General features: G+C 34.7%; 1 protein-coding gene and 1 long non-coding RNA gene across 5 annotated transcripts; both read left to right on the forward strand.

The window, feature by feature from the left end:
- The first annotated feature begins 19,314 nt into the window (after positions 1-19,314).
- On the forward strand, positions 19,315-58,167 carry LOC124358056 (NEDD4 family-interacting protein 1-like). 2 transcript variants are annotated; one of them, XM_046810343.1, is made up of 6 exons: positions 19,318-19,531; positions 27,984-28,139; positions 34,350-34,484; positions 45,155-45,275; positions 49,421-49,606; positions 56,483-58,167. In XM_046810343.1, the coding sequence occupies exons 1-6, from the start codon at positions 19,505-19,507 to the stop codon at positions 56,584-56,586; spliced, it is 729 nt and encodes a 242-aa protein (XP_046666299.1). In that variant the 5' UTR covers positions 19,318-19,504; the 3' UTR covers positions 56,587-58,167. The 2 variants fall into 2 exon arrangements, with proteins under 2 accessions (XP_046666300.1, XP_046666299.1); XM_046810344.1 differs by lacking the exon at positions 49,421-49,606 and having other exon boundaries at positions 19,315-19,531.
- On the forward strand, positions 31,411-33,415 carry LOC124358057. 3 transcript variants are annotated; one of them, XR_006922036.1, is made up of 4 exons: positions 31,411-32,549; positions 32,679-32,958; positions 33,088-33,227; positions 33,357-33,415. It is a non-coding gene; the product is annotated as an uncharacterized LOC124358057 (long non-coding RNA). The 3 variants fall into 3 exon arrangements; XR_006922035.1 differs by having other exon boundaries at positions 31,411-32,280; positions 32,410-32,549; positions 32,679-33,227; XR_006922034.1 differs by having other exon boundaries at positions 32,679-33,227.
- Positions 58,168-67,825: the final 9,658 nt, after the last annotated feature.

Raw genomic sequence — 67,825 nt, forward strand, 5'->3', positions numbered from 1 at the left:
TTGTCAAGGTCCCGTGGATTGGGCCAGTTGGAGGAGGACTTATGTGGAGATTCCAAAATATTTGTAAAATCTCTCTTTTTGATAATACGTCTTTAAAAAAAGGCTGGTAGTCAATCCAATCCGTGGAGAAATAGTCACCGAGTTCTGGCTTAGGGTTCATTGCCATGTTTATTAGGACTCCTAGGAAAGCTTTTCATTTCTATCAGATCTACATCTTTTCCATGACCACCACATGGGATCGTTTCTGCAATGGAGTGTTTTTTTTTTATTTTTTCATTCGCGTATCTATTAGTTTCTTTAACTATTTCAGATATGAGATTATCTGTAAAGAAAAGCTGGAAATATTTCAAGGGGCGAAGTTGGATTTTGCCCTAGTGGTGGTTTGTAACCTGAGTCATGTTGACCACTGAAATTTAACAAAGTTTGTATCACCTTCAGTCCATTCCCTCCACACCTCCTCTTCTTCTCTGATTTCGTTCTCCTCCTCTTCTCTAATTTCGTCCAACTGTTCTTCTTCAACTTCTGTATCTTCTTGAGTTCCGTTTCCAACATAAACCTAGTCCATCACTCAGTTCACTGTTAATCAATGCCTCGTACTCTTCACCTAAGTTTGAGTCAACATCACTTTCGTGATCTTGAATCAACGTTTTCCACAATCTGAATCTGATTCAAACACATGTCTGATGATTTCATCGGGAATTTAAATTAAAGTCTTTATCCATATTGCTGCACTTATCAAACTTTACACACAGCGATTAGCACAAGATAATTGAAACAGAAAGTCTCCTATTTCAATCACAAGGATCAGATGTTTAAATAAAAACAGCTGGTATAGAGTCAAGTTGGCCGCCAATAGAACAGAGATTATATAATAGGCAGAAAGTACCCGCGCTCTTTTCTACCTAGTTCAAGAGATTCCTATAGGTCGCAGCACAATTTAGTGTAAACTAGTATAATTTAAAACATCCAAAAAAATAGTTTCCATGGATACAAAGTGCAATGGCCATTCCCAGTGGCCATGCGAGCGTTTCAGCGGATTAATGTATTGGCCACTCACAGTGGCCGTACGAGCTAGGAAGAACAAGACTGTAATATGAAAGCGGAGCCCGGTATAAAACAGTAGCGCGGCCATTCCCAGTGGACATACGACTTGTAAGGAATATTTCTAAAAAAATCTATTCGAGTGCAAAGGGTTAAACACTTTATTCTGAATTTTATTATTCATAGTTAGTGTTAACATGTTATATCTTACATTGGACATATTTTAATACATTAACCCTAACTACTTAACACTTTATTCTGAATTTTATTATTCATAGTAGTGTTAACATGTTATATCTTACATTGGACATATTTTAATAAATTAACCCTAACTACTTAACACTTTATTCTGAATTTTATTATTCATAGTAGTGTTAACATGTTATATCTTACATTGGACATATTTTAATACATTAACCCTAACTACTTAACACTTTATTCTGAATTTTATTATTCATAGTAGTGTTAACATGTTATATCTTACATTGGACATATTTTAATACATTAACCCTAACTACTTAACACTTTATTCTGAATTTTATTATTCATAGTAGTGTTAACATGTTTATATCTTACATTGGACATATTTCAATACATTAACCCTAACTACTTAACACTTTATTCTGAATTTTATTATTCATAGTAGTGTTAACATGTTATATCTTACATTGGACATATTTCAATACATTAACCCTAACTACTTAACACTTTATTCTGAATTTTATTATTCATAGTAGTGTTAACATGTTATATCTTACATTGGACATATTTTTAATAAATTAACCCTAACTACTTAACACTTTATTCTGAATTTTATTATTCATAGTAGTGTTAACATGTTATATCTTACATTGGACATATTTTAATACATTAACCCTAACTACTTAACACTTTATTCTGAATTTTATTATTCATAGTAGTGTTAACATGTTATATCTTACATTGGACATATTTTAATACAGTAACCCTAACTACTTAACACTTTATTCTGAATTTTATTATTCATAGTAGTGTTAACATGTTATATCTTACATTGGACATATTTCAATACATTAACCCTAACTACTTAACACTTTATTCTGAATTTTATTATTCATAGTAGTGTTAACATGTTATATCTTACATTGGACATATTTTAATACATTAAACCCTAACTACTTAACACTTTATTCTGAATTTTATTATTCATAGTAGTGTTAACATGTTATATCTTACATTGGACATATTTTAATAAATTAACCCTAACTACTTAACACTTTATTCTGAATTTTATTATTCATAGTAGTGTTAACATGTTATATCTTACATTGGACATATTTTAATAAATTAACCCTAACTACTTAACACTTTATTCTGAATTTTATTATTCATAGTAGTGTTAACATGTTATATCTTACATTGGACATATTTTAATACATTAACCCTAACTACTTAACACTTTATTCTGAATTTTATTATTCATAGTAGTGTTAACATGTTATATCTTACATTGGACATATTTTAATACAGTAGCCCTAACTACTTAACACTTTATTCTGAATTTTATTATTCATAGTAGTGTTAACATGTTATATCTTACATTGGACATATTTCAATACATTAACCCTAACTACTTAACACTTTATTCTGAATTTTATTATTCATAGTAGTGTTAACATGTTATATCTTACATTGGACATATTTCAATACATTAACCCTAACTACTTAACACTTTATTCTGAATTTTATTATTCATAGTAGTGTTAACATGTTATATCTTACATTGGACATATTTCAATACATTAACCCTAACTACTTAACACTTTATTCTGAATTTTATTATTCATAGTAGTGTTAACATGTTATATCTTACATTGGACATATTTCAATACATTAACCCTAACTACTTAACACTTTATTCTGAATTTTATTATTCATAGTAGTGTTAACATGTTATATCTTACATTGGACATATTTTAATACATTAACCCTAACTACTTAACACTTTATTCTGAATTTTATTATTCATAGTAGTGTTAACATGTTATATCTTACATTGGACATATTTTAATACATTAACCCTAACTACTTAACACTTTATTCTGAATTTTATTATTCATAGTAGTGTTAACATGTTATATCTTACATTGGACATATTTTAATACATTAACCCTAACTACTTAACACTTTATTCTGAATTTTTATTATTCATAGTAGTGTTAACATGTTATATCTTACATTGGACATATTTCAATACATTAACCCTAACTACTTAACACTTTATTCTGAATTTTATTATTCATAGTAGTGTTAACATGTTATATCTTACATTGGACATATTTCAATACATTAAACCCTAACTACTTAACACTTTATTCCTGAATTTTATTATTCATAGTAGTGTTAACATGTTATATCTTACATTGGACATATTTTAATAAATTAACCCTAACTACTTAACACTTTTATTCTGAATTTTATTATTCATAGTAGTGTTAACATGTTATATCTTACATTGGACATATTTTAATACATTAACCCTAACTACTTAACACTTTATTCTGAATTTTATTATTCATAGTAGTGTTAACATGTTATATCTTACATTGGACATATTTCAATACATTAACCCTAACTACTTAACACTTTATTCTGAATTTTATTATTCATAGTAGTGTTAACATGTTATATCTTACATTGGACATATTTCAATACATTAACCCTAACTACTTAACACTTTATTCTGAATTTTATTATTCATAGTAGTGTTAACATGTTATATCTTACATTGGACATATTTTCAATACATTAACCCTAACTACTTAACACTTTATTCTGAATTTTATTATTCATAGTAGTGTTAACATGTTATATCTTACATTGGACATATTTTAATACATTAACCCTAACTACTTAACACTTTATTCTGAATTTTATTATTCATAGTAGTGTTAACATGTTATATCTTACATTGGACATATTTCAATACATTAACCCTAACTACTTAACACTTTATTCTGAATTTTATTATTCATAGTAGTGTTAACATGTTATATCTTACATTGGACATATTTCAATACATTAACCCTAACTACTTAACACTTTATTCTGAATTTTATTATTCATAGTAGTGTTAACATGTTATATCTTACATTGGACATATTTCAATACATTAACCCTAACTACTTAACACTTTATTCTGAATTTTATTATTCATAGTAGTGTTAACATGTTATATCTTACATTGGACATATTTCAATACATTAACCCTAACTACTTAACACTTTATTCTGAATTTTATTATTCATAGTAGTGTTAACATGTTATATCTTACATTGGACATATTTCAATACATTAACCCTAACTACTTAACACTTTATTCTGAATTTTATTATTCATAGTAGTGTTAACATGTTATATCTTACATTGGACATATTTTCAATACATTAACCCTAACTACTTAACACTTTATTCTGAATTTTATTATTCATAGTAGTGTTAACATGTTATATCTTACATTGGACATATTTTAATACATTAACCCTAACTACTTAACACTTTATTCTGAATTTTATTATTCATAGTAGTGTTAACATGTTATATCTTACATTGGACATATTTTCAATACATTAACCCTAACTACTTAACACTTTATTCTGAATTTTATTATTCATAGTAGTGTTAACATGTTATATCTTACATTGGACATATTTCAATACATTAACCCTAACTACTTAACACTTTATTCTGAATTTTATTATTCATAGTAGTGTTAACATGTTATATCTTACATTGGACATATTTCAATACATTAACCCTAACTACTTAACACTTTATTCTGAATTTTATTATTCATAGTAGTGTTAACATGTTATATCTTACATTGGACATATTTCAATACATTAACCCTAACTACTTAACACTTTATTCTGAATTTTATTATTCATAGTAGTGTTAACATGTTATATCTTACATTGGACATATTTCAATACATTAACCCTAACTACTTAACACTTTATTCTGAATTTTATTATTCATAGTAGTGTTAACATGTTATATCTTACATTGGACATATTTCAATACATTAACCCTAACTACTTAACACTTTATTCTGAATTTTATTATTCATAGTAGTGTTAACATGTTATATCTTACATTGGACATATTTTAATAAATTAACCCTAACTACTTAACACTTTATTCTGAATTTTATTATTCATAGTAGTGTTAACATGTTATATCTTACATTGGACATATTTTAATAAATTAACCCTAACTACTTAACACTTTATTCTGAATTTTATTATTCATAGTAGTGTTAACATGTTATATCTTACATTGGACATATTTTAATACATTAACCCTAACTACTTAACACTTTATTCTGAATTTTATTATTCATAGTAGTGTTAACATGTTATATCTTACATTGGACATATTTCAATACATTAACCCTAACTACTTAACACTTTATTCTGAATTTTATTATTCATAGTAGTGTTAACATGTTATATCTTACATTGGACATATTTCAATACATTAACCCTAACTACTTAACACTTTATTCTGAATTTTATTATTCATAGTAGTGTTAACATGTTATATCTTACATTGGACATATTTCAATACATTAACCCTAACTACTTAACACTTTATTCTGAATTTTATTATTCATAGTAGTGTTAACATGTTATATCTTACATTGGACATATTTCAATACATTAACCCTAACTACTTAACACTTTATTCTGAATTTTATTATTCATAGTAGTGTTAACATGTTATATCTTACATTGGACATATTTCAATACATTAACCCTAACTACTTAACACTTTATTCTGAATTTTATTATTCATAGTAGTGTTAACATGTTATATCTTACATTGGACATATTTTAATACATTAACCCTAACTACTTAACACTTTATTCTGAATTTTATTATTCATAGTAGTGTTAACATGTTATATCTTACATTGGACATATTTTAATAAATTAACCCTAACTACTTAACACTTTATTCTGAATTTTATTATTCATAGTAGTGTTAACATGTTATATCTTACATTGGACATATTTTAATAAATTAACCCTAACTACTTAACACTTTATTCTGAATTTTATTATTCATAGTAGTGTTAACATGTTATATCTTACATTGGACATATTTTAATACATTAACCCTAACTACTTAACACTTTATTCTGAATTTTATTATTCATAGTAGTGTTAACATGTTATATCTTACATTGGACATATTTTAATACAGTAGCCCTAACTACTTAACACTTTATTCTGAATTTTATTATTCATAGTAGTGTTAACATGTTATATCTTACATTGGACATATTTCAATACATTAACCCTAACTACTTAACACTTTATTCTGAATTTTATTATTCATAGTAGTGTTAACATGTTATATCTTACATTGGACATATTTCAATACATTAACCCTAACTACTTAACACTTTATTCTGAATTTTATTATTCATAGTAGTGTTAACATGTTATATCTTACATTGAACATATTTCAATACATTAACCCTAACTACTTAACACTTTATTCTGAATTTTATTATTCATAGTAGTGTTAACATGTTATATCTTACATTGGACATATTTCAATACATTTACCCTAACTACTTAACACTTTATTCTGAATTTTATTATTCATAGTAGTGTTAACATGTTATATCTTACATTGGACATATTTTAATAAATTAACCCTAACTACTTAACACTTTATTCTGAATTTTATTATTCATAGTAGTGTTAACATGTTATATCTTACATTGGACATATTTTAATACATTAACCCTAACTACTTAACACTTTATTCTGAATTTTATTATTCATAGTAGTGTTAACATGTTATATCTTACATTGGACATATTTCAATACATTAACCCTAACTACTTAACACTTTATTCTGAATTTTATTATTCATAGTAGTGTTAACATGTTATATCTTACATTGGACATATTTCAATACATTAACCCTAACTACTTAACACTTTATTCTGAATTTTATTATTCATAGTAGTGTTAACATGTTATATCTTACATTGGACATATTTTAATAAATTAACCCTAACTACTTAACACTTTATTCTGAATTTTATTATTCATAGTAGTGTTAACATGTTATATCTTACATTGGACATATTTTAATACATTAACCCTAACTACTTAACACTTTATTCTGAATTTTATTATTCATAGTAGTGTTAACATGTTATATCTTACATTGGACATATTTCAATACATTAACCCTAACTACTTAACACTTTATTCTGAATTTTATTATTCATAGTAGTGTTAACATGTTATATCTTACATTGGACATGTTTCAATACATTAACCCTAACTACTTAACACTTTATTCTGAATTTTATTATTCATAGTAGTGTTAACATGTTATATCTTACATTGGACATATTTTAATACATTAACCCTAACTACTTAACACTTTATTCTGAATTTTATTATTCATAGTAGTGTTAACATGTTATATCTTACATTGGACATGTTTCAATACATTAACCCTAACTACTTAACACTTTATTCTGAATTTTATTATTCATAGTAGTGTTAACATGTTATATCTTACATTGGACATATTTTAATACATTAACCCTAACTACTTAACACTTTATTCTGAATTTTATTATTCATAGTAGTGTTAACATGTTATATCTTACATTGGACATATTTTAATACATTAACCCTAACTACTTAACACTTTATTCTGAATTTTATTATTCATAGTAGTGAGCCACACCCCGCTTCCGCTCGCCCGTACCAAGCTAGCTTAACAAAGAACGTGTTCCCATTGGAGCGGAGCGGGGCCCGACTCACGGAGAGAGAGCAAGGAAAGGCAAAGAAAGAACGTGGATGGCCAGCCATAGTGAAAATATATATATATATATATATATATATATATTTGAGAAGAAAAAAACAAGGGGACAAAGGCAGACAAACTACCCAGAAAGGTTGCCTACTCAGGTGCACCTGGAGAACAAAACTATAAGTGGTCAACCCAGACTTATGGATAAAATTAAAAATCTTTATAAATTTAAGTTAGATAGAATTTAGAGCGCCAAATTTCAAAACAGGAAAAGCCAAAATCACCCGGAGTCCTGTGGCACAGGGCGGGTTCCTGAAAGGATAGAATTAACCTAAACTTAACTACTTAAAACTAGATAACAAACTGGATAACAATACTTAAATAACAGGCACACTGAGACAATATCACAGCAGGGTATCACAGAGAAATAATGTCCTCAGGTAGGAAAACCTTAGTAGCCCGCCATGGCACCGGTGTAAGGACCCGGCCCAAGAATCATGGGAGAGGCGGACATTGGAGCTGGAGCTCGTGAACCTTGTCAGTTGACACAGCCGTGTTTAGCCAGACATTTGGGGCAGAACAAAACCCAAAACAAAACCCAAAACTAAATAAAAGGGTAAAAACAAAATAAACTTCACTAGTAACGGTCTGAACAGAAGTGAAAGTCGCTACTCTCTTGATCCAGTCGCAGACGACACCAAAGCCTCGAAGAGTCAACGAGAGCAAACACCAACAACAAAATAAAACACTATAACAAAAAAGAGTCGGGAAAACCGAAAGGGGCACGAGAATTTGACCCGGCTCAGTAGTGTTAACATGTTATATCTTACATTGGACATATTTCAATACATTAACCCTAACTACTTAACACTTTATTCTGAATTTTATTATTCATAGTAGTGTTAACATGTTATATCTTACATTGGACATATTTTCAATACATTAACCCTAACTACTTAACACTTTATTCTGAATTTTATTATTCATAGTAGTGTTAACATGTTATATCTTACATTGGACATATTTCAATACATTAACCCTAACTACTTAACACTTTATTCTGAATTTTATTATTCATAGTAGTGTTAACATGTTATATCTTACATTGGACATATTTTAATAAATTAACCCTAACTACTTAACACTTTATTCTGAATTTTATTATTCATAGTAGTGTTAACATGTTATATCTTACATTGGACATATTTTAATACATTAACCCTAACTACTTAACACTTTATTCTGAATTTTATTATTCATAGTAGTGTTAACATGTTATATCTTACATTGGACATATTTTAATACATTAACCCTAACTACTTAACACTTTATTCTGAATTGTATTATTCATAGTAGTGTTAACATGTTATATCTTACATTGGACATATTTTAATACATTAACCCTAACTACTTAACACTTTATTCTGAATTTTATTATTCATAGTAGTGTTAACATGTTATATCTTACATTGGACATATTTTAATACATTAACCCTAACTACTTAACACTTTATTCTGAATTTTATTATTCATAGTAGTGTTAACATGTTATATCTTACATTGGACATATTTTAATAAATTAACCCTAACTACTTAACACTTTATTCTGAATTTTATTATTCATAGTAGTGTTAACATGTTATATCTTACATTGGACATATTTTAATAAATTAACCCTAACTACTTAACACTTTATTCTGAATTTTATTATTCCAGCCTTATTGATATCATCTAACTGTTGGATTGCTTCATTGTTTGCAGTGATCCCTTATAGTCAGTTATTTGAAAGGATATCAGGATTAAGTTTATTGTCATTGTAAGTGTTATGGTAAAAGAAACGTGTTTTAAGGACTGGAATCAAATATTAAAACAAAGTTTAAGATGCAAAGAATTGAACAATTGAACCCAATAAGTCAGTGAACATACCAAAGTTTGAGCTAAAAACAAATAAGTCAAAGAAACATAAACACATCTGAACCAATCACATCAGGCGGAGCATAAAGGGAAATCATTATACAACATAGAAGTACTTCTGAAACGCAAGATATACACACCACAACAGCCAGGATAAGAATCTTTTGCATGTTTTATGTATATTTTTTTACTTTATTGTGTTCATTGCCAAGCTTTCAACTGTTACTTTTTAGCTTGTTTAAACTTATGTTTCAATATCAGAGACCTAAAGAAGAGGATAGACTCCAGTCCTTAAAATGTCATGTTTTTGTTCTGGATTGGGGGTATCCAGTGGAATTGTCCAAGAGCCAATTACAAAGAAATTTATTGTCAGCTTCACTGGTGGCTTTTGTTAGGGGCCAAAATGGGAGGGTATCAAAAAGATTTTAAAATATGAAATAATAATTTTTTTCTCAGATCGTATTTTTAGTTCGCATCACCTAAAATCAACCATCAAAAACATCAATAAATTGTTATCATCTAACCACAAACAGACCCTTACATTAGCAACTTTCAGTCCCTTTATCTAGATGTATGACAGTGATGTAACTGTTTATGAGGCTATCATCAGCTAACCACAAACAGACCCTTACATTAGCAACTTTCAGTCCCTTTATCTAGATGTATGACAGTGATGTGACTGTTTATGAGGCTATCATCAGCTAACCACAAACAGACCCCTACATTAGCAACTTTCAGTCCCTTTATCTAGATGTATGACAGTGATGTGACTGTTTATGAGGCTATCATCAGCTAACCACAAACAGACCCCTACATTAGCAACTTTCAGTCCCTTTATCTAGATGTATGACAGTGATGTAACTGTTTATGAGGCTATCATTAGCTAACCACAAACAGACCCTTACATTAGCAACTTTCAGTCCCTTTATCTAGTTGTATGACAGTGATGTAACTGTTTATGAGGCTATCATCAGCTAACCACAAACAGTCCCTTACATTAGCAACTTTCAGTCCCTTTATCTAGATGTATGACAGTGATGTAACTGTTTATGAGGCTATCATCAGCTAACCACAAACAGTCCCTTACATTGGCAACTTTCAGTCCCTTTATCTAGATGTATGACAGTGATGTAACTGTTTATGAGGCTATCATCAGCTAACCACAAACAGTCCCTTACATTGGCAACTTTCAGTCCCTTTATCTAGATGTATGACAGTGATGTAACTGTTTATGAGGCTATCATCAGCTAACCACAAACAGTCCCTTACATTAGCAACTTTCAGTCCCTTTATCTAGATGTATGACAGTGATGTAACTGTTTATGAGGCTATCATCAGCTAACCACAAACAGTCCCTTACATTGGCAACTTTCAGTCCCTTTATCTAGATGTATGACAGTGATGTAACTGTTTATGAGGCTATCATCAGCTAACCACAAACAGACCCCTACATTAGCAACTTTCAGTCCCTCTATCTAGACGTATGATAGTGATGTAACTGTTTATGAGGCCATCATCAGCTAACCACAAACAGACCCTTACATTGGAAACTTTCAGTCCCTTTATCTAGATGTATGACAGTGGTGTAACTGTTTATGAGGCCCTGGGCACCTGAGAATATTAGTGGATGAGTTCCTGTTTATTGTGGTTTTAATTGTAATCTCTTAATTACATTTTTCCGTTGTGGCTTATATATCTTTAACTATGTAGTGGGTTATATAAATAATGAAATTTAATTAATATTATCACAGCTTGAATTTAAGAGTTTTAAAGATCCTCTTGAAATATTAATAAATTCTACGAACATGTTGAACTTAACAGAAATCAGACCATCCATTATATGTATTGCGTCTATTGCGGATGCTATGGCATTTTACCAAATATTAAAACTTAATATTTCATAATTTGTAGCTATGAATAAATGTGAACATATGCAGTCTACACACTGCATTTTATGTATGCAATTAACAATAATTAATAGTATAATGTTAACAAAACCATTAGAGATTTTGATAAAATTATGGATATTTTAAAGAAACAAAATAAACGTAGAATAAAAAGTACCATAAAAAAATTTAAAATAGTCTGAGATTGACTTGCTATATTTTTGCAAAGTTTGGCAAACATTATTCTGTTAGGCTCAATTTTAAAGCATAGTACACAGTAAAGACATTTATCAGATATTATTACTGAAAATGATAATTTCTTCTCTTGTGATTATGCATAGGGGATAAAGTAAATATGTTCTTCTACCTGTCAATAGAGGTAGAAGCTGTCTTTAAGCTTCAGCCATGTTTTTCAGAAAAGTTTCAATAATTCTTTTTAGATGTATCTTAAAGTAATAATGAACTTTATAAATGTTTTATGAGAAAGCTACCTCAATTTCTCAACTCGAGTAGAGAAATTTTGATCTTTACAATATTGCAATGCGAGGTTGTACTATTGGACAACTTACTTCAGATTTTATCTTCAAATAAATTACTCCATCAACTTGAATTATTGCTGTATCTCAAAGACATTCATGGTTTATAATCATTTAAATGTAAATTATCATATGATACCGAAGAGTTCAAACGTAAACACAAACAGTTATTTATTCGTTCTGTATGTACAGTAGTTAATTGAACACAGTAGTAGGTGATGTATTACACAGTGAATTTTACATTGCTTAAAAAAAAATAATTGATGCCAAAAATTGTAAAAAATAGTTCTTGTCAGCTCCAAGTCTAGGATGTACTTATTTTGTAATGTTTTGATGTGTGAACTCTTTAGTTACCAAAAGCATAGTTTTAAACATACAGTATTTAAGTTTAGTTTAATTGCTTGATAGTTAAATTTCTCAACATCCAAGAGGGGTCCCAGGTGGGGGGGGGAGTGATGGATCCCTCTCCCAAATATATGTGTAAACTCTGATCATATAAAGCCCTACCAGGAAGGGCATGACCGTGAAAAAGGGATTTTTACAATAAAAACAATATGAATCACATTTCAGTTACAATCACTACTCTCATTTATAACAATTAAAATGCCTTAAATCGGTTTTGATTCTGTTTCACCTTGGTAGTGTAACTTAAAGTAAATGAAGTTGGTTAAAAAAGTAAATAATCACTAATTAGCTTAGATATATTTTTTATATCTTCAACTGTGCATGCTTGTGGTAGTTTTTCTAATACTAAAACTAATTCCTATATTTTTGTACAAGATTTTAATAATAGAATATAATGGAGGGTGCTATATGTAATTTTCCAGATAATCGTTTACAAAAACTGTGAAGTTTTCTTTTTCTCCATACTAGGCAAATTTCGATCAATATTTCTGTTTATTAACTGTTGGTTAAATTCATTTTGTACTGTGTCTGTGTTTTGTACTTTGACAAGTCAATTATTTTTAAAAACACGAACTGGTTATGTGCCCTTTTCAAGTAACGTCTTTAATTTTATTTCTAATGATGTATATGATGTTTTGTAATATGTTATCAGATAAAAAATGAGGAATAAAATGGTTAACCTTGAAAAATACTCAAATGTTATTTTAAATTAAATTGTATATGTATACAAGTGATTAATTATTATGTCATTAAAATTTTGCTTTAAAGAACACATTTAAAATTGTGATTCTGAAAAATGAATGATAAACCAATTATACTAAATAATTTATTGCTATAACTTTCCCTAAAAACTATTTGATTGAAAAAATCAGATTTAAGACAACAAATTATGAAACAATCGTCAAAGCTAGGTATGTTAATCAAATTAGAGTGTATAATGTTTTGTTTTTAATTTTAATACATCGTAGTGTTACAAAACAATAGTAGTGTTAACTATTCTACTAAGAAAATAAAATTAGCTGCACACAAAATAGATGATGGTTCCATAACTTACTTATATCTATGTAGTTGATGATTCAATAAGTTAACTAAGGTAAAACAGAATGCAACCGGCATTAGCAAGTTATTTCCTGTCTAGTAACCAGTGTCAGACTCGAGGCAGTGAACGCGTTTGTAGATTAGAACAACAAAGCCGAGAATCGTACAGGACAGTGTTGTGTTGTGCACACAGCGTTGTCTAGTTCAAGCTTCAGCTGTTACCAGGACAGGGTGGCTATAGGCCCGTGCCAAGTCAAACACAATATAACAATAAAATGGATTTGAAATTGCATATAAAGAGAAGGTTTATACCGTTTCATGACGTTACAATAATCTAATGAACTCCACTAAAGTCCTGCGTGGGGCGGCATTACTTTCCTCTATCGTTCAATTTAAAAATTATTTTTTCGTCAAATATACAACTGTATACATGAATTATGTCAATGTTTACAAAAAACTACAAAGAAAAAAAGTTGCAAAATTACGAGTTTGTTTTTGACCAGTATTAATTAAAATTGCACAAGGCAGCCTCAACAAGAAATGCTTTAAAACATTTTTTGAACTTCGTCAAATTTATTTAATTTTTATCGATATTGGGAGGTGATTAAGAAACAGCATTCATATATATAAGTTGGCTTCTTATTAAAGTTTTCTTTATTATGTTTAATTATTTGTAATTTGCTCTTATTTCTTGTGTTACAGCTATTATTGTCATTAATAACGATGTGTCAATAATGTGTTCATATACAAAACTGTTTTATATATATACCTAGAGACTGTTAACCATCATCATTCCCATTTCAGTAAAGCGATTTTTACAATGCGCATCATCATTAAGATTTAACATAATTCTTATGGCTTTTTTGAAGGGATAAAATTATGTTCATATTACAGAGAGATGTTAACCCGTACACATCCACTCAATATGAGACGTGTGAGTGGATCAAAGCAAAATAAATAGATTTCGGCGTTATTAAATTACAAGATAGAGATAACCTTTTAATTGCAAAAATACCAGAACTTAATTTAGAACATAGTTTATCAATGTGAAAGGACCAATTGAGCTTGTTATCTACTACTAATCCTAAAAATTTTGTATTATCGTGGAATTTGCTGATTTGTATTCAAGTCATTATAATTCTGACAAGAGAATTGGACAAAAGTGGTTTCATTTTCATTAAGCAATAGATTTAATGTGTTTACTTGTTTTTTTTACTATGTTTATTGCCCATTCCGTTCCAGGAAAATAATGTTATCAATATTTTTGTCGTAGACAGTTAAATTTGTCGTCAGCAAACAGACTAAATTCTTTACCAATTTTCGGTTCTGCGAGGCATTTTGGTAATTTACCTATATGACAAAGAAATAAAATAGCCAAAGTACAGATCCTTGTGGCACTGAATATTTAGGCCTAATTAGTCTAGTTCTAGATTTTATTTTTAAGAATATATTTTTAGTTATTTATGTGGTTTTAACGAATCGCTGCCTATCTGTTAAATAAGATTTAATTAAAGATAAATGGCGATGCCATAAAAACTTAATTTTTCAATCACAATGGAGTGTGATATACTGTCAAAAACTCGAGTTAAATCAACAAATGTAGTTATTACTTGTTCATCACTATCTATTTCATTTATTATCGATGATAATTCTAATGTAGACTCATCTGTTAACACAGCGCTGCGTGACTTTGAAGGCCCCCTTTTGTTCACCGTAATTACGCGAATTCAAAACCCGACAAATACAATCAAATTATAGTACCTATTACTTTGCAATTGCAGTGGTATATGTGGGACACCTCCTTATCCAAATTGTTTTAATAAATACAATCCCGTGATAATTGTAAATTTTATTCACAATTGTAGCGTGGAGTAAAATTGATAATTGTATTATTGTATTTAGATCCAAGAACTAAAATCTTCGTATCTTGATTCAGGAGTTAATTTCTTCCGGCCCTAAGACCGAACACAATTATTCCGATTGCTGCAGCGGCGCCTCTGAGTGGAGGGCTCTTTTAATTATTCGTAATTATACATCTAATTTAATTATTCGATTAGAACTCAACTTCTTTTCACAATAGACATTTTTGTTAATATCATACAAATTTGTAGGACAAGATTATACACGCATAAACAATATTATTCGTACCTCGGTTGGTTGATAAACTTGCATGTTGGCTTAGGACTTGCATTAGAAAACTATTCAGAAATATTTCCGGAATCGATTGGCACTGATAAAAGATTAGGAAATGTGTTTTTTAAATTACAATATATCTAGTAGTAGATCGGAATATAATTTCGTGCACTTTATTAATTAGGCGATTATCAGGCAACGTGTGATGAGACGCAGTTCTGCTTGCATACAGTTTTATGGCAATTGAATTAGTTTATCTTTCCCTACTAGTTCGGTCCTCATTTTTCAAACATCCTGTATCTTTAATAGGTCAAGTACATAGTATTATAATTTTTTTTAACTGAATAATCTACTCCCTGTAAAACCTGAGTCTCCCCCAAACTCGAGTCCTGTTGTGCAAATCGGTATTATTGCTTGCGCGATCAACCCCTCTCCACTTTCCACTTATAACAAATACTTCTATTAAACCTATATATATATATATATATATATATATATATATATATATATATATATATATATATATGTACAACAATTAGAGATCGTTGTTAATTAAAACTATTAGTTTAAATATTTTAATTGAGGAAACAATCATTTAATGTTTATTATAAATAACATGAAATCAACCTACTCTTTTCTTGGCATTATAATAAAAATAGTGAGTGTATCACACGAATAACATAATCACGGTCATATGATGTATCTAAATGGATATGATAAATGATATTTGTGTGTGTGTGTGTGTGTGTGTGTGTGTGTGTGTGTGTGTGTGTGTGTGTGTGTGTGTGTGTGTTATACAAAGGAATAGACACGTGATCTTGTCTATCCACGCAAAGATATTTATCTATAATTGTGTGCTAATCCGAGATTTTTAAAATATCAGACATGATAAATCTAAAGAATGCATTGAGATTAACTGTTTGTATCGATATTTTTTAGAAGTATTAACATAAAGACGTTTACCAACAAAAATACATCAAGCAATCCTAAAATATCGTATATATTTGGTAAGAATCTTTCAGGTAAGTTCTTTGGGTATTAACTGAAGATGTATGATATCGTCATTTATTTATTTATTTATCAACGGTTTCCACCATTTTTACATTAAAGTACTTATTTGCTATATATTAACATTTCAAGACAGCTTAAATATCTTACAAAAATTACATAACACAATGCAACAGTAATAGTTAGATGACAATGAGTAGCACTTATTCAGTGAGTAAACTATCATAGCAACAGGTGACCAAACAGCTATATAGGATAATAGGTCATGATAGGTTTATAAAGTTGCGTTGAAGATTCATAAAATCCGGCTTTGAGTCTATAACCTCTGTGAATTAAATTTAGAAGTCATGATCTGATACGTAAAAAGTCAATAATCTATGCCCTCATAAAATATTTGACTCATAGGAATTTTGAACCTTCATCATGAATACTTTGATGCGGGAGAGGACAGTTTCTGAGTCTGAAAGGAAAATGTTTATACTTTCCATTGTCGTTCGGGACTGTTAATGAAAATTTGCAAAGTTCTAGTTGAAAGTAAGTGAGTTTACCCGAGCCAGGTCTAGATATCAGTGATAGGGGTTTTCATAAACAATCCGGGAGCCACACGTCGTGAGTGAAGGAATCTTTCTTCTTGTAAAAACATCCAATTTGATAGACACATATCTGCAAATAGACAGTGTGAATAACACTGTATTTGAATCTTTCTGAAGATGAACATTACATTGATAGGACATCTTTTGTGTAACATTGTTATATAATCGTATTAACAATTTATATAAGTTCAACACAAATGAGACCTATTCATAATGTTGCATCATATCAAACAATATTTCTATAGATGCAACCAAATGTCAGTGTACATAAGAGTTGCATACGTCATCATATCCCTCTTTTTATGAGTAAACAGGAAAAACATAGTATTTCTCACAAAATTATAAGTAGTTCAAAGATTGTCCTGAACTGTAGAGTATGCTTTACGTCAAGTTCTCAATGGTTCACTTTGTCAGTACCTTTTCAGCAGATGCTATTATACGCTTGATTATGACTGATATACCCTTTTGAAGACAATGTGTTTACTGTCTCTTTCTGAAGCCGTACTGGCGGGAACTTCAAACTCTTCATTACTGAATATCGAGATATCCTAAAACTGTCCGAAATCTACTTGAGGCCATAGCAATGGCAAGGAAACGAACCACTTCTTTCGGTGGTGGCGTTAGAGTATCTCAATCAGAGTCAACATCATATCTAAGCTTCCTCCATACAGCTATCAGACTTTCTTCTGTTAATGGCCCTACAGAGAGAGAGCCTTATTCTCGTAGCATTATAACAGCCGTTTACTTGACTACTAGGTCACAGCAAAACGTCTTTCCCTCAGAGAGTCTCTTCGGATATCAGTAATATTGGAATCCACCTAAAACGGATTACTACCTGTGCGGTATTGACTGTAAGCCGAGTTAATAGTTCCATCGCAAACGTAATCAGGCCTGCGGTGCTAGCCCCGCTATAAGTGGTACAATATCTTGTGGGACTTCCTGTGAAATGACCTCAATGAACTTTGTCAAGTACAAATTCCACTTTTTTGGTGGTCTAGCGGTATGATATTCCCCTAAGACTCGATGCCAATCATCAGACACGGTGAAAAAGATAATTTCTGGCCGGGAAATTCTCATAAACACTCTAATTAGAGATTCCCGACACTAAATCTTTAGACACAGGATTGATGTTGTGCCTCTACCGTTTTGGCAGCCAAAGTCCATCCAATTTTTTACCGTTTGGAGGGCATTCCCAATTTGAAAGGCTCGCGTTATTATTATCAACAATAACAATATTTCCAATGTGCCGAGTACGCTTCTTATATATGCAGTCGATCTTACCTTGGAAGTCTTGAATGGTCTCGTTGTTAATAATCTTTATGAGTATGTGTAGCGACCACGGGGTACCCGAGCTGAGTATGCCATTAGTTTAGCTTGGGGCATGCTCTCTTCATGGGCTTCTATTTATTTCCTTCCAAAATAGTATACAAAACAATTTTTTTTAACTGGCCAACCTCGACTACTCTGTTCTACTTCCGACAATGGAGATTTCCAGTTGTCCTTTCTCCTTCTTCCTTCTCCTGTATATTGTCTTGTTCGACCGTTCCAGTACATGGCACGCTGGGAGTGCTTAGGCAGGCGCCGGTAGTTCTCTAAGATTAATGATATGCAAGAGAGGAGGCGATAGTTAATAGAAGTTAATATTGCCTTTAATTATTTTTGAAGGAATTATTATTGAAGGAATTGTTAGTAAACAAAATATAAAGAAATTATCTGATATATCTGGCAACTCAGTTGAGTTGCCATTGATTTCCTAGACTGGGTCATTCAACCAGTGACAGACACATCTAACTTTATCATATTAAGTAATTGTGCTTATGATATATAATGCCTTAACTATTGTTTTATAGAATGTACTTACCACCAAACAGCAAAAAATACTTTTCGGGTTGGTTAACCTGATACAGTACTTGTTGAAGGATTGCGCGTCTGCGCGATCAGCTGATACCAAAATAATGGAATGCTCCATTTATTTTCAAGGGAAAGCAGCTTTGTCGGAAGGCTATTGATTACAGTTTGATTATTTACATTGACTTCTTTTTATTTATTCACAAAATTAGTAATAAATTTTATCTTATTGTGGTATAACTTTGTTAAGTTATAGTGTTGATAAATAGTTCTGATGGAGAGACATTCATCTTATGATGTGGTGAGTAGTTCATGTCAATTACCAGATTCATACTATTTTCACTCTTGTCTTGTGAACTTTAAATAGACTTGTATTATAATATTTTGGCATAAATTTCATAATAATTTACAAATGTTTTCTATATATGTGATGGTCTTCAGCTGCATGCATTAAAACTCTTTCAAATCATTAATTTATAACTAATGTTCATCAGTATGGTACTTATAAATAACTGTCAGACCTAATTAATTATTCATTGTAAATTAATATCTGGAAAAGCTTTTTAGACTACTTGAATAATGATAAGAATCTTAATTAGCTCATAGACATGTGATTTCACCTTCTATCCAGGTAGCACCGAAATAAAGCTGATTTGAAAATAGTAATAGACAAGTAATAAATAAGTTTGGCTGCAGTATAATAAGCAGCCACCAACACAATCAGATTATGATTATTGAATGATTCAAATCATCGATATTCATGCCCATCCAAAAGACTGGAACCAAATGTCATAACAAATAACGTAACATACATTTCAAAGAACAATATGGTTTTGCTAGTTTTCAATCTTGGAAATTAATGTATTAATATTAATATAATTTAAAAATAACAATGTAATTGATATAATTTTAACAATACATAAAATTTACTTACTTTTATGTTTTTTCAGGAATAAACTTGAAGAAGACATGTGCGTCACTGTTCATGCCGCTATTAGTAAATAACAAAACACATGATTATAATTTTAAATTTATTTCCAAATACAATTTTACTTTGAACTAATTTTGAGTGATAATGTCGAACTGAATTAAGTTTTAGGCTTTTAAAATCGTTTAACTGTGAAGCTATATATCCTAGTTCGCTTACAACTATATATGTAAAATAAATATGTTTGGTTCAGATAACATAAAATAACTAAACTATATTTAACCCTTTGAGTGCCACGGGTATTTTCCGAAGGCATATGCATAAAGTGCCACGCTGTGTTTCGCATATTTGTAAGCTTTTGGGAAAAAAGCTGTTGTAAAATAACTACTAAACAGATTTCCATCATTTTGTTGTTGTTTTTTTTCTTATTAAATGCAGAATATAGTTACAACAACATATAGTTACAAATAAAATTTGATTTATAAAAATGTCAGTATTTATAAAATAAGTTTTTTACTTTAGTATAAAAAGTTAAGTTTCGACCTAATTTGAGTGTATACAGTATTTTTAAGATTTTTTTCTTTATACCATGATAAAGGCCATATAATTCTAAATAAAACCCATGTGTAATAATATCTTATTCTAAAATTTTAAAAACACGGCATTACATGTACTAACAAAATGCTGCCCGGTACCGACATTTTATAAACTGTACTTCATTTGTCAGAGTTTAGAAATTACTTAGTAATTATGTAGTTTTGTCAATTAATCTAATAAAACATCAATATAACACAAATAAATCTGATTAGTAAATGTAGAAATAAATACTTGCTAACATATTTACATAAAAGTTTACATAATAATATACCTAATAATATTTACAATGAAAATTCACGTTTTTCGCTTGGACACAACTCAAATCACTACATTACTTTTGTAAAGAAATACAGTAAAATACTGTATAAGTTACTATTTTATTTTGTATTTACTCAAATGCTTGGTTATCGGCACATAAACAAGAAAGGCCTTTACGCAACGCGGTACTCGTCCGCTACGTCGCGTGACTGGAAGACAGAATCATCGCACAGGTACTTCGGTATTATCACAGCCCACTATTTTTGGACGAGTTTTCCTTATCAGAGATCAAAATAAACTTCATTATACTTTCCTTCTTCCATAATGAATCGAAAAATACTCGATGAGTCATACTTCCTATCTCCAAATCGTCTCCAAATAGACACACGAATGACCTGACATTTTCGAATAATGTAACGTTGTTCTTATAGTTTTTGATTTAATTCATTGTCGTAATAACTTGTAAATTCCAAAATAGGTTAAATAAAGTCAGTTGTTTTTAATACTGTAATTTATTTTGTCCCCGATAAGGAAAACTCGTCCAAAAATAGTGGCTTCTTGATAAGTACCCAAAGAACATAAGTTTCACAGATAAAATAGTACAGAATCAACATAAAACTCGGATTTATTGATAGTTTGGAACCTATTTAACACAGCTGTTTGGTTATTTGGCCAAAATAATCTTGTACTATATAAAATATTATCGAAATACGAAACGTCAAAATTGGCGACGCTGGCACTTTATGCACTTTTCGTACTGTCAAAATTAGCGACGCTGTGGCACTCAAAGGGTTAAATAACATTTGTGCAGCGTAGTACTTATAATTACTTTATCTAATCTGAAATGGTACTTCTGCAGATACTGATACCATCAAAAGTACATTCATTAGTAAAAAAAATTAATAGTTTGTTTGATTTTTAAAAACTAAAATAGTAAACGATTTTTCATTATATTCATAATACCAAATTTAGAATGTTCAAAACAAGTCTTCTGAAGATCGTTTTTAGGTACTTTGTGTTTCTTCTTACTTTTCTTGCAGGGAAACACTATTTTAGGTACTTTGGGATTATACCGACCACACCAGTATGAAGAACACAAAAATAGAAATTTATAGAAACAAACATGATAGAACGAAAAAACAACTCTTCAATTACAAAATTACAAACTTACAAGCATTTCCAGGTATTGTGATCGGTATTGTTGTCGCTGTTATCTTATCTTTCTCGAGAATCCTGATTACGGCAGGCCGCGCGGCATCACGTGATTTGCACGGTACATCATTGCCTTTCCATTACAATTCAATTTATATTTCTGATTAGCCCCTCTAGAATTTGATATTTTACTGATAGGTACTATCTCGAGGGATGTTTTTCTTTCGTCGACATCAGCGCGGGGCAGCACCGAAGGTGCTGCCGAAGCCCGCGCTGATGGCCGGAGGCACTCGCATTTTGGGTGGCGGAATGTGATCAAGAATAAAAACAAGTTTTGAGTGTTTTTTTAATAAAAAGTTTAGTTTGGTAAATGTTTGTTTTTGTTGAATTTTTGTGTTTGGAGAAATGTAGAGGTAAAACACGGAAGTACAACAAAGCGATGCACCAGCTGAACGGGCGGCGAGACTCTGCAATCACGTTATCTACTAGACGCTCGACTTTGACCTCTGTCTGAGGATGGGGAGGTGTTTGCGATAAGACAATTCCTGTTTTATATTGACGAAATATTGTTCTACGCTAATCTAGTAATCAGTAGAAACGAAATGTGAAATAACGATTCATGTCTGGGTGTGGTCGGTATAATCCCAAAGTACCCTATTTTATTTCCACCATTAATTCTAGTTTTTATCTCGTCATTTCGGATTTAAAGGAGCAGAGGTCATTATCAGCTCATTCTCAAGCCCGGAGGCAACCTCCACCTTCTCTCATGTTCAGCGCGAACCCATTTCGTACTACAGCCACCTTCCTCTAGAGTGGCGTCTGATCTTCTCTCACTAAGTAGATCAATGTCTTCTTGGGTTATAGGCCTGATCATGGGACATGGTCATCTGAGGAAGCATCTTCACAGAGTCGGCATCCTTCAGGAGGATCCGCTCTGTAGAATGTGTGATGAGCAGGATGAACACTTGTTCTTTGATTGTCCTACAGTAGCAAGGGAGTGGTATGCCATCTTTGGTAGTTTGGACAAGGGTGGTGAATTTCCCCAGGAGGACCTGATTCGGTGGTCCAGGTTGTTTTCGGCGGTTTGTGGAACTGCTGAAATCATAGACTGGTAGGTCTCATGGTGTGCTTCCAGGGTGCTCAAAAGGCTTTTGAGGCTTAACTGCATGGCAGTAGACCACCCTATAGAAGAAGAAGAAGAAGGTAGAACATTGCTCAGTGTTTATAAAAACATTTTGAACCAATATCTGCATATTCATCGCCATTGTTCTTGTTGTAGTGAAAAAAAGTCTTCTACTACAAAAACGAAATGACAACAGCTGGTAATGACGTCAATAGTCTAAATAATAAAAGCCGGTAACGATTATTTATGAATAATCATAATAGGTCAAATGCAGTTTTCGATAATATTGATAATCATAATCCAATTGTGTTGGTGGCCGCTTATTGTACTATAGCCATAAATTCTACCAGTTTATGAACTGAATATCCGATCTACTGGTATTAATTAACTTCAGTTAGTTCAAAAATAACATGCCTCTAGACATAGATAAAAATTCCAGTGCTCAGGTCTAACATATATAACTCGAATTTACACATGCACGTAGGGTCATTATGGGGCAGAGAACGATAATCAGACCCGGTTTTTATACTGCTTATTACAATCATCAATACAATAACAGAATTATCAATCGATATCAACATATCTGAAATACTAAATTAAAGGCACATGATTAAAATTAATAGAAATAGTATAAAAAATTACGTGATGTCATATAATGAAGGAACCATAACCATTAATCACACAATAAAATTAGTCGGGACAGGAAAAATTTCATTTAAACATTAAAGAAAATGTAACAACATAACAAACTTCTTGAACTCGAGAGACACAATGAATCATCTTTAATTGTTATTTTGTTTGGTTTTCTAAAGTTAACTATCTTTTTTATTTAAAAGAACATAGAAGATAAATTATATTTAGAATATGGAAATGTGTATACGGTTGGTACAGATGATTTAGTTATTATTCAAATTAATTACTATTGGTTGATTATATCGATGTGTACAATAATTAAAGGGTAGTGTACGGTAAGCAGACCCAGTTTTTTTATATAGATTAGTACAATCATCTATAGTTAATATTCATTTATCAAATACGAATCATATTCTACCCTTATTATGTACCCTGAAAGTAGTATTTGCAACCAACAGGCTAATTTTGTAATTACACATACTTTAACCTTTTGGCTTCAAGTGGACTATCTAATCGGCTTTTCACTTATTCGTTAGTTCACGCAAAAATTTCAGTAGGTTGTTATGCTGCAACAGAAAATTAGGTAATCGTTTGATTGGTAAGTGTGAACTTAAAGGCCGGAGTGGCACAGACAAGTTTGACCTTTAAGAATAAAAGTTTATATCAGCCTGACACAAGTGGGGAGATTGCCGCAAGATTGCCGCCCGCGCTGATGGTGACATGAAAAACATCCTTCAAGGTAGTACCTGTCACTAAGAGATCAAATTTTAGATGCTCTGATCACCAATGCATCCGGCCATTACTGCTAGCTAGGAAACATAACTCAAACAAATATTAAATTTTCCTAACCATAACTTCCTTCAAAGATACAGTTATGGTAGTTATAACTGATTTTGCAAGATAAGTGGTTCCACTTTTAATGTTTTAAAATTCATTATTTGTCACTTCCATCCCATATAACCTATATTCTTTTGTTCAGGAGGACGTTTGCAATAGGTTAATAGCGTAATGTGAATCTCGTTACCGTTGTGGATAAAAATAAATATAAAATAATACAAACAAATTGAAGCAGACTTTCTACAATCAAATCAAATCAAATTTCTTTATTTGCCAAGACATGGTTAACATGTATAGCATGCGTCAAATGACGTTATTGTAACTAAAATTTTTCCATCCGTTCTACATCAAAATCCTCAATCAAACATACAATTTCACCTTCATTCATTTCCTTTTATTCGCCAATCATCCCACCACCAGCGACGGGGCGACATACCTATTGGCTGGTCTCCCAGTTTTTTGCCAAATACTCGTCGACATTATAAAATGCCTGTGTCGCTAAAAAGCGTTTTAGACGAATTTTGAACGCCTTGGGCGTTGGGGCATTTTTTCTTCGGTGTGGCAGCTTGTTGATGAAATGAACTCCTGCTTGTGATGGCAGGCGTTCATAAATCACCGTTCTGTGTTGGCCAATTCGGTAGTTTCCCCTGGCTCTGGTCTCATATGAATGTATGTCTTGGCCACTTGTCTTGACGCATTTTGACATACAATACTGTGTTGTTTCGAAAATGTAGAGACTCGGCAGGGTCAACAGCTGCAAACTTTTGAAAGATTCTCTGCATGACTCTGAATTTCAAATGTGCGATTATTCGAATCGCTTGCTTTTGCAATCTGAAGACCCTCATCAACTGATTGTGTAAAAGAAAAACAAACACAACTATTACTTTTAGTGTAATACAAACAAATTGAAACAGACTTTCTACAATCAAATAGTGTAAAAAACAAACATAAGTTCAATAAATAAGTAAAACTAACGTAACCATAGCTTCTTAATTTCGTATGTACATACTATATACTTATCACGTGGTAACTTCCGATCATGTAAATATAACGTTTCTCGATTTAATTATTAAAGTTGTAGATGGTTGGTCGGTGAATGGAGAACTATTGTGACCTGTATTTTGTAGTTCAGTTTTAATAGTTAGTCTTGTGTTTAGTTTTTCATTAAGTACATGTTTTAGAGTTACTGAAGTTGACACACAACGTGATGGTTGTGAATCCTGACTGACGCATGTTACAACGCTCTGGTAGGGTTTGAGCTGAGATGAACATTTTCTCAGCAACAATGCTGTAAGCTTTTCAGATATTTTACAAGAAAATTTGTCCTGTTGCACCTATTAATAGCATTGGTATTTTGCGGAGATTCCAATAGTATTTATTGAAATACAGTCTGAAGTTCTATAATATTTGAGCTTCCAGAACCGTATTTATATTAATAAATATAATGTTATTAAAGTATTTAAAACCTCAATAATTAAAAGATTTTTGTGAAAAGGTTTGATTAAAACAGTATAGTTAGAAAGGAAAATTTTAAATTAATTGTAAAAATGTAAAAAAAAAAAAAAAAACAGTTATCTTAATATAAAATTAAATAGTATGGTAATTTTTTATTTCTTAAAACAAGTAACTTTTAACATCAGTTTATCTTTAAAACACCTGATTAGGCTCTACCAACATAATAACTCTGTAGCCTTCTTTGATTTGTAAACAGCAATGTTTAAACCTCATTGAAATGGAGTCCTTTCTATAAGTACCTCCAATAGGGATCATTAACAAATTGCTTAAATTGTTGTACTTAGTTTTGTTCAAATTTCTGACATTTCAAAATAAAATCTGGTGGACCTTTGCGCCTCCCTTACTTTAATTTTGTGCCCTCAAAGTCCGAGGCTTTTGCAAAAACCAATCAGATTTGAGGGCTCCTGTTCTCTGATATCCTTCGGGCTGAGGAGATATGCTCCCAGGTATCTTTTCCGAGTTTCTACGATGGCAGGACAATCTAACCAAATGTGCTCTGCTGACTCCTCCTCCTCTCCACAGAGTCTACACTTGTTACTCTGGCTAAGACCTACCTTCATAAGATGCTTCTTTAGAGGGCCATGTCCTGTCAATATTCCTAATATTAGTCTTATATCCTCCTTATTCTGGTCTAAGAGAGCTGTCCACCCTTTAACGTAAGAAGAGATAAACAATTTGGATAGTCTTAATTCTGAGGTTCTATTCCAATTATTGTGTCTTATCCTCTTTATCAATCTTTGATCAGAGCTTTTTAATGTTGGAGAAGGCTATCCCACAACCTGGCTCAGGCCCCACCATTGTGGATTCCGCTCCCTTTTTGGCAAGGATGTCTGCTTTTTCGTTTCCATGAATGCCTTCATGACCCGGTACCCAACCGAGTGTTACTCTGTTATTCATTGCCAGCTCTGCTAGAGCATTCTTACATTCCCAGACCGCTTTCGAATCAAACAAACAGGTATCAAGTGCTTTCAGTGCAGCCTGACTATCAGAAAGTATTAGGTATTTTAATCCTTTGGTCCTCATTTGTATGAGTCTTCTGGAACATGAGTCTATTGCCATGACCTCCGCCTGAAAAACCATGGCATGTCTTCCTAGGGACACAGCCATGTCGACTCCAGGTCCGTGTATTCCATATCCTGCCCTAGAGTCAAGGTGTGAACCATCTGTGTAAAACTTCAGGACTCCTTTTGTAGGATAGGCCTCCTTTTTAATCCATTTCTCCCTACTTCCGATAGAGACCATATATGGGTTGTCAAAGGAGTATTTCTTAAACATTGCGTCTGACACTTTCGTTAGCATTCAGCCTCAGGAAATACTTGCAATATCTTCATGTGGCCTTCTAAGGAGGTAGCATTTATCTAACACTAGTTCTGGCTCCAGAACCCTAAACCACTCTTGGAACATTGATCATCATATGTTATAGGTATTTGTGTTCCAGCAAGGACCACCACTACCCCAGCAGCCTGAGCAGCTTAGCAATATGAATCTGACAGTGGTCCTGCCTCCAGAACCTGCATCCCACACTCTATGCATTGATCATCATACGTTATTGATATTTTTTGTTCCAGCAAGGACCACCACCTCCTTCACTACCCCAACAGCCTGAGCAGCTTAGCAATATGAATCTGACAGTGGTCCTGCCTCCAGAACCTGAATCCCACACTCTATGCATTGATCATTATACGTTATAGATATTCGTTGTTGTTTCAGCAAGGACCACCACCTCCTCCACTACCCCAGCAGCCTGAGCAGCTTAGCAATATGAATCTGACAGTGGTCCTGCCTCCAGAGCCTGCATCCCACACTCTACGCATTGATCCTCCCACATTTCAGATGTCCATGTGCTCTCCTCATCAGTTATCAATGGTAAGCGTTCATTGTCATTTGTTCTGTATATTTACAGTACCAAAATGAAGTTTAATTGCTTCTCATTTGTATTAATTATTACTTCTGGTCTTGTTAACACGGAAGCTGGATAAATGATAGGCCATCCATGAAAGGCCAAGTAATAGGTCATTGTCAAAGTGATGTGATGACAGACCAAACACCTGATAACTAAAATTGTGTGTGTTTCCTCCACACATTCGCTTGCATATGTTTTAAAACTCCTAAATTAAAGTGCTGGTTAACTGTTTACGTAGGGAGACAAATCCTGATGAGCAATTCCATGAACATAAAAAAAGACAGTGGTCATTGACTTCACATTTCTTCCTTTCTTGTTGGTCAGGGAGTGTTGGGGTCTTCACTGGATCTGGGTCTTTCATGGTCGCTTGCTCGCTGTCGTAACAACTTTCATCACCTTTAATGACTTTCAGTGAATCTCATTTTTTTAAGGGCTGGCTCAAATACAATCGACTGTTTTTTATTGTGTGTGAGAATACAAAGATCAAATTTAGTGAAAAACATCTCATTTGCAACTGCTGAGTCAAAATCCACTGGTATGAATACCAACTCACATCTGTCTCTTAAAATTTGGTTGGTCATAAAAACAATGATCCTTATTGATTTTTTGTAAATTTTATCATGATTTCATCATTTTTGTATTTTGCGGGCTACCCAGAACGAAAGTTGCCTTCATCACGCATCTCACCATTTAAAGAACCCAAACCTCACAAAAACTCGTGTTGGCTCATAGCATCCTCTTTAAAAGCCTGTTGTGGTGCATCATAAGCTTCCATTGTTGAATAATCAAGCAAGGATACATTTACAACACGTTCCCTGTCTTTTTTTAAATTTTCCATAACGATTTCATGGACAGAACAAAATAATAGTAAGAGAAGCACAAGACTGCACTTAGAGGTTAGGACTGCACAAACTGACACCGTCTGCATAGCAGTTTCGTGGAGGTCTCTTTCTTCCCTATCTCTTCACTGTGCCTACAAAATGGCTCTCGGTCTGGTTCAGCGGAAAAGTTAAATATGTTCAAGAGGTGGCGTTACTACTAAAACTCTTTATTGATCCATTCTAGATGACCAAAAATGATGATGGTGGTTTGGATCATTTTGTAACTTTATGCCAATTTACTAGGCTTTCTATTCTGTTTTATTGTAGGTTTTGTGGCATATACAACACCTAATGATAGAGAATGTGTATAACTTTTAAAAGGCGGTTAAACTAATATTATAAGCAGAAACAGTTTGGTTTCTTAGTAAAAATATTATTATTCGTTTCATAATTAAATATCTACTCCAAAAACTTTTTTTTATCTTCTTAAAAGTATGATAACAGGAATAATTTTATTGTTAACCCTAAAATGGTAACAAACAAAATCTTTAAATCAAAATATATGTTGGAGATGGTAAAAGACAGATTCTGTTGATCTATGCAGTTCATAATTCAACTTCATAATTTATTGTTTAAACCAATGAAACTGAATAAGCTCCTAGCACACAGCAAAGAGAAGATTCTAAACTTTCATTTTTAAGCATAAAACGTTGCTGGATTTGCTGAGTTGTAGTCATAAATTGTTAAACAAATAGTACAGTACTTTGCTATCTTCCTGTCACCTCTGAGGTATCAATGCAACTAAATTGAGAAACTCTAACAATTTCACAAATGTTATTTGATCTTGTAGTAAACTCCAGGTAACATAATTGCAAACAACCATCTTTCAATCAAATGGTCTATTAAGAATGTCTATACCGGGTGTCCGAAAAAAAAACTCCCTAGTTTTGGATTCTTTTTATTTATTGTACAATATACAAATTACAATGACTGCTACATTAAATGAAAGGTAATGAAATAAATGTTTTTTAACACTAGTACACACCTCGATATGTGAACCATTTGTAGCCGTACAGATATCCAAATTCGAACTCTCTCCAGGTATTAGTTAACATATTAGGTGTGACCGATGCTACTGCTGCTATGATTCTCTGGCAAAGATGGTCAATGTTATGTATCTTCTCTGAATACACATAGTTCTTGACATAACCCCACAGGTAAAAATCTAATGGTGTTATGTCGGGGCTTCTTGGAGGCCATGTGATTGGGCCACCTCTACCCATCCATCTTCCTGGGAAACGGGCATCTAAGGCGGAGCGCACACATTGTTTGTAGTGGGGCGGCGCACCGTCTTGTTGGAATATGACCGGTCCCTTTTCCGCCTCGATGTCATCCACCTGTGGAAACACGTACAGTTCCAGTATGTTGCAGTAGATATCACCAGTTATTGTCTTCTCTGCAAAAATATAAGGTCCAACAATTCGGTCATTCATTAGGCCGCACCACACATTAACCTTAGGCGAGTCTCGTTGGTATTGAACGATCTCCTGTGGTTTCTGAGACCCTCAAATTCTGCAGTTGTGGTGGTTTACAACCCCATTAACGTGGAACGTCGATTCATCAGTAAAAATTATATTATTTAAAAAGTCTTCACTATCATCAATTGCACTAACAGTACTGACAGCGCTGAGCGCTGGATGCGGCGCGTGGTAAAGCTACGCTCAAGGTCAAACAGGTGTACCAAACTTATTGCCAAAGTTCGAAACTAAAACTTACAATTATACTCTACAGCACCAAAGGATTATTACTCATCCATTTAAACTAATACTATCATGAGTAATTTCCAAAACTAAGGAGTTCTTTTCCGGACACCCGGTATATAGGAATTATGGTTTTTACTCTCGAGTGTTTGAAATTACCTCAGCATTTATAATGTTTTTATGGTATTAGCTGATAGAAAACAATGGTGACATATATATTAACAATCAAAACAGTATGGGAATTTTTGTCATTTATTTAAAATAAAGCTATTTTAGGCTAGTGTATAATAGCTGACTAAGTAGGCTACCGTCCATTGTGACATGATCATAATATAAACTTTTCCTACTGTGTTCCATTATAAGTACTGCACATTAATTATTTGTTGTTTCTAGAAAAAACACTGTCTTGTACATATAGTTGTTAACTTTCTCCAGTATATTGTTTGTAGTTGAATTCCACTTTCTCGAATAAAGGTAACTGAATTTTGTGTAATATTAGTTATAACTAATCTATCATTCTAATTGTTATACTATAGTATATATAGTCTAGGAGCCAAGAGACAATTTAAAAACAGTATATAGGGTGCATTATGAAAGTAATGCACATCATCTCCTAAAAAAATAGATTTGTTCATCAACACAGATTGGTTCAGACACTTCAAAATAGTCTGCTCCTGCACCAGGTGTAGCTCCCTGGAACTCGGCTGGAACACCTCTCAGGAACCCTGTAAGATGAGCTTGGATGTTCTCCACCGAGTCCCAGTGCTTTCCCTTCAACTCTCTCTTCAGTCGTGGGAACATAAATAGTCTGCTCCTGCACCAGGTGTAGCTCCCTGGAACTCGGCTGGAACACCTCTCAGGAACCCTGTAAGATGAGCTTGGATGTTCTCCACCGAGTCCCAGTGCTTTCCCTTCAACTCTCTCTTCAGTCGTGGGAACATAAATAGTCTGCTCCTGCACCAGGTGTAGCTCCCTGGAACTCGGCTGGAACACCTCTCAGGAACCCTGTAAGATGAGCTTGGATGTTCTCCACCGAGTCCCAGTGCTTTCCCTTCAACTCTCTCTTCAGTCGTGGGAACATAAATAGTCTGCTCCTGCACCAGGTGTAGCTCCCTGGAACTCGGCTGGAACACCTCTCAGGAACCCTGTAAGATGAGCTTGGATGTTCTCCACCGAGTCCCAGTGCTTTCCCTTCAACTCTCTCTTCATTCGTGGGAACATAAATAGTCTGCTCCTGCACCAGGTGTAGCTCCCTGGAACTCGGCTGGAACACCTCTCAGGAACCCTGTAAGATGAGCTTGGATGTTCTCCACCGAGTCCCAGTGCTTTCCCTTCAACTCTCTCTTCAGTCGTGGGAACATAAATAGTCTGCTCCTGCACCAGGTGTAGCTCCCTGGAACTCGGCTGGAACACCTCTCAGGAACCCTGTAAGATGAGCTTGGATGTTCTCCACCGAGTCCCAGTGCTTTCCCTTCAACTCTCTCTTCAGTCGTGGGAACATAAATAGTCTGCTCCTGCACCAGGTGTAGCACCCTGGAACGTCTCTCAGGAACCCTGTAAGATGAGCTTGGATGTTCTCCACCGAGTCCCAGTGCTTTCCCTTCAACTCTCTCTTCATTCGTGGGAACATAAATAGTCTGCTCCTGCACCAGGTGTAGCTCCCTGGAACTCGGCTGGAACACCTCTCAGGAATCCTGTAACATGAGCTTGGATGTTCTCCACCGAGTCCCAGTGCTTTCCCTTCAACTCTCTCTTCAGTCGTGGGAACATAAATAGTCTGCTCCTGCACCAGGTGTAGCACCCTGGAACGTCTCTCAGGAACCCTGTAAGATGAGCTTGGATGTTCTCCACCGAGTCCCAGTGCTTTCCCTTCAACTCTCTCTTCATTCGTGGGAACATAAATAGTCTGCTCCTGCACCAGGTGTAGCTCCCTGGAACTCGGCTGGAACACCTCTCAGGAATCCTGTAACATGAGCTTGGATGTTCTCCACCGAGTCCCAGTGCTTTCCCTTCAACTCTCTCTTCAGTCGTGGGAACATAAATAGTCTGCTCCTGCACCAGGTGTAGCTCCCTGGAACTCGGCTGGAACACCTCTCAGGAACCCTGTAAGATGAGCTTGGATGTTCTCCACCGAGTCCCAGTGCTTTCCCTTCAACTCTCTCTTCAGTCGTGGGAACATAAATAGTCTGCTCCTGCACCAGGTGTAGCACCCTGGAACGTCTCTCAGGAACCCTGTAAGATGAGCTTGGATGTTCTCCACCGAGTCCCAGTGCTTTCCCTTCAACTCTCTCTTCATTCGTGGGAACATAAATAGTCTGCTCCTGCACCAGGTGTAGCTCCCTGGAACTCGGCTGGAACACCTCTCAGGAATCCTGTAACATGAGCTTGGATGTTCTCCACCGAGTCCCAGTGCTTTCCCTTCAACTCTCTCTTCAGTCGTGGGAACATAAATAGTCTGCTCCTGCACCAGGTGTAGCACCCTGGAACGTCTCTCAGGAACCCTGTAAGATGAGCTTGGATGTTCTCCACCGAGTCCCAGTGCTTTCCCTTCAACTCTCTCTTCATTCGTGGGAACATAAATAGTCTGCTCCTGCACCAGGTGTAGCTCCCTGGAACTCGGCTGGAACACCTCTCAGGAATCCTGTAACATGAGCTTGGATGTTCTCCACCGAGTCCCAGTGCTTTCCCTTCAAGTCTCTCTTCAGTCGTGGGAACATAAATAGTCTGCTCCTGCACCAGGTGTAGCTCCCTGGAACTCGGCTGGAACACCTCTCAGGAATCCTGTAATCCTGTAGCTTGGATGTTCTCCACCGAGTCCCAGTGCTTTCCTTTCAGCTCTTTTTTCAGTCGGGGGAACAAAAATAGTCACACAGAGCCAAGTCAGGGCTATAAGAAGGCTGGGGGTCTTTTTCTGAGTCAGGTAGTTGGTAACGACGAAGACTGTGTGACTGGGGACTGTGGTGGGCTTCAAGACGGATTTCAGTGCGTGACCCAGTGTTTTAGTGCACCTCCGAGTGAAAGGCTGCGTTGACAGTTTTTCCTTTACGGTACAAACTCAAAATGGACAATTCCTTGGACGTCAAAGAAGACAATCAGCATTGTTTTGATGCAAGATTTTTCTTATTCGTGTTTTTTGGGTTTGGGAGAAGATTGTGTGTGCTACTTCCACATTGACATATCGAAATGCATTCCTCCTCAGGGGCCATTTGACGCATTTGATAAGTTTCTGTTGTATTCTTCCCAAGACATTCATAAAACTCCATCGCATCGTGACAACAACAAAAATAGACTTTGTGCAAATCCAAGTATTATCCACCCTGTATTAGCGTACAAGCTGGTGTTCATGAAATTTAAATAGGAATTTCTAAGAAAAGAGTTGATCATCAGCCAGTCTGGTTTTGGTGTCAAAATGGAAAGGTGTGAAAAGGGTTAATAATACTAATCAATAATTTTAGTCTATATTGTGTAGCTTCACACACTTAAAACCAACTTTCTGACATATAAATAAATCTATTTTGTTCTATTGCCTTCATATATATTAGTAATGAATAAATGTGTTACTGTTAAGTGAGTTATCGCATGTATTTTTAAGGTTGAAGGAGATGATATCCCCCCACCTAAGGCAGATTTTTCCGCACCACCCCCATATGACTTAGCAACCAAACTTCCAACCTATGAAGAAGTTCAGCGAGAGAAAACTCTACAAGGTGAACTGCCCCTGCCCAGGGTACGTAAAATGTTACAATAATTCTGATCAATGTAGTCATGTAAAATTCCCAGGAATTTAAAATCGAGGAAATATTCCCAGAGAATATTGCCAGCAATATTCCCAAAATTCCCAGGCAATTGGGATTAATTTCAAGATAGTTCAAAAAACGGAAAGTAATAGGTAAAAGCAGTTATTATATGGTTAAATCAAACTCTAAAACTGAAATATATTTTAAAATAAAACTATAATTAAATAAATCTGGTAATATAGGAATGGGAATATTGGTAATTATTGGCTTAATAATTATAAATTGTAAAGCTAAAAAACATAAAAGAAATAGCAAATTTATAAAAACAGGTAGTTTTTAAATATTTTAGATCTAGGATGTTTGAACATGAGTTCGAAGATGAAACTACTTTATAAAAAATTCTTGATTTTTAAATGCTTGAGATCTTAGTTAAGGTGTAGGAATCTAAATCCATTTCTTACTATAAATTTTAAAGATATTGTCTATACAGAAAATTAATGCACGGAATGGATAGTTATTGGATTAAAATGTATTAATTCTTTTAGTTAACTTGGTTTTAAGGTTCTTTAACTGTTAAAACATTCAAAATTATAAATCTTCATAAATTAACAATTTTTGGGACTCTTCCTGGACCAAATAATATTACAGACAATATTCCCATTTCGTAAGTTCCCTCCCACTGGCAGTATTCCTGGCCCACATCACTATCAATGCCTTCATATAAATTTGAGAAAATTATATGAAATATTAAAATTTACTTAGATTAAATTGCAATCATAACTTGTGAGGACGGCTTATTTTGCATTTTTTCAATCCATTATAAGGTATGGACTAGTAGTGTGGGGCAATGCAAGTAAAATTAATAACATTCTTATCCTTTAAAAAAAATCTATAAGAATTATTACTAACTCACAGCCACTTGAACATTGTAGACCTCTTTTCACTATTTGTAAAATTAAGACCATAATAAACCTGTATCTTTTTGATCTTATGAAATATATCTTTAAAAATCCTCAATTAGTAAAGCCTAACAGTATAAAACACTCCCACAATACCAGGAAAAAAATGCTGCATCTATTAATTTTACTAGATCGAGCAAAACTCTTGAAAGCCATTCTGTTATTGCACTGAGGGTGTACAACCATTTGTTACCCTTAGTCCAAAAGTACAATAAAAAATATTTTTGAATAAATATTACTTATGGCTGTTAGATAACCCATTTTATGCACTGGATGAATTCTTCTGATTCAAAAACATTTTATTTTAAATTCCCCAATGCCACTGGCTGTATTTGAGTATTGTGGTTTATGTTTACGTAACTTAAGATATAATTAATCTAAGTTTTATAACTGACTTGGCTATATTTATAATGAAAGCTGTAATGAGACTTTGTCAATGATCTTTATTTTATGGCAATAAAAAATGTTAATTGATTGATTGGTTGTATTTAAGAATGTTTTATGGATCCATAATTATTTTCCAATTAACAAATTTTGTAATGGTGAAATTTTTGTGATCAATATATGTAGAAATGGTAAATTTAACATTAAATTAAATAAATAGACAACAGATAAATGCCTGATATTTATTGGCTTAGCGTTAGCAAGGCCTATCTATCACCCATGGGGCTGGAAACATTTCATTTCTGTCTTCATATATGCATGATATCTTGAGAAGGAACTGACTGATAGACTTCAAATATGAGGTACACTGAGTTAGATAATGGTGCATATCACTCCATGGGATTTCACTGAGCATTAGTGAATATGTTTATTGGTCTTATTAACCATGTCCAACTACAGAGTCTTGTCGAAGCCCATCACTTAGTAGGCTGACACTTACTTATCTTTTGTTTGCCATATGATTGTCTGTCATCCTATCTAATAATAGACTTCAAATATGAGGTACACTGAGTTAGATAATGATGCATATCACTCCATGGGATTTCACTGAGCATTAGTGAATATGTTTATTGGTCTTATTAACCATGTCCAACTACAGAGTCTTGTTGAAGCCCATCACTTAGTAGGCTGACACTTACTTATCTTTTGTTTGCCATATGATTGTCTGTCATCCTATCTAATAATAGACTTCAAATATGAGGTACACTGAGTTAGATAATGATGCATATCACTCCATGGGATTTCACTGAGCATTAGTGAATATGTTTATTGGTCTTATTAACCATGTCCAACTACAGAGTCTTGTTGAAGCCCATCACTTAGTAGGCTGACACTTACTTATCTTTTGTTTGCCATATGATTGTCTGTCATCCTATCTAATAATAGACTTCAAATATGAGGTACACTGAGTTAGATAATGATGCATATCACTCCATGGGATTTCACTGAGCATTAGTGAATATGTTTATTGGTCTTATTAACCATGTCCAACTACAGAGTCTTGTTGAAGCCCATCACTTAGTAGGCTGACACTTACTTATCTTTTGTTTGCCATATGATTGTCTGTCATCCTATCTAATAATAGACTTCAAATATGAGGTACACTGAGTTAGATAATGATGCATATCACTCCATGGGATTTCACTGAGCATTAGTGAATATGTTTATTGGTCTTATTAACCATGTCCAACTACAGAGTCTTGTTGAAGCCCATCACTTAGTAGGCTGACACTTACTTATCTTTTGTTTGCCATATGATTGTCTGTCATCCTATCTAATAATAGACTTCAAATATGAGGTACACTGAGTTAGATAATGATGCATATCACTCCATGGGATTTCACTGAGCATTAGTGAATATGTTTATTGGTCTTATTAACCATGTCCAACTACAGAGTCTTGTTGAAGCCCATCACTTAGTAGGCTGACACTTACTTATCTTTTGTTTGCCATATGATTGTCTGTCATCCTATCTAATAATAGACTTCAAATATGAGGTACACTGAGTTAGATAATGATGCATATCACTCCATGGGATTTCACTGAGCATTAGTGAATATGTTTATTGGTCTTATTAACCATGTCCAACTACAGAGTCTTGTTGAAGCCCATCACTTAGTAGGCTGACACTTACTTATCTTTTGTTTGCCATATGATTGTCTGTCATCCTATCTAATTATAGACTTCAAATTTTAGATTGAACCTCAGTGAGGCTTTCCTTTTTTTTATTTACAAGATAACTTGTTCAAAATATATAATAGTTATTACTGTTTGGAAGATGAATATACTAAATAAAGCAAGCAAAATAAAATAAAATTTTTTAAAGAAATCCTGGAATATTTTATACTAAGTTTCAGTTGTTAAAAATGATCCAGCCCTTGAGGAGGGGCTTTCTGAGGAGAAAGTAGTCAGTCGTGTTGGCTGTAATTAAAGATAGATACTCTTAAATATTGAATGCAATTTCTTCATATTAAACCACACAAAATACTGAATTTCAATTTACTACTAAAAGTAATATAGCTCAGACAGAATAGATAATAACCTGGACAATCATTTAAAGAACAGTTCTTTGATTCAAGATGATGGCTTGGATTAGTGTATTTGAATTATTTCAAAGTCAGTGATAACCATTTTGTAAATTTTACATAAAAATCAAACTAAATATTTTTTAAATTATAATAAAATTCACTGTGTGCAGAGAAGGTTTTTTATCAACAGTAGGTATACAATATTAAAAATAAGGATAGATCTAGTAGGGAAATGATTCACTATTATTAACCCTGTCACTGCCAGGTGGTTTGCTCTCCCCCTGCTCTGATAGTGCTAAGCTTTGCCAGCCCAGTTTTAGACATGTTTCATTGTTTTACATAAAAATTGGAACTTTATGATAATAGAATGCTAAATCAACTTTTAATTTCTCTAAACTATCTAGTATTGGAAACATTAAAATGTTCAACATTAAATTAAAAATTCAGTTTGTTCTGTTTGTTGAAGTATTTCCTTTTTCCAGTTTCACTGCAAATAGAATAGTAAGATCCAACTTAATATTTCTTAGAAAAAAACAAAAACAAACATGGAGATAACATATAAATATTTGTTTTGTGGAATTGTTTTTAAGTAATGCTGCAAATCCTTTGATTCCTTAATACAAATATGAAAGTAACATAAACATTACAAATATTCTTTTCAAACCTGTATTTTGGACAAATTACAAATAATTTTTTTCAAACATGAATTTTAGACTTTTGTAAACAAAACATGAATTTTTCTGACTTAACTAAACACTAAAAAAGTACAGTTTATTTGCAAAATAGTAACAGTTTTTTTTACAAGTGAAGTGAAAAATCATTTTTTTTTCAAAGATAATTTGCAAGACAAACTACAACTTGTCAAAGTTAAAGAACACCAACAAAATACAGTTTATTTTAAAATTATTAATATCATTACAAGTCAGAAGTACAAACATTTAGTGCAATTGAAGAGGGTAGCAATTGGTTTGCATCTCCTTTTTACATTTTATACATGCACAACATACATGGTGTAATTTGTCCTGATACCTGGATACATTCCAAACGGATTGCAATATCCATTTAAAAACTTCACTGTACCTATTAAAATGCTTGCATACCTATTAAAAAGCTTTTATGAACTCTTTGTAAAATATTTCCCAATTTTACAAAGAGGGGGTCACTTGAAATTTTCAAAATGAACCCCTATCTTGTGACATAATTAATTAGAAAGGTAAATTCAAAATGATATAAATCAAACATTTCTATGACGATGCTAGCAAAAGTTATGGCCAAATAATGCAAAACAATATCTGTAGGGACAATGCTTGCGCATATCAACAAAATGCATGCATGATATCTTTAAGAGGCCCAATTATTTCATTACATAGTATCTAATGGTTTTGTTGTACATAGTTTTGATAAGAGGTGTCTTTTTTCTAGAGGTAATTACAATGTAAGGGATTATTGGCACATCAAATCAAATCAGATTTTTTATTGCCGGAACATTCTACAACGCATGGCAAAAGTAAACTTTTTACTTCCTAGAATTTTGTCATACGCCCCACAGTAGATCTCATTCAAACATACAATTTACAAATTTACATCTATTAATTCGCCAATGATTCCCACTTCCGGCGACGGATTCAGTCAGGCTTTTTAATTGGTGGTCTCCCAATCATATGCTAAAAACTCGTCTACATTATAAAATGTTTGTGACACTAAAAAGCATTTCAAACTAGTTTTTAACACCTTGAGTGTTGGAGTGTTTTTCATTGAATTTGGTAATTTGTTCACGAAATGAACACCTGCCTGTGAAGGCAAGCATTCATAAACCACTGTTCTGTGTCTACCAGTGCGGTAGTTATCTCTGCCTCTAGTCTCGTATGCATGTATGTCTCGGCCATTCATCATGGTACATTTAAACATAAAAAACATAGTTGTTTCCAAGATGTAGAGACTAGGCAGCGTCAACAGTTGTAAATTTTTTAAGGCTTCCTTGCACGACTCTAAATTTCAACTGAGCGATAATGCAGATCGCTTATTTTTGCAGCTTAAACACTCTCATAAATTGATTTTTTGCACCAGCTCCCCACAACACCAACCCGTAAGTGAGATGGGGGTAAATCAAGCCGTAAAACGCCATCATCACTTATACATAAACATATGACTAGGGCAGTATTTGGCTAGAGACCTCAAAACATAAACGCCTGAGGCTAATTTGGAACAAACGTGATCAATGTGATTATTCCAAGTCAACCCTCGATCTAGGTATATTCCCAGGAATTTCGAGCAGTAGACTTCTTCCAGCATTGTTTCAGCCAACATAACAGCTGGCTCGTCATGCCTGTCTACTGATCGCAAAGAAAAATTTAGAAAATTAGATTTTTCAGAATTTGTCTTAAGATTGATGCTTTTGAAATGTTGGACGCAGTTGTTGATCTCAACAAAACTCTGCTGTTCCAAAATCAATTTTGATATGCTAGTGAAACAGAGAGTCGTGTCATCAGCATACTGCACAAGTTTTCCGTGTAGAAGTGATGAACCTATGTCATTGACATAGATCAGGAAGAGAATTGAGCCCTGTGGGACACCATAGCTCAAGTGAATTGGTTCAGATAATTTGTTTGAGATCTGGACAGTTTGAGTTTTGTGGCTTAAAAATTACCTGAGCCACTGAAGAGGTACGCCTCGGATGCCATGAAATTCAAGTTTGTTAAGCATTGTAACACGGTCAACGCAGTCAAATGCTTTCGATAAGTCTAGAAACACACTCAATATGAGATCCCGACGTTATAGCTCCTCTACAGCCATATCTATACGGTCTACAAAGATGAACTACAAAATGTCTTATCATCTATTAAATCTCTAGATTTAGCATGGAACTTAAACAAACATGTAAATAAATATGAAGCGTATGGTTTTATCAAGCCAGGAGGTCATGCTGCTCAAGTCTTGAATCAACATAACATTGAAGGGGAAAAGTTAAACTCTGATGATATTTTAGTGATCTCCTGTGGCACAAACAATGTAGCGCGCAATGAAAGTAACACAATTATTGATATTGTAAGTAACAGGATGAAGAATTATAAAATGTCAAAGGTTGTTCTCATAGACCTACCTAACAGATATGATTTGGCCAGCTGGTCCTGTGTTAATGCTGAAACACGAAGGGTCAATATTGAGTTAAAAATATTGTGTGATGGACTCGAAAATGTAATTTGGTGGAGGCTAGCAAGGCGGATAGACAACTTCATACAAGACACAGGATGCACTTTAACAACAAGGGAAAACAATGGCTCGTGCAGAAGATCTGTGAGGCTGTAGCAAGAATGGTCGGAGAGCAGTCAGTATTTGAAGAGACAAGTAATAAGAAAAAAAAGCAATAAAGAGTAATAACAAAATCAGAAACAAAAGCTCACTGTAGACCTTTGTTTAAAAACACTCAATTAGAAGTGCAAACAATCATCAATATATATTTGATTTGATTACTTTCATTCTTCAGAATCATGACTTGTTCAAATTTACAAATTAAATTCATGACCACAATACTCCTAATAAAAATAAGGCAGTAATTGAGTATCACAGACTGAGCAAATCTTTATCTAGTCATGTTTAATTGTCTGTTAAAGTGTAAAATAAGGTTATTTACCTTACAAACGAACATTCAGTGAAGGTATTTAAACAAAAATGTTATAAGTGGTTACTCAACAATCCCTTTTATTCTTTAAATGAATTTTTTTTAATGTCTGTGGTCAATTTTTAAACTAAGAATTTATTATTATACTGTGCAACAGTACTTAATTGTTCATTAAAGTTTTATAATAAGTGTTTGTCTAAGTTATGTTTTGTTTGTGTATGTATAACTTATATTGTATCTATTGTTCAAAATCAAATCAAAATCAAAACATCCTTTAATAACATGTTCATTGAGAACCGAAATGGTGTCAATTATACATAGTCATAATTCAAATCACATAGAGAAACAAATTATATATTTGTAAATGAGACAGTGAAATGTTTTAACAGATAAAGCGTTCTTTGGAATCGTTTTAGTCATGTTGAAGGAACTCGTTGATGGAGTAAAATGGACGTTCGGCCAACCAGCTGTGAAGTCTTGATTTCAGCTTGCTTCCACTTCCTGTTCTTATGTCCCTTGGTAGACGGTTGAAGAATTTAGCACCTTTATATGTGGTTTTTTTCTCATATTGAGTGAGGCGATGTGCTGGGAGGTTGTAGAGGTTGGCATTACGTGTGCAGTAGGTGTGTAGATCCGATCCTCTCAAAAAGAGATCTTCTCCATCCACGTACATTACAACTTCTTTGATGTAGAGTCCAACAATCGTTAAGATATTTAATGATTTAAATGCTTCCCTGCAGCTGTCAAGTCGTTGCAGTCCGGCTAAAGTTCTGACTGCCTTTTTTTGAATGACCAGGATTTTCTCGATGTTTTCTGCAGAAGCTGCACCCCAGACGGCAAGGCCATACCTTAAGTGTGTTTCGAAGAGTGCAAAATATGCAGTTCTTGCTGTTGCTAGGTCACTAATGGCCTTAATTTGTTTAATTGCATAGACACTAGTGTTTAATTTTTTACAAAGATTTTCTATGTGTGGGGTCCAGCATAACATGTTGTCTAGAGTTATGCCTAGAAATTTCACTTGGCTTTCCAAGGTGACGCCTGGTATCTGTGGTACATCTTCGTTTCGGTGCCCAAATCCAACTTGGTTAGTTTTTGTAGGGTTGACGACCAGGTCATTGTTATGGCAGTACTGATAGGCCATGTTAAGAGCTATGTATGCGGTAACGGCTAATTTATCAGTTGTTTTGTCATTTAGTAGCAGTGTCGTATCATCCGCATACATGATGGTAAGACAGTGGTCCTGAAGAAGTTGGGGCATGTCATTAGTGAATAAAACGAAGAGGACTGGGCCCAGCACACAGCCTTGAGGTACGCCACGGGTTACTGGCAATGTATTTGACTGTACATGTTTGGTAATGCCATTTTCTGTGTGCTTGAGCTCCACCAGTTGGTGTCGTCCAGTTGATCTCTAGTTGTTATTTTGATCTCTAGTTTTCATAGAGATTGTTTGTTAAGATTTTATTAAGCAAAACATTTTTTAACTGTTTTTTATTTATTGACATATTTGTTGTAACTTGAAATATTTTTTTATTTAAGTAGGTTAGTGATGTGGCAATACTGCTCAATATAAATGACTTGGTCAATGCTTTTGTAAGCCTAAACGACAGTAAAACATATTCTTATTGACTAAACGTACAACTGCGTCTATTGTCGACTTACCCCAGCCAAACTGGTCTTCAGATAGTTGGTTGTGCTTATTCAAAAACATAAATTTTCCTAGGATCGTCGTAGAGATGTTTTGTTCATGTCATTGTGATTCCATTAAATAGACCTTTGTCACAAGATAGGGGGATGCAATTTAAAATTTTAAAGTTACTCCCTTCTACCCCTCTTTTAAAAGTGGAATGGAATTTTTGTTACCCTCATAAAATCCAAAAAAGTAATTTAAAAAGTCTGGTGAAGGTTGTACATTGATATCTCAATCCGTTTGGAATATATACACAGGTTTATCAGGACTTAATTTACACCCTGTATTTGTGTATTTATTTCTATAAAAGATAATATATATATTATTGAAATTGGTTAAAAAACTGCAGTTTTTTAACCAATTGGGCAGTTTATATGTATATATAAACATGATGCCCAATTCAAATATCTGTGCAAGTGAGCTGTAATGTAGTTTATAAATGGTTTAGCAGTTAATGCTTAGTTTACGAACATGTGAAAAACTAGATGTTAGCATTAAAAAGGATAAAAAAATAAACAAGTAGTGAAATTTGACATAGAGTAGAATATTAATGTTGACAGGCGGTTCCACCTCACAGGCCTCAGATGCTGGCATTCCTAGCCAAAGACACTGACGCAGTCGAGTCAGATGGTGTGAACAGTCTGCTCGGCACTGATTTGAGATAGAGTAGCTTAGTGGTATATTGTTGTTGACAGGCAGGTCCACCTCAAAGGCCTCAAATGCTGGCATTCCTAGCCAAAGACACTGACGCAGTCGAGTCAGATGGTGAGAACAGTCTGCTCGGCACTGATTTGAGATAGAGTAGCTTGGTGGTATATTGTTGTTGACAGGCGGGTCCACCTCACAGACCTCAGACGCTGGCATTCCTAGCCATAGACACTGACACAGTAGAGTTAGAGATGGCGAGAACAGTCTGCTCGGCACTGATTTGACATAGAGTAGCTAAGTGGTATATTGTTGTTGACAGCCGGGTCCACCTCACAAGCCTCAGACGCTGGCATTCCTAGCCATAGACACTGACACAGTAGAGTTAGATGTGGCGAGAACAGTCTGCTCGGCACTGATTTGACATAGAGTAGCTAAGTGGTATATTGTTGTTGACAGGCGGGTCCACCTCACAGGCCTCAGACGCTGGCATTCCTAGCCATAGACACTGACACAGTAGAGTTAGAGATGGCGAGAACAGTCTGCTCGGCACTGATTTGACATAGAGTAGCTAAGTGGTATATTGTTGTTGACAGGCGGGTCCACCTCACAAGCCTCAGACGCTGGCATTCCTAGCCATAGACACTGACACAGTAGAGTTAGATGTGGCGAGAACAGTCTGCTCGGCACTGATTTGACATAGAGTAGCTAAGTGGTATATTGTTGTTGACAGGCAGGTCCACCTCAAAGGCCTCAAATGCTGGCATTCCTAGCCAAAGACACTGACACAGTCGAGTCAGATGGTGAGAACAGTCTGCTCGGCACTGATTTGAGATAGAGTAGCTTAGTGGTATATTGTTGTTGACAGGCGGGTCCACCTCACAAGCCTCAGACACTGGCATTCCTAGCCATAGACACTGACACAGTAGAGTCAGAGATGGCGAGAACAGTCTGCTCGGCACTGATTTGACATAGAGTAGCTAAGTGGTATATTGTTGTTGACAGGCGGGTCCACCTCACAAGCCTCAGACGCTGGCATTCCTAGCCATAGACACTGACACAGTAGAGTTAGATGTGGCGAGAACAGTCTGCTCGGCACTGATTTGACATAGAGTAGCTAAGTGGTATATTGTTGTTGACAGGCAGGTATACCTCACAGGCCTCAGACGCTGGCATTCCTAGCCATAGACACTGACACAGTAGAGTCAGAGATGGCGAGAACAATCTGCTCGGCACTGATTTGACATAGAGTAGCTAAGTGGTATATTGTTGTTGACAGGCGGGTCCACCTCACAGGCCTCAGACGTTGGCATTCCTAGCCATAGACACTGACGCAGTCGAGTCAGATGGTGAGAACAGTCTGCTTGGCACTGATTTCATGTTTTCTCTTGCGTTTTTTGGTAAGCTATTATCTCAGCCTTAGAATTTAACCCTTTGCACGCCAGCCTATTTTCTAAAAGTACTACCCTGAAACGCCAAGGGCATTTTCAGTAGTTTTGCAAGCTTTCACAAAATGTATCATAACTTCTTTATTTTTTAACAGATATTGATGATTTCTTTACCATTCTTTTGCTTATAAAATGCCCTTGTTCAGTTGGTAAGTTGTAGTTGCATAAATGTAATTTAAACTTATAAAAAAAAATAAAAATTTAGAAAAATAATTTTTCTAGTCCATAAAGGAATAAACTAATTTGTGGTTTCAAAACAACTAATCGACTATGGATTAGTTAAAATTTCGCAGCAATCAGATGAACTATAAGAAAATTACAGGTGAAAAACGTGACATACCTATATTACGGCCGTTGGCGATTTTCAGGTGAGTAGCCGACGACTGTAATATAGGTACGTTGGCGTGCTAAGGGTTAACCTTTATGGTAATGTAAAATTTATTTATATCTAGTTATAGTCATAAACTTGATTAGAAAGGGAGAAAAATACAATGCATATTTAAGAGATATAGGTAGTACAGTACAACCTCGTTACAAAGCCATTTATCTGGCTCTCCTGGATATCCGGACTGGTTTTATAGAGTGATGGAACTTATGTTTTTATGAATAAACAGTATTTGTTTCATTTCCAGCACATATTTTTGCGTTTAATATATGTGTAACATTTAAAATAATGGGTACAGTATTATAAAATTATCAATGTTATAGTAGCCCTAAGGGAGGTTGGTATTGGCTGAGCATTAGCAAAGCCTGTTTATATTACTCAAAGGGCAGGAAAAATTTAATTTTTGTGATCTGTCTGGTCGCATGATATCTGATAAAAAACTAATCTGTAAATTTGAAATTTTGCATGAAGCTTTATTTTTATACAAGAATTATCGAAGTCAGTGAGAGTGCATGTCACTCCATGGATTTGATTTAGCATCAGTAACAATTTTTACATTGGATGTGACGTGTGTGTGTGTGTGTGTGTGGCATACTTTTATATTAATTGAGGCGCCAAACCTTAACGGACCAACCGATTAGTTGAAATTACGCTGCTTTGGTTACCAATTCTGAAAAATAAACGAACAAGGAGTCGTAAAGTATCAAACAGACTATAGATTTGTAATAAATCAAAGTGGAACCACGATATGGTTTTGAGAAGTTAATCTAGAATGAGCCAATAATAAAATAGCACTCTCCTATTTCCTCTTTTACCACCATCTTGTTTCTACCGTGACAATTGTCATTATGATTTACCTCTGTGGAGGCTTGCTCAGTGCAGACCTATGGTAATCTATATTCTGTTTGGTTTTAATAATTAGTGTTTTGTTTTTATTAAGTACATGTTTTAGAGATAGTGTATGGAGTTGACACACGTGTTTATTCCTGACTTTGTGTGTTAGATTGTAATTATGTGTTAGATTAATAATCCACCTGAAGAAGAGATCAGATTGCAGATCTCAAATACATAATGTTACTGATCTGGAAAATCCTGTTTCCTTCACAATTCTTCATTGTAAAATACAGATTTTGAACAAAGAAGTTTTTTTAAGTGAAAGTCTGACACTTTTTAAGCAGAAATTGTGAACTTGAAATGTCTGCACATTGGTATTTCTGAAAGCAGTGTACCAAAATTAAACAAAAAATACTGAGATGTTTTACCAAACAGTAAACTTTTTTGATTTGTTTTCACTTAATTAATTTATGTGAAATTAAATAAGGTGTCTTTGACTGTTAAAAAGTTTCTTATCTGTAATCTATTTATTTATATATATATATATATATATATATAAATACAATAAATAAATACTTATAAATAGTGTTGTTAAAATATTTAGTGCCTCAATAATTAAAAGACTTTTTAAGCACCATAGTAAAGAAAATAACATTTTAAATTTATTTCTAAAACTATACATTTATTTGTAAAATTATACAAAAAAAACAAAAAGTCTTCTCTTAATTTAAAATACAAAATTAAATTAAATAGTATGGTTATTTTTTTATTAAAAAGTTACTTTTGACAAAATCTTTAAAAAACCTAGTTAGGCCCTACCAACATCATGTAATCTGTAGCATTCTTTGTTTTGTAAACACCAATTTTTAAACCTCATTTAAATGGATTGCTTTATATTAGTAGCTTAATGAACTCTATCATTAACAAATAACTTAAATTAGTTATACTTAACCTTTAAGAATGTCTGTCATTTGAAAATAAAATCAGATTATAACATAATCTTAAAAACTCCAGTACTAGTTATAGATGCCAAGACAAGACGAAGTTTAGTTTAGAAGCGTACTACGTTCGTCTTTGTTCGTATGTGTGTCAGCCACGTCGCATCAGCACCGCTATCATAGCAACAAGCATGGCTGTTCGTTGGATACTACTCCTGCATCAAAAAGTATAGATAACCTAGTTTGAACATTAACTACAAACTAACTAGTTCAGCAAAAATTAGGGGATGAAGTGGGTTAGAATGGTAGTCGAACAAATATCCATGATGAGAATCGGAGCAGCCGGCCTTCTTTTGTCACTGATGATCTGGTAAGGGCAGTTGACAAAAAAATCCAAGAGAACTGACGTTTCACTATGACAACGCTATCTGATGATGGGTTCCAAAAATGTTTACTGACGTGCACAAAACCAAAAGACTCGGAAAGTGCTTTGACTTTTCTCACACGGCACAGTGAGGATGGTGTGGATTTTTTAAACAAAATTGTGACAAGTGATGAAACTTGGGTCCGTCATGTCACACTGGAATCCAAGCAGCAATCAATGGAGTGGTGACACACGCAATCCCTGAAGACACAAAAATTCAAGATGACAATGTCTGCATAAAAAATCATGTGCACTGTCTTTTAGGATCGGAAAGGTGATTTGCTGATTGATTTTCTTCAAAGAGGTGAAACCATTAATGGGGCAAGGTGTTACGAAACCTTAAGAAACCTAAGGCGGGAGTAATGGAATTTTGTTGCTCCATGACAATGCTCGGTCCCATACCGCTGGTGACACTCAAACATTGGTTCGACAATTTCGTTGGGAGCAGTTCGATCACCCGCTCTACAGCTCGGACTATGCACCGTCTGACTACCACTTGTTCCTGCACATGAAGCGCGGAGTTAGACGGCCAACGCTTGGAAACCAACGATGAAGTGAAAACTGCTGTGGAGTTGTGGTACATTCGTTGGCGGGAACCTTCTACAAAGAGGGTATAGACAAATTGATCACTCGCTATGACAAATAATTGATCATCAGTGGAAACTGTGTCAAAAAATAGTTTAAGGTTGGGCTTTCATGTACAAATAAAATTGTGTTGAAAAATTGTTTTATTTGTGTTTTTAATGGTACTTACTTTCTGAACACGCCTTATATCATTGAAAAGCAATATTTTTAACGTTATAATCTGATTTTCAAAATGTGAAAATGCTTTTTTTGCGGTTAGTTTTTTCTCCTTTCGTCGCAATTTTGCAATAGCTTTTCTCAGCAGCGTTGCACATTCTCGGCGTGTTTCGCGAAATGCGACAAATCCGATCACAGCTGAAACCCTGACCTCTTGTAACATATAACGATGGGAAATGTCTGAAATCCTGTTATCCTGTCAAACCTTCTATCGTAAATAACAAACTTTAATCTATTGTGTTTTTACTGTATTCTCAGTTAATCCTGATTATCATTTATCCAGATCACTTCTGGCACCAATTCACCCGGATAAACAAGGTTATACTGTACTTAGTTTATGGTTGTTTTAAAAATGTAATTCAATAGACAGGTTAGATAGATAAGTTAGTGCCAGAACTTTCATATGTGCTTCAACTTATAAAATTCTAGGTAGTAGTGACAAAGTTGTGGGCTGGCAATTTTTAACTTGTGAAGATAATCTTTTTTTAAGTTAAATAGTTTAACTTTATTGGTTTTTTATTTTTTTAAATATATGTATAGTTATTATTTATAACCCTTTCTACCACATTCAGTAATACGTACAGGATCCACAGAACATCCACAATAAAGGGTCGATATCTTGTACTACAGCTTGTGAATGGAAATACCAGATTTAGCTAATGAAAGATTTTATCATTAACTAAAAATGTATGAAACGAGTTTTTGTTTTTTATAGTGGCTTTCCTGTTCAACTGGATAGGATTCTTGCTCCTCATGTGCTTCTGCCACACAGTGGCCGCTCGCTACGGTGCATTGTCTGGGTTCGGTCTCTCTCTGGCCAAGTGGACCCTGATCGTCAAACAGTCCACCGACCTGGCCTCTCACGAGAACAGCTGGCTGTGGTGGCTCATCATGGCTTTTGGTGTGTAAATATGTTGGAGTATTACATATTCTATTATTGTGAGGAAAAAGAACTTGAAGATGTGTATTTGTAAAAAGACATTTTTCCATTTTTATGAAAATTTAGTTTATGGTATTGTTTTAGATTATCTTTATTTCATAAAACCAGCCAAATTCCATATATCCAATTTTCTATAGAAATTAGTGAGTTTCAGAAAAAAGTTATATTCTAATGAAGAATTACACATTAGTTTAAATAATAAAAGAGGTTTTATTAATATGCTACATAAATTGCAAGTAAATACTAAATATCCAATATTTGAACAAATATTAAAGTTTAGAAAGTAATCCTGAAAGTAGACTTTACCTACAAAGATTTGTATATGATTACATCTATCACCATGATTTTTGTTGTTTATATATATATATATAAATATAATTATTTACTATTGTATCTTTGACACTGATGTTATTCTCTGTGAATTGTGCAAAATAAAGTACCTAATTACCATTACACTTTTAATAAAAAAAACATTTTTTATTCTTCCATATTTAATTTATTTCAATATTTCAAATTGACACTTTGTCAATGGTATAAAATGTGCAAAGTGTTGGTGTCAACTATGTTGATAATTGTATTTTAATAATTATTATACAACGCTACTGCAGTCATTTAACCATGTAGTCATATTTAATAGGTCCCACAAACTATAGTATATATATATATATATATATATATATATATATATATGAGATTAATTTTCAGGTTAAAAAATAAGAAGATAATAATGAACAATTAATTCTAAAATTATGGTTTAAACCCTCAAGAAATTAAGCATACATAATAAATAGGGCTATAATAATAACAAACACAGAACATCAAAATAAAGAATGAATAAGGTAAAGATATTGGAATTATTAACATATGATTTGATTTTCTATAAATACAACTTGCTTAAGTATACATATAAATATATATTATATGTATGTATAATGGTAGCACATTCACCCGGCAAGTGAGAGATCTGGGTTCGAGTCCCGGCGGAGCAAGTACTTTTTGCGATTCAATGTTTATTGAAATAAATTATATATATACACACACACATAAGTAGATGTGAATATGGTGGTCTAGCGCACTTTTGGAGCTAACAGAAATTCAATATAAAATACTGTTTAAAGGACAATAAATGAAACTATAAAATCAAACAGTAAATCTAGAATAAAAATAACCAAATCTATAACTGTTTTACTATTCAGGTTTGCTTCTATTTGTGGGACCAATGAAATATGACTACATGGTTAAATGACTGCAGTAGCGTTGTACAGTAATTATTAGAATAAACAATGTGTTTAGTATTACAAGTGTAAAAGTGTAGTGGTAATTACTCACTCGTTTCAATTAATCCACAGCAATTAAGGAGATGGCTATGGATAACCTAAGACCACTGTTGGTGCAAGATCATGTAAAATGCATATAGATAGGCACAGATCATTGCTCTACACCAATAATTTACCTTAAAAAATTCATTTTCTTGGATAGTCAAATTTTTACTTTTTACTTTCCAAATTAATTAACAATGAAACATAAAAGCCAATGCAATTATAAAAAAATAATTTTTTAGAAACACTATTACTTAAAGAAAGCCTTGAAGGAAAGGTTATAAAATTGAATGCCATCCCAGAGAAACATTTCTAAATTTTAACATAACTAAAATAAAGTCTTATAAGTTTCATGACAAATCACCTGTCATAACATTATGATGTTATGTGATGCGTATGAATAAATAAATAAACATACAAAGGATAATTTAATATTTTTTAAAGTATATATTTTTAAAGTTATGTACTTGTAGTATTGGTATGACTGGTGCATAATGGTTGTATTCATAATTGCGTTGAAATATTTCATCAATCTAATTTCTATAATAAATTTAGAATTTTGTTAGTGAGGAAAAACATTTATTTAAGTGCTAAAGGAATGACTGATATATGATTTTGAGAATAATGTTTTCAGAAGGCTCTATAAACTTTACATCTCACTAAATTGTCTGTTTCTAGATGCTACAATTGTATGAGCGTAGGAAATAATTGTGTTTACGGCTACAACAATTTAGTTCAAAACTGTGCCGATCAAGCCAAAGGAATCTCCAAGTATTTTATTTTTGACCAATTATTGCAATTTATCCACTGAATAGAACATTAGGTCTTCAAACATCCAGAAAGAAGCCCTTGCAAACAGCTCACTGTAAAACAGTTGAGGAGCAATCAGGGAATGGAGGTTGTGTAATTTGTTGTCCTACAGAAATTGAAATCTGTGTTTGAAGGGAAATACTCAATACATCGTTTCACTTACAGTGGAAATTTTGTACTATAGATTGACAGCAAGGCTGAACAAAAATGACGACAATTTTCTCCATTATCATTATTATTTCAATGTGCATTGATGGACCTTATTTTTGTACTGATGGAATACTTTCTTACCTATTACGCTTAACACTTAATCTGAGATATTAAAACATTTGTTGACCTTTTAGTGTGTTATGTTTAATAATTTCTTGGGGGGAAGGGGAATAAGATGTGTGTTGTTTTGTATTATTTTATTTAACATATTTATCTTTGGTTCTGTCTCAACCAATCTAATTTTTACATATTCAAAATATACGCTAGAATAACAATGTTGTGAAAAAATCATATTTATGTTTTAAATTTATATTTTTGTAGTCATACTTTTTAAGCTGTATTTTTTTAGTTAACAGACACATGAATATAGTCATGATTGAATCAAAATATTTGAGTATGAAATCCAATTTCGAATTTTAAAAAACATCGATTCCCAATTCTCGAATTTCGAATCCTAACAAGTATGATTTAAACAGAATCGCCTGATAATATACCAAAAATTAGCTACAAACAACAACAAAGTGGGATCAACTTTAATTTATATATTATAATGTGGCTTTCAGAATATATGCCTTTAAACGTCAAATGATATGGGCATATATTTGTAAAACTTATTATATTAACTTAAAATGCTAGAAAATTTCAAACCAGTCATGATAAAAAAAATATAAACACAATATAAATTGTACAGTGGAAATATTTATTAAACTACGAAAGTTTAGATATATACAAAAATTAAGAACGTCTGGTTGCTTCTCGTCGATCAGCTGACATCCTTGCATCTGCTGATGCATCTGCTGAGGACACAGCAGACACCTGGCATTGCACAAAGATAAACGTAGAAAATAAAAATTGCAAGAAAAGTATTATTTACAAAAGTATGGTAATTTATTAGTTAGTTTACCTACCACTTAAAAGAAACTAAGTACAACAAAAATAGGTATTAGCAATCAGTCAATGTGTGAACTGTGAACTGCCAATCAGCAGTCACTCACGATTCGACGTAGCAGACTCGAGGCAATGTATAAACATATATAATATGTACCTTCGTCAAACGGTTCATACTGTAATCATAACACTACTATAGTTTCACACAGCACAAAACACGAGTAAATAAATAAACGAGACATATAACACTTGATAGGACTATCACACATGAAATGACATAACGGCCAGCAGAAGGCAGGACAACTGACACTAGGTGATTCCAGTTCCCAAAGCACAAAACACAACACTTGATATAGGACTATCACACATGAAATGACATCACGGCCAGCAGAAGGCAGGGAAACTGACACTAGATGATTCCAGTTCTCACAGCACAAAACACAATACTTGATAGGACTATCGCAACATGAAATGACATAACGGCCAGCAGAAGGCAGGGAAACTGACACTAGATGATTCCAGTTCTCACAGCACAAAACACAATACTTGATAGGACTATCACACATGAAATGACATAACGGCCAGCAGAAGGCAGGGAAACTGACACTAGATGATTCCAGTTCTCACAGCACAAAACACAATACTTGATAGGACTATCGCACATGAAATGACATCACGGCCAGCAGAAGGCAGGGAAACTGACACTAGATGATTCCAGTTCTCACAGCACAAAACACAATACTTGATAGGACTATCGCACATGAAATGACATAACGGCCAGCAGAAGGCAGGGAAACTGACACTAGGTGATTCCAGTTCCCACAGCACAAAACACAACACTTGATAGGACTATCGCACATGAAATGACATAACGGCCAGCAGAAGGCAGGGAAACTGACACTAGATGATTCCAGTTCTCACAGCACAAAACACAATACTTGATAGGACTATCGCACATGAAATGACATCACGGCCAGCAGAAGGCAGGGAAACTGACACTAGATGATTCCAGTTCTCACAGCACAAAACACAATACTTGATAGGACTATCACACATGAAATGACATCACGGCCAGCAGAAGGCAGGGAAACTGACACTAGGTGATTCCAGTTCCCACAGCACAAAACACAACACTTGATAGGACTATCGCACATGAAATGACATAACGGCCAGCAGAAGGCAGGGAAACTGACACTAGGTGATTCCAGTTCCCACAGCACAAAACACAACACTTGATAGGACTATCGCACATGAAATGACATAACGGCCAGCAGAAGGCAGGGAAACTGACACTAGGTGATTCCAGTTCCCACAGCACAAAACACAACACTTGATATAGGACTATCACACATGAAATGACATAACGGCCAGCAGAAGGCAGGGAAACTGACACTAGGTGATTCCAGTTCCCACAGCACAAAACACAACACTTGATAGGACTATCGCACATGAAATGACATAACGGCCAGCAGAAGGCAGGGAAACTGACACTAGGTGATTCCAGTTCCCACAGCACAAAACACAACACTTGATATAGGACTATCACACATGAAATGACATAACGGCCAGCAGAAGGCAGGGAAACTGACACTAGGTGATTCCAGTTCCCACAGCACAAAACACAACACTTGATAGGACTATCGCACATGAAATGACATAACGGCCAGCAGAAGGCAGGGAAACTGACACTAGGTGATTCCAGTTCCCACAGCACAAAACACAACACTTGATAGGACTATCGCACATGAAATGACATAACGGCCAGCAGAAGGCAGGGAAACTGACACTAGGTGATTCCAGTTCCCACAGCACAAAACACAACACTTGATATAGGACTATCACACATGAAATGACATAACGGCCAGCAGAAGGCAGGGAAACTGACACTAGGTGATTCCAGTTCCCACAGCACAAAACACAACACTTGATAGGACTATCGCACATGAAATGACATAACGGCCAGCAGAAGGCAGGGAAACTGACACTAGGTGATTCCAGTTCCCACAGCACAAAACACAACACTTGATAGGACTATCGCACATGAAATGACATAACGGCCAGCAGAAGGCAGGGAAACTGACACTAGGTGATTCCAGTTCTCACAGCACAAAACACAACACTTGATAGGACTATCGCACATGAAATGACATAACGGCCAGCAGAAGGCAGGGAAACTGACACTAGGTGATTCCAGTTCCCACAGCACAAAACACAACACTTGATAGGACTATCGCACATGAAATGACATAACGGCCAGCAGAAGGCAGGGAAACTGACACTAGGTGATTCCAGTTCCCACAGCACAAAACAAACACTTGATAGGACTATCGCACATGAAATGACATAACGGCCAGCAGAAGGCAGGGAAACTGACACTAGGTGATTCCAGTTCCCACAGCACAAAACACAACACTTGATAGGACTATCGCACATGAAATGACATAACAGCCAGCAGAAGGCAGGGAAACTGACACTAGGTGATTCCAGTTCCCACAGCACAAAACACAACACTTGATAGGACTATCGCACATGAAATGACATAACGGCCAGCAGAAGGCAGGGAAACTGACACTAGGTGATTCCAGTTCCCACAGCACAAAACAAACACTTGATAGGACTATCGCACATGACATGACATCACGGACATTCTCAAGCTACCTTCAAAGAAAATCACAAGTTGTGGAGGTACAGCACTGAATGTGGCATCATCAGATCATGCACATCAACTCCAAAGTCACGAGGTGTCCCTTAAGGATTGGTACTTGGCCCAGTTATTTTTATTCTTCTAACTAATGACTTCCCTGTTTTCAGTGACAGCTTCAGGTACCGAATGCATGATGTTTGCAGATGAGACCACCCTTCCAATAAATAATTACACAGCAGAAGGAAGAAAGGATAGCTTTAATCATTGACCTTTTTTAATGAGCTATCAAGTACAGCACATAAAATGACCTGGCAATAAATTCTAAAAAAAACAACACAAGTGCATTTCAGCAGGATGAATAAAATACCATAAACATTTATAATATATCAGTGGTCAATAAAAAACACCATTTTTTGGTCTTCACTATTGATAAAACTTTTCATGGAGTGATAACGTGAATACAATTTCTATTAATAGGTATACATGTCATGAGGTGTATAAATTAGTGTAGAATCACACATTCGATATGGTCTAATCATCCAGGGCAGCTGTACCGGGAACTTGAAAGGGGTGCTTACACTACAAAAGAAGGCAATTAAATCCTTTGCCAATCTCGAGCTCGACTAAGCTGCTGAGAAGCGTATTAAAAACTGAAATGGACTGCTAGAAGACCTTCGAATATTAATAGGAAATACACTAAAGAAATTACTTCAAGACTTCCTCATCAAAAAACCATTCTACATTATGGAGGAGTTTCTGGATACAGAAAACGCAACTAACTGTATTTTTTATTATATTATATGACTATATTATTGTAATTAATGTTACATAATAAAGAAATTTTGATTTGATTTCACACTGTACTCGTGATCTGCTCACATTTCAATCGTCTACTAATCTCTCGCTGTCATCTAGATCTGTACACATCAGTCAACTCCTTGACTAAACACCTGATTGTGTTTACAGGACTACTTATCTGTGTACGAGCCATCATCCAGTACCTGAACATCAAGCGAGGCTGGCGTCTGCTCTCCGGCTCCGCTCAGGAACGACTTCTCTTCTTCTACTAATCTCTCCATCTCATCTAGATCTGTACATACAGTATGCATACTCTAAGTGATTAGTCATGAGTTTGGATGCAGTAATGGGTTTTATATAATTTTCGTGAGAATTTTACCACTTGAGAGTGAGAGGGGAGGGGGAGCTGGTGTCGCATGTAAAAGAAGCTGTGGGAAAATTTCATTAGTGACACTATAAAATATACATTTTTTATAGTAACAGCCTCTATGTTATATTTAAAATCTGGAATTACTGGTCAACTTATTCTTCAGATAAAAACTGTATTGTACTGAAACACAACACGCATCTTCTCTGATGACATTTATAGTTCATTCTGAGTTAACTTTGGATTTAATGGCACAATGTGTTAGGTTACCATTGAATGACATTAGCTTTCTAGAGGTTAGCTACATAACCACAATTCTAAGTACCTTTGTATTCCACTTTGTAATATATTTATTATGAAATTCTCATTACCACTTTGACTACTTACAACAAAATTTGATATATTCAAGATTACATAATTTTTTAAAGAATGTAAACTACTTAATATTTTTCACCAAAAATATCAGTATTGCTGATAATTTTTGATAGTTCCAATGGAAGGCGTAACTTTTTAACATGATTTTATTTCTCACTATTACATTTGTTTATTGTTTACTTTTTTAAAATTTTACTGCAATGTTTATTTAAATGTTGGTGCCTCACAGTTCACTTGTACAGAGTTGTTCTCAGTTCAAAATATTAAAGAAATCGCTTTGAATTTTGACTGAGAATAAGTTGAGACTTATTTAATCTTATTGTGTTTATTAGTGATAATTTTAACTTATGAATTGTAATAATTTTTATTCTTACATGAATGGATAAATGATGTAGACAAGTACGTAATGACCCCAATTCATGCCTTGATGATATTGAATAAAGCATTTTGGTGATTCTAATTGTATACATTTCAGGTTTGATTATTGCTGCACCATTATACCACTTAATCATATTTTGTAATAGCATGTTTTGTAAAATTCATGCTATTGTAGACAGAGGGGATTACAGTTGATTATACTAAAATTTCAAGTTGTTTTAGAAAATGCCAGCTAATATTTTGATATACATGATAAAAATATGTAACATCCAAGTTTAATAATGCATTGTAATTATTAAAAATGAATTCTCAGTTTTTGAATCTTGATGATCTGTTTGGTTTTATTTTGCACAAATGTCCGTTGTGCCACTAACTTTCCAGTACCAGAATCATTGTTTTATCCTCTTGTCTGTTAGATGTTAAGTAAGATATATTTATTTTATGAGCCTGTAACTTAGGTTAAGAACTGTTGTGTAATAGTAAGTAATAAATATTTCTGTTGTAAGATGTTAGTGTTATTGATATATTTAATCGGCTTCAGTTCTTGATTAAGCACTGTTTACTTTGTTGATAATTGAGACTATTTTTCTTATTTGTATAGTGTATAATATCCTTACTTATTGTAGGTGCATATTGTTTTAGTTGAATAAGTGATATTTAAGTTTTCGTATGTTGTGACAAAATGATTGTATAAAGACATTCATTGTTGAATGCAATAAACCTTTATATTGGATTTTATATTATATTTTAACCTAATTCAATTGCAAACTTGTTTTTATTATTTATTTAACCTATCGGGGAAGACACGAGCAGGTCACGTGGTCTATGTATAGCCACTCTTATTGTTATGAGACATTATAGTTCTGAAAATATCTGACAGATATCGTTGTCGTGGCAGCACTGAATTGACCACCTGTTTGTCAGCTGCTGTATGTGAGGTTAGGTGTGTTGTTTGGTCGTGAGATAGATCAAAATGGATGGAAACATCTGCAGGATTCTGTCGTTGATTTGTTATCAGTCAGTGGTTATGAGTGCAGTTCTGACATCTGTGACAGTGGTGGAAGATGTAATTATTTCCCGTACTCAAATACCGCGTGCCAACTCGTGGTTTGTGTGAGGATGAAGAACCTGAATAACAAGATGAAGGTTGTTTTCAATTGTACAGTTTGTTTAATTAAAGCAAAGTAATTTTGTATACAGTTAATAAAAAAATCAGAATTTCCTAGAAAACAAAACATTTTAATAAATACCCAGCAAATTCATAAAAAAACAGTACTTGTAATTTTTTCCTTTATTTTATGTTGTAGTTTATTATTATGCATAAGAATTTGTATTTATTTAAAAAAGTTTGTCATATCTGGGTTAAAGTTCACATATCCAAAATACAAAAGCAACAGACACTGGTAGTTACCAACCTATATCTCTCATTTAAACTTTTTCCAAAATTATTGAAAAGTCTGCTGCATCATCTTCAACATCACGGATTCGGCTATAGTACCAGCTACTTACTGAACAGTTAGAAGAGGACTGCACAGTAACCGCAAGCTGAGGACTATTGACACAGAGGGAACAGAGTGGTAATGGCCCAACCAGAGGTCACAGATGTACAAAGGGGTGAGTGCAAGTAGAGTCCTCTCACTAGCAAATAAATCAATAAACCGTCTTAATAGAAACCCTTAACATCACCAAGCAAGACTGCTACTCTAATGATTTGGTTTTAAATAAAAAAAGGACTAAACAAATTAATTTTTACAACTCACAGTGATGTTGACCTTGTGCTACTTGGATTGGACTCTGTAAACATCTTGGTATCATTATTGATACAAATGTAAATTAGAAACCTCATGTTGACCAACTCTGCAAAAATCTATTCTCAGGCATTTATGTTATACGTAAAATAAAGCGCATTTAAATGATATAAAAACATCTAAGACTGCCTAATTTGCCTTTTCTGAATTTCACCTAAGATAGAGAGAGTTGAAAGCTTTCAGACGTCTGGCTGGACTGCAACTTACTGTACACTCGAGATGTGATCCTCCGAGCAGTCGACTCTGGACAACACAGGCACACCAACACAATAAAGTTCAATCTGCCAACATCAATCTTGCGAGAGTTGAGAGCTATCAGATGTCTGGCTGGACTGCAACTTACTGTACACTCGAGATGTGATCCTCCGAGCAGTCGACTCTAGACAACACAGGCACACCAACACAATAAAGTTCAATCTGCCAACATCAATCTTGCGAGAGTTGAGAGCTATCAGATGTCTGGCTGGACTGCAACTTACTGTACACTCGAGATGTGATCCTCCGAGCAGTCGACTCTGGACAACACAGGCACACCAACACAATAAAGTTCAATCTGCCAACATCAATCTTGCGAGAGTTGAGAGCTATCAGATGTCTGGCTGTACTGCAACTTACTGTACACTCGAGATGTGATCCTCTGAGCAGTCGACTCTGGACTACACAGGCACACCAACACAATAAAGTTCAATCTGCCAACATCAATCTTGCGAGAGTTGAGAGCTATCAGATGTCTGGCTGGACTGCAACTTACTGTACACTCGAGATGTGATCCTCCGAGCAGTCGACTCTGGACAACACAGGCACACCAACACAATAAAGTTCAATCTGCCAACATCAATCTTGCGAGAGTTGAGAGCTATCAGATGTCTGGCTGGACTGCAACTTACTGTACACTCGAGATGTGATCCTCCGAGCAGTCGACTCTGGACAACACAGGCACACCAACACAATAAAGTTCAATCTGCCAACATCAATCTTGCGAGAGTTGAGAGCTATCAGATGTCTGGCTGGACTGCAACTTACTGTACACTCGAGATGTGATCCTCCGAGCAGTCGACTCTGGACAACACAGGCACACCAACACAATAAAGTTCAATCTGCCAACATCAATCTTGCGAGAGTTGAGAGCTATCAGATGTCTGGCTGGACTGCAACTTACTGTACACTCGAGATGTGATCCTCCGAGCAGTCGACTCTGGACAACACAGGCACACCAACACAATAAAGTTCAATCTGCCAACATCAATCTTGCGAGAGTTGAGAGCTATCAGATGTCTGGCTGGACTGCAACTTACTGTACACTCGAGATGTGATCCTACGAGCAGTCGACTCTGGACTACACAGGCACACCAACACAATAAAGTTCAATCTGCCAACATCAATCTTGCGAGAGTTGAGAGCTATCAGATGTCTGGCTGGACTGCAACTTACTGTACACTCGAGATGTGATCCTCCGAGCAGTCGACTCTGGACTACACAGGCACACCAACACAATAAAGTTCAATCTGCCAACATCAATCTTGCGAGAGTTGAGAGCTATCAGATGTCTGGCTGGACTGCAACTTACTGTACACTCGAGATGTGATCCTCCGAGCAGTCGACTCTGGACAACACAGGCACACCAACACAATAAAGTTCAATCTGCCAACATCAATCTTGCGAGAGTTGAGAGCTATCAGATGTCTGGCTGGACTGCAACTTACTGTACACTCGAGATGTGATCCTACGAGCAGTCGACTCTGGACTACACAGGCACACCAACACAATAAAGTTCAATCTGCCAACATCAATCTTGCGAGAGTTGAGAGCTATCAGATGTCTGGCTGGACTGCAACTTACTGTACACTCGAGATGTGATCCTCCGAGCAGTCGACTCTGGACTACACAGGCACACCAACACAATAAAGTTCAATCTGCCAACATCAATCTTGCGAGAGTTGAGAGCTATCAGATGTCTGGCTGGACTGCAACTTACTGTACACTCGAGATGTGATCCTCCGAGCAGTCGACTCTGGACAACACAGGCACACCAACACAATAAAGTTCAATCTGCCAACATCAATCTTGCGAGAGTTGAGAGCTATCAGATGTCTGGCTGGACTGCAACTTACTGTACACTCGAGATGTGATCCTCCGAGCAGTCGACTCTGGACAACACAGGCACACCAACACAATAAAGTTCAATCTGCCAACATCAATCTTGCGAGAGTTGAGAGCTATCAGATGTCTGGCTGGACTGCAACTTACTGTACACTCGAGATGTGATCCTCCGAGCAGTCGACTCTGGACAACACAGGCACACCAACACAATAAAGTTCAATCTGCCAACATCAATCTTGCGAGAGTTGAGAGCTATCAGATGTCTGGCTGGACTGCAACTTACTGTACACTCGAGATGTGATCCTCCGAGCAGTCGACTCTGGACAACACAGGCACACCAACACAATAAAGTTCAATCTGCCAACATCAATCTTGCGAGAGTTGAGAGCTATCAGATGTCTGGCTGGACTGCAACTTACTGTACACTCGAGATGTGATCCTACGAGCAGTCGACTCTGGACAACACAGGCACACCAACACAATAAAGTTCAATCTGCCAACATCAATCTTGCGAGAGTTGAGAGCTATCAGATGTCTGGCTGGACTGCAACTTACTGTACACTTGAGATGTGATCCTCCGAGCAGTCGACTCTGGACAACACAGGCACACCAACACAATAAAGTTCAATCTGCCAACATCAATCTTGCGAGAGTTGAGAGCTATCAGATGTCTGGCTGGACTGCAACTTACTGTACACTTGAGATGTGATCCTACGAGCAGTCGACTCTGGACTACACAGGCACACCAACACAATAAAGTTCAATCTGCCAACATCAATCTTGCGAGAGTTGAGAGCTATCAGATGTCTGGCTGGACTGCAACTTACTGTACACTTGAGATGTGATCCTCCGAGCAGTCGACTCTGGACAACACAGGCACACCAACACAATAAAGTTCAATCTGCCAACATCAATCTTGCGAGAGTTGAGAGCTATCAGATGTCTGGCTGGACTGCAACTTACTGTACACTCGAGATGTGATCCAACGAGCAGTCGACTTTTGGATAACAGAGGTGTACTTCAACAAGCTGCTGAATAGCACTCAAACCTCTTCAAGAAAGCACTGACTGGTTGGCTACAGGAGAGACACTTCTACACGTAGAAAGAATTCTACGATTCGAAACCTTAATGTATGTTGCAAGAAAGTAAAGTCAGTGATTTACTAATAATATAATATAATATGTAAAACAAGATAACAGTTTTACCGCTTGTGTAGTTATGGCCATGGCTGGATCATGCTTTGATCTGTAAAGTACAGTATAGATGAGCGTAGGATGACGTCATAGTCTGTGTAAAGGTAAAGCAGGCCAGGTGTAGATTCTCAGTATTTAGTCCCTGGGTTGTAGATCTTTGAGTCATCCTCAATATTGGGTTAGCTATTCAGCCAATTGTTGAGATCAGAGATGTTATTAATCTATTATGCACAATCCAGTGAAGTGCACAGTTTCACTGATGGTGAGTTCACGTTGGGATGAAGCAACTTCTCTTGCACTGCCGACCAAGGAGTTGTAAACACTATTTTAGGTAGGAATAATAAAGATTTCATTTTCTCTTCCATTTATGTAGTCCAACTCCACCCACATTACCCAAGTAAAGACCAGAGTCAGGGACATATCAATGTAAGCTTGGGTTGTGGCTAGGAGTTGTAAACACTATTTTAGGTAGGAATAGTAACAATTTATTTTCTCTTCCATTTACGTAGTCCAACTCCACCCACATTACTCAAGTAAAGACCAGAGTCAGAGACATATCATTGTAAGCCTGGGTTGTGGCTAGGAGTTGTAAACACTATTTTAGGTAGGAATAGTAACAATTTATTTTCTCTTCCATTTATGTAGTCCAACTGCACCCACATTCCCCGAGTAAAGACCAGAGTTATAGACATATCATTGTAAGCCATTGCTCAGTCAAGCCTGGGTTGTGGCTAGGAGTTGTAAACAATATTTTAGGTAGGAATAATAAAGATTTCATTTTCTCTTCCATTTATGTACTCCAACTCCACCCACATTACCCAAGTAAAGACCAGAGTCAGAGACATATCATTGTAAGCCTGAGTTGTGGCTAGGAGTTGTAAACACTATTTCAGGTAGGAATAATAAAGATTTCATTTTCTCTTCCATTTATGTACTCCAACTCCACCCACATTACCCAACTAAAGACCAGAATCAGGGACATATCAATGTAAGCTTGGGTTGTGGCTAGGAGTTGTAAACAATATTTTAGGTAGGAATAATAAAGATTTCATTTTCTCTTCCATTTATGTACTCCAACTCCACCCACATTACCCAAGTAAAGACCAGAGTCAGAGACATATCATTGTAAGCCTGAGTTGTGGCTAGGAGTTGTAAACACTATTTCAGGTAGGAATAATAAAGATTTCATTTTCTCTTCCATTTATGTACTCCAACTCCATCCACATTACCCAACTAAAGACCAGAATCAGAGACATATCAATGTAAGCCTGGGTTGTGGCTAGGAGTTGTAAACACTATTTCAGGTAGGAATAATAAAGATTTCATTTTCTCTTCCATTTATGTACTCCAACTCCATCCACATTACCCAACTAAAGACCAGAATCAGAGACATATCAATGTAAGCCTGGGTTGTGGCTAGCAGTTGTAAACACTATTTTAGGTAGGAATGAATGAAAAATGAATGAATAATATTTATTTCCCAAATACAAATTAATAACACGTACAATGTATCTATATTACTATAAATCCTACATCCATTATTAACATAATAGAAGATCATCTAAATATGGTAAAAAACGGCTGCAAATATTCAATAATACTATTCCATCAGGGAAAAATAGGGTCTACATGGGCAAGTAGCCTGTGCGTAGACCCGAGCCATTATGGCAACGATATAGGAACGGATTTTTAGAAAAAAAAAAATTAGTTATATGTGATAGAATATTTTGTAATTAAGAAAAAATTAAATAGTAAAACAATAAAAGAAATACAATACATTAATGTTTATAGTTTTGGAGCAATCAGTTAACGATGACAACAAACCCACCTCTTTAAGCTAAAAATAAAAAATAAAAATATATCAAACCATAACAATCTAATATCTGTCGGATACAACTATTTCCTTCCAGGGGCAGCCGGACGCAACAATACATGACGCAATGACTGAGGGATAGGTGAGGGGGGTCAAGGTCAGGTCCGCCTGTTGTACCAGGTCACAATGAGGGCCTCGACTTCCTCGTCACTGAGACTGATAAGCAGTTCCGACACTTTCCTTTTAAAAGTCGATAATGCAGTTGTTTGAAAAAGTTCTACGCCTTCATATTTTAAGCACAAATTTCAGTAGAGTAGTTGAGAAATGTAATAACAATTAGTAGTTGAAAAAGATTTAATAAGATTGGAGGTAGTAATTCCTATGTTTCTAGAGTATCTAGTGCTGTAATTATGAGTAATTGGAATAAATATTTCGGTAAAATTATTGAACGTGTGTATTAATACAGTTTTAATGAAAATTTGTCTGACTGTAAAAACTCTAGTCTCTTGGAATAGGGTACTGGTCGGGCAACGCTTACTCTTCCTAAATGCAGCTTTTAATATTGATTTTTGAATTATACTAAGGTTATGAATTAAAGTTTTATTTGCTCCACCCCACGCAATAATACCAAAAGACAGAATCGACTGTACAAATGCAAAATAAGCTACTCTAATTTTGTTTATGTTCAGAATATTTGTTAACTCTTTAAAAGCAAAAATATATTTCCTTAATCTGTTTTTCAAATACTCAACATGTTCCGTCCATTTCATACGATTATCAAATATAATTCCCAGATATTTGTAACTGCTAACACGCTGTATATTTCCACAGTTACAATTAGTGTTTGTGTAATTTCCACAAGAGTGAATGGTCAAGTCAGAGAGTACATAATCTGATTGTGTAGACAACGAAATTGGCATAAATTTAGTTTTTGAAATGTTTAGTGTTAAAATATTTTGATCGAGCCATGTTTTCACTATTGCCAAATCACTTAGAGCATTTAAGCGTACTTCATTCCAGGTCTTTCCCCGTGTTAAAATAAGAGTGTCATCGGCAAAAAGAACTAATTTACTTGTTATATTCAACTTAGATATATTATTGATATATAATAGAAATAAAATGGGCCCAAGTGTGCTTCCTTGGATCACTCCGTAATTAATGGGCATTTGATCGCTGTTGACACCACAAATCGTTGTTATCTGTCGCCTATCTGTGAGGTAGGACTGGAACCACGAAAGAGCGCCGCCCCGAACACCCATAGCCTTGAGCTTATCTAAGAGCTTATTCCTGTTTACAGAATCAAATGCCTTTTTTAGATCTAAAGAAATTAACATTAGACGCTCTTGACTTGCTATTGCTTGATTTATTTCTCTGCAGACATCGAATAGAGCATTTGAAATGTTTTTGTCTGACCGGAATCCATACTGATTCTTCGACATAATATCATGAGTAAAGAGATATTCGACCAGCTGTTCTTTTATTATTTTTTCCAATATTTTGACAAAACACTTAGCAGAGATATCGGTCGGAAATTACTTTTATCGGTATATTCGTCGGCTTTATGAATCGGTATAACTTTAGCTATTTTAAAAATATTTGGGAAAGTACCAGAACTAATGCTCAAATTAATTAAGTGTAGTAAAGGTTTGCAAAGAATATTTAAATTAAATTTAAGAACTTCAGCTGAAATGCCATCGCAACCGGGGGCAGACCCTCCCCGCAGACCGGATACATGACGTAAGATGTGTTCCTGTGTGTGTTCCAGCTTATTGCCAAAAAAGTTAGAAAACATCTTAAATTGGAAGCTGAAATTCCTCTTCAAGTAATTAACGTTCCACAACAAACCAATACTGTTGATTGTGGCATTTATATGATTTTATTTACAGACATTCTTTTACATCTGGTAAAATCGGGGATGGAGGACTCCTTGAGGGCAATTGTCACCACACTACCATGCTCATTGAGACACATAGATGTTATGTCAAAGCGAGCCCAACTAGCTTATTTGTGGCAGAATTACCAATATCTACGTTTGGATCCTCATATAGTATCAGACATGATGTTCAAGCCCTTATTGTCTCAATCTCAACAGAATATTGATGACAGCAATATTAGCATGCAGTCAAGTGATGATTGGGTTAGAATACAAAATCACAGATGTATCAAAGACAAAAAATGTAACAAGGAAAAACATGTTGTTATCCCAACTTCAAATAGATTCACTGCACTTGCAAATGAAACCCATCCAAGGCAAACAAATCTAGCTGTTAAAGGCGATTCCTTTTGTATTAAAACTAATTATGAAGGTAAAACAAAAAACACCATCGATCTTAAGGTTTGCAGAAGTGAGAAGGAAACAGTCAAAGTCGAGTTTTACGCTGACAGCCAGGGAAGGGGCATACCTGAGCTTATCGGTCTGTTTAGCAATGGAAAAATTCATGTTGATGGGTTGGTCAAGCCTGGTGCAGATATACAATATGTCTGTAGTCAGGCTGGCAAGTCACGTACTCGACCCCTGTTTTTGCTGGCTGGTACAAACAATATAACTGCAAATTCAACACAAGTTATCTTTGATAAAATGGAATGCGAATTAAATGCCCTGAGTAAGAACAGACCAGTCTGTATCACAACAATTCCTCCTAGATATGATGTCCAGCCAGACCATATGATACATTACAACATAGCTCTGGCAAACAACTATATTAGGGAACTAGTTCTTAGAATGAACAACGTTAGTCTTATCGATCTCGACTCTTTTCAGAGATTTCACTTCTCCCGAAAAGGCATTCATTTAAATCACAGTGGAAAGAAGAAACTTGCATCAATGATTGTTGACTATATTCTGAAATTAAATACACAACCAAAGAATAGTATAACAAATACAGAATCCCAAATAAATTGTAATACCATCAATGTTACTGAAACACCTATGAGAGATGTTATTAAACGCTTTCGATATGACAAAACTGTCGGATTCGCACACAGCATTTCCGGGGACTTGGATGACCCTTGTCACATGTCAGCTGGTGTGGCTGTCGTCTTCAAACAGGAATTTGGCCAGCCTAAACTATCACATTGCCTAACACGCCATCTGGCTCTACAAGATAATGCAAACAGTGCAACAGTGTATAGTCTTATAACTAAGGATAAATATTATGGCAAACCAAGTAAACAGGACTATGACACTGCTTTTTCTGACCTGTCTCAAAATTTTAAAAGGAGGGATCTGAAGCACTTGATATGCTCTCCAATGGGCTGCGTACGTGATAGGGTCAGTTTGACACTCTTTCTAGACAATGTAATAAAATTTCAACAATGCACAGGAGCCACTGTTACCATTGTCTCATATTTTCAAAAATCATTTCGATCACTAAGGAATGGTTTATCTCATGAAGATTTTAACAGGGAACTGAAGAACCTTATTGAGGAGAAAACAAAGACTGCTCCCACCTTACCAGCTCTTAACCACCCATCAGA

This window comes from Homalodisca vitripennis, chromosome 3, assembly GCF_021130785.1.
Source record: "Homalodisca vitripennis isolate AUS2020 chromosome 3, UT_GWSS_2.1, whole genome shotgun sequence".
Taxonomy (NCBI): Eukaryota; Metazoa; Arthropoda; class Insecta; order Hemiptera; family Cicadellidae; genus Homalodisca; species Homalodisca vitripennis.

What these genes read in the sequence shown, in the direction of transcription:
- LOC124358056 (XM_046810343.1), top strand. Translation starts at nt 19,505, where the DNA reads ATGGAGAGACATTCATCTTATGATGTG. An exon ending in GACATTCATCTTATGATGTG is followed by an intron (nt 19,532 to 27,983) that starts GTGAGTAGTTCA and finishes TTGTTGTTTCAG; the next exon opens with CAAGGACCACCACCTCCTCC. An exon ending in CTCCTCATCAGTTATCAATG is followed by an intron (nt 28,140 to 34,349) that starts GTAAGCGTTCAT and finishes TGTATTTTTAAG; the next exon opens with GTTGAAGGAGATGATATCCC.